Source organism: Pollachius pollachius (genome assembly GCF_949987615.1).
Source record: "Pollachius pollachius genome assembly, chromosome: 4".
NCBI classification, from domain to species: domain Eukaryota; kingdom Metazoa; phylum Chordata; class Actinopteri; order Gadiformes; family Gadidae; genus Pollachius; species Pollachius pollachius.
The window spans coordinates 21,807,085-21,879,173 of NC_136937.1; the positions used below are offsets into that span (position 1 = coordinate 21,807,085).

At 46.2% G+C, this 72,089-nt stretch overlaps 1 protein-coding gene across 1 annotated transcript; it reads left to right on the forward strand.

The window, feature by feature from the left end:
- Positions 1-3,520: 3,520 nt before the first annotated feature.
- gpd2 (glycerol-3-phosphate dehydrogenase 2 (mitochondrial)) lies at positions 3,521-46,014 on the forward strand. Its single transcript, XM_079734809.1, has 18 exons — positions 3,521-3,637; positions 9,350-9,456; positions 11,132-11,140; positions 12,561-12,732; positions 14,123-14,247; positions 16,254-16,351; positions 16,611-16,774; positions 19,781-19,945; positions 20,722-20,866; positions 22,755-22,948; positions 23,561-23,695; positions 24,471-24,646; positions 28,673-28,804; positions 29,218-29,376; positions 32,125-32,237; positions 32,721-32,799; positions 33,110-33,208; positions 41,737-46,014. Exons 2-18 carry the CDS (start codon positions 9,355-9,357, stop codon positions 41,860-41,862), a joined length of 2,193 nt encoding a protein of 730 aa, XP_079590935.1. The 5' UTR covers positions 3,521-3,637; positions 9,350-9,354; the 3' UTR covers positions 41,863-46,014.
- The last annotated feature ends 26,075 nt before the right edge of the window (positions 46,015-72,089 follow it).

A 72,089-nucleotide genomic window follows, 5' to 3' on the forward strand; every position in this document is an offset into this window, starting at 1 on the left:
ACAGGGTTAGGAACCTATATCCTCTCCCATAGGAACTACTGGTGTGTCGCGTCGGGCGGTCAGGAACTGGGGTGCCGGTGCCGGTGGCTCAGCTCCCGTTCGCCACTGTTTCAGGAGGTTGATGTGATAGAGCTGGGTGGGTTTGCGTCTCCCGGGTTGCCGTACCCTGTAGTTCACCTCCCCAACCCGGTCGACCACCTTGTAGGGCCCCTGCCACTTGGCTAAGAACTTGCACTCTGCCGTCTGTATGAGTACCAGAACCAGGTCGCCGGGCCGAAATATGCGCAGCTGGGCTCCCCAGTTGTAGACCCGGGCTTGGGCTTGTTGGGCCTGTCTAAGATGGTTCCTGACGATGGGCCAGACCTGCACCATGGGGTCCCTCACCTGCTCCACGTGGTCCACCATGGTGCGATGGGGGGATGGCCGACTCTCCCACGCTTCCTTGGCGAGGTCGAGGAGTCCCCTTAGTCTTCTCCCGTATAACAGCTCGAAGGGAGAGAAACCCGTGGAGGCTTGGGGCACTTCCCGGACTGCGAACAGGACATGGGGCAGGAGCTGGTCCCAGTTTTTACCGTCAGTGTCCATGGCTTTCTTAAGCATCTGTTTCAGGGTTTTATTAAAGCGCTCCACAAGCCCGTCAGTCTGGGGGTGGTACACCGATGTCCGGAGGTGTTTGACCTGGAGGAGGCTGAGCAGTTCTTTCATCACCCGTGAAATAAAACAAGTCCCCTGGTCTGTGAGCACCTCCCTGACTATCCCTACCCGACTGAACAGGAGCATCAGCTCCTTAGCGACCGCCTTGGCAGTGGCGGCGCGGAGTGGTAGGGCTTCCGGATACCGGGTAGCATAATCCACTAGCACTAGAATATACCTATGTCCCCGGCTGGTCTTCGGGAGAGGCCTGACAATGTCAAGGGCTAACTGGTCAATGGTACTTTGATTATGGGCATGGGGATTAACGGGTTCCGAACCGAGGGTCTCGGGGCAGTACGCTGGCAGTCGGGGCAGGCCTGACAGTATTGGACTACGTCTTTTTTCACCCCGGGCCAATAGAACCGGTCTAAAATCCGATCTCTGGTTTTGTCCATGCCTTGGTGGGCTCCTAATAGATGGGAGTGGGCCATAAACAGCACTTTGCTAACATAGGGTCGCGGTACCACCAGTTGTTCAGTCACCGCTCCCCCCCACTCTCCTACCCGATACAGCAGTCCTCCCTTTGTGCTGAAGTGAGGGTGTGGCAGGCAACTCACCGACTCCCTCGCTTGGCAGTCGTGGGCGAGGACGTTACTCCTGGCGTGCTTCAAGGCCTCATCCTGCAGCAGGGCACTGGCGAACTGTCCGGTTCGAGTCGTTCCTCCCCCCCCCGTCGGAAGAAAATCCGAGAATTCATTGACAGGCGAGCTCTCGGCCTCTCCTGGTGGGCCGGTCTGTTCGGTGGCCGTCAATGTGTCCGGAGTGTCCAGGGGGGGTTCCGTGGGTCCCACTCGGGGGGTTCCTCCCGTCAAGTGACCTAGGGTGCCCGGAGGGGTGGGGCCATCCTCCTCGGGTCCGTCGTCCTCTGTGGACGATTCTGCTGGGGCTGAGTGGTCCACCCTAGCCCCATAGGCTGGTCTGCCGGTTCGAACGTGTCGTCTTGGCGGGCCCCGCAGTGGTCGGTAACCCGGTTCGTATGGAGCCAGTATCCTGCCATAATTCGAGAAAGTATCTCTTGAGCACGGGGAACTATCTTGCGCATATCACTGGCAGTGTGTGTGTGTGCGTGTGTGTGTGTGGGGTGGACGAGCGAGCGATAGCGTGCGTGTCAGTTTAGTGAAGTAATGAACGAGTCCGGTTGTGTGTAAGAATCAAGTACCCAGCCAGTCAAGAATCGGTGGCCGCTTCATTCCAACCATATTCCGACCTATAAGCAGACCCACTTTCTTGTGCTCACCAGTTACTTTCTCGTGCTCACGAGAAACGTTAATTTTTTTTTATTTTCCCCGGTGTCCCTTTACGGTTTCCGTACCCAGCCATGGTTCCAGAAAATGAAAAAACAAAATCAACCGCGCAGGTCGCTTGTTATTCTTGTCATCGGCAGAGCACTGTCAATCACGCAAAGCCCGGTCAACGGCACACGTGATTGGAATGTACGTCAGCAGAGAGCAACCAATAGGTTTAGAGCCAAATTGTCCCGCCCCCAGGAACGTTTTTTTTTTCCTTTTTGCAGATCAACGATTTCAGACCTTTGACTGTCAGGGAGTTTCAAAACGAATGCGCGACAGAACACTGCCAATAATCACGTAACTCAAAGCTTGCGCCTGTGTGGTCAAATCTCTGAAAAGCCAGTGCTGAAAAGTCAGTTCTGAAAAAATACATTGAAATGGTGTAAATTTACACCTTTACAAGTTTTTAAAAATAAATATTCAACCTTTCAAAACTTATTTCTGAATGTATGAACACCTGTTTGTAGAATCCCATTTACAAGGTTTCAAAACCGGGAAACAATGAAATACACTGTTAGAACAGTGCCAGATTTGAAACTCTGCAAATGCGCTGGTGACATTTTTGAAACTTTGAAAATGTGTTGGTGAAAATGATGAAGAAGATAAAATAGAACACAAAATCCTGTTTGCAGATGTTTTATTTTTTTTTCAGGCTATAATCTCTTTTTTCAGTGTTGCAAAACCTTTTTTACAAGGTGTTGAGTTTTCAAACCGAGACTTACAAGCCTTCGAAACCTTTTTTTTCAGGTTTGAATTATGGCAGGATACTGGCTCCATACACAGCCCAGGCTGCTGGTGTGTGTGTATGTGTGTGTGTGTGTGTGTGTGTGTGTGTGTGTGTGTGTGTGTGTGTGTGTGTGTGTGTGTGTTTAGGCGTTATTCGATAGCCTGGTAATGTGTATATGCCTACGTACGGTAGGAATATTCATACTGGTTTAAATAATAAATGTTATAGTATTTCCCATCTTTGCTGAGCAAGAGTTTTGTTCGTAAGTTCCGTGATTGAAACAAATAAAAGCCTGGGCTATTGAAGTGAAGTTACGGTAGACCTACCACTGTCATGCTACCTACCCAATGTCAAGTGGATCGGGTTGAATTCACTGCGGGTCTCTCTTCTTACTGTCCTTCTCAACACTCTCTGATCTCACTAAAAGGCTAGCAGCACGAAATTAACGTGATTAATCGCAAGTTAACTATGACATTAATGCGATTAAATATTTTAAACGCTTGACAGCACTAATATAGACATATATATATTAGTGTTTCTACGCGCCATTTAAAGAGGCAGGCCCGCGTTTGGAACGCGACAGCTGCCGTCTCTTCACGCGCTCTCGGAAGCCCAGCTCCACGGAGGGGGGAGGGGCCTCACAGGAGAGGGGAGGGTCCTCACTGGAAAGAGGATGGGAGCAGGACGCTGTTGCGCAATATCACCTTGGCTTTGCGTCAACTCCGAGGCCCGCCTCCGCGACGTAATTGGACGCGCGACAGAGATCCGCCAGCCTATTGGCGTGTCAGAGTGTCAATCAACGCCCAGCTCACTTCCTGGTCGCTCTGTCAAACACGGCTCTGCGCGAAAGCCTCGGTGGATCACCACAGATGCCCTCAGCTGACGCCCCGACGCACCGCGGTATCTCCTCAACCGACCGAGACTACATGTAAGTGGAGCCGTCTTAAACGTCCCTAGGAGAATCCTCTGAGGATGTTTGTGGGGATAATTCAGCCCGTGTGTCATTGCCTCAGAGCCGGGTTCGGTGGAGGGACTTGGGTGGTGTGGCCCCCGGTGGGCGGGCTTCAAGTGGTCCCGCCGTGACCAGTGTCAAGATAGACCGACTGGTCCCTCTAAAATCTAACTATTAAGGCCATAACCATCTGAGGGCCAAAGGTGTGTGTTTGTGTGTGTGTTTGTGTGTGTGTGTGTGTGTGTGTGTGTGTGTGTGTGTGTGTGTGTGTGTGTGTGTGTGTGTGTGTAGGACAGGGAGAGTAAGACGATAAATGTGTCTGAACAAGAAAGGATTAAGTACAAGGCACAACCGAACCCATATCTTCGTTATGTGGGCGAGTATTGTGTTGTTAAGTGTTGTTGGTTGTTAGATGACTGATAACGACATGGCCAGTCCACATAAAGCCAATCTTATCCCAATCAATTTATCTAATTCCAATGTTTGATTGTAGATCGTGTTGTATTACAACACATACGTGATAATATGTTATAATGTGCAGTGTTCAACAGGCAGCAGCTCGTCCACATAACAGAGTTCTGCGTTCGGTTGATTTCTCAGTTTCTTGTGATTACATCTCCCTGTCCCACACACACATACATATACATACATACACAGACACACACACCCACCCACCCACACACCCACACCCTAACTCACCCACACCTACACGAACACACACACACACACACACACACACACACACACACACACACACACACACACACACACACACACACGTTAATGGGTACCTTATGAATAACTACAGTGTAATGTCTAAAGTTGCCATGGTGACTTACTCTTACTCCACACACACACACACACACACACACACATAAATTAACTTTTAAGGCTGCTGACTCACAGTGAGTGTCTGCTATGGTACGGCCTCTTCTCTCTGCTGCGGTCCATGTTGAACTTTTACTCCTCCTGTGGTAGATGGATCTTGTAGTTGTTTCAATAGGTATAAGATTCTAAATGGTGTTATGGTATAAATAAACTGATGCGTCAATGTTAATGAATCTCTGAATCTTAAAATACAGAAATTAAAATGTTCTTGTGTTCATGACAAGGCTGCTGCAGCTGCTGTAACTACTACTGCTCTTACTTTACTAGTCTCCTACTACTACTACTGTTACTATACTACAGCTATACTACTATTCTAGTACTACTAATAATAATAATACTACTACTACTACTATACTACTGCTATACTACAATACTACTACTACTACTACTACTACTACTACTACTACTACTACTACTAATACTACTAGGATTACTTATAGTCCTGACATGTCATACTTATAGGGTTAGGATCAACCCATATAATAGTATATGACAGAGATGTGGACTCGAGTCACATGACTTGGACTCGAGTCAGACTCGAGTCATGATTTTGATGACTTCCGACTCGACTTAGACTTGACTGCTATTGACTTGAGACTTGACTTGGACTTTGCCTCTTTGACTTGTAATGACTCGACATGTCTTGAGTCAAAAACATTTATTGTTTTAGATATCTAACCTATTTCCCGCCTAGAGGGCTAGACACCCAAGACGCATTAACTTCCGTGAAGATGAAAAAAAAACAGCGAGCGAAGACAAATCTACACTTCAATAATATCAAAACGAAATTTCGATATCGTTTATACTTTATTCAGAATAACAGTTTTAGTTTCATATCAGTTGCGTTTTGAGTTGGTCCCATTGAAGCCTTCTGGCCAGCCTCTGACACTTAAGACATCGTAACTAAATCATTGTTCAACCATTTACCTTCGTTGGAAAAATATAAAAAATCTACACACTCGTATCTTCAATAATATCTAAACTGAATTTTGATATCATTTATGCTTTCTTCAGAATCACAGTTAAAGTTTCATATTGGCTTCGTTTCAGTTGGTCTCATTGATTTACGTTGACGCTGGAGGTGAGGACGTTCAGCAGTGTTGCCAGATTGGTTGTTTTTTACCGATCTATTGGCCTACGTTTTGAGGACGTTCAGGCAGTGTTGCCAGATTGGACGGTTTTCCCACCCTATTGGGCTACGATTTCGGCGCATACGCATATTATAACACATTTGAAGACAGAAAAAATGAACATATTATAACTGTGTTGATAAGAAATGACTGTACATTAGAGTGATATGTTGAAATTATGATCAATAGCCTAATAATGACATTATTAAGTAAAAATACATGATGACTTGTTCAAGACTTGAAAAAGTTTGGGACTTGGACTTGGACTCGACTTGGCTTTGGTGTGACTTTGACTCGGACTCGACTTGCCTTTCCCTGTCTTGACTTGGGACTCGACTCGGACTTGACTGCTAAGACTTGGGACTTGCTTGGGACTTGCCAAACAGTGACTTTGTCCCATCTCTGGTATATGACATCATAAATCAATAATTGTTCATGTTTAATTATTTTGACATTGAATGTTGAGTTGATGTAAAGCAGCAGCAATGGTATAAACATGATGTCACTCACAAGGTCAGCTGTGAGCTTAAATCATAATTGCCTCATACAATTACAGCAGTGACTTAAGCGCTGGGAGTCCCATGCTTTACATTCTCGTGTACAGGTTCTGTCAGGATGTTTTTGTTGGACTTATTGTTTATTTTTGGCAACCCTCAACAGAGGACCAAGGTTGGTTATGGGGGAATGCTCATGCCCAGTCTTAAGCATCCCAGAGGGGTGATGTAACACGAGAAAATATAATGCACTCGTGGGTGGGGCTTATTGGGGCAGTGGGCGTGGCTTTGTTGTGTAAGTGTATGTGTCTGTGTGTGTGTATAAGCAGCTCACACAGGCTTCTGTGCTCTCAGTATGTATGCTTCTACTACTACTTAGTCGATTAAAATACCCTTTTCCCTCCCAAAGTGACATAGAGTGACTTAGATACGGGGAGTAGGCAGGGGAAGGGGTATGTTCACAGGTTAGGCTGCGGACATTTTGGATCAAACCTAGAACCTCTCAGCCGCACCATGAGAGTAGAATAGGTGTCTGTCTAGTTTGTGTAGTTGAGTGTGGTGTGTTGGTAATATAATGTATTTCAAGCACACACAAGCTCACACACACACACACACACATACACACACACACACACACACACACACACACACACACACACACACACACACACACACACACACACACACACACACACACTCGTAAAACTCCAGTCACTCCCTCGAGCCACCCCTTGACCTCTGTGTCTCTTACACCTGTTCTACCAGTCTGCGGACCTTCCTTATGCTCATGGCTCGGTCATGTGAGCTTTTACTACAACTTTGCTGTCCGGACCTGTTTGCCCTTTGACCCTCCTTGGTCGCCCTTGGAAAACCCCATCTGCAAGCTCCCTTTGCATGATTAGCACCCTCATCCCTGTCCTGTCTTAGCCAGTAGAATCTAATTTTAGCAGAGTATTAAATATACATCTGACAGATGTCTTCATGTTTATCAAAAGTACTTCAACAAGTTTGTCGTAAGTATTAGTTTGTTGCAGTTGTATGTTTGTCTTAGGGTTAGGGTTAGGAGCCTATTTGTCTCTTCCGGTGCTGCAATGTGGCTGCCCTGCTGCCTCTCACTTTTGGTACTTTTGTTTGTTTATCGTGAGCGTTTTATTGTTTGGATGCGTCTAATCACTCACTGCACTAAAAGCAACCATGGACCTGGCTTATTGGTGCACGATCGGACTGCTTATCATGATTTTAAACACTTGTCTGGCCCATGGACACTTCCATGACCATGTCACTGGCGTGGCAGGTGATATCCAATATAGCACAGAATTCCTCCTACTGATACAAGATTGTTTATCTACGGATCATGCAACCGTAGTAAACTCCATACCGGACTATCTCAGGACCAACCCCAATGGACTACCCGTACAAAGCACAAACGCGGATCTTAAGGTGGTATTCGGCGAAGACTTAGGAGACTGAAAAACAAACTTCCTCTGCCCATCACGCTGGTCATCAACTCCCAGTCCCTAAAAGCGAAAACAGACGAGCTGACAGCAGATATCCGCTACCTGCACGAGTATTGGAGCGCCTGTGTCATGGCTATCACAGAGGCATGGTTGGACAACAACATCACGTCCGGCGAGGTTGGACCCCTCGGCTTCTCTGTGTTCAGGAATGAACACGGGACGAGTGGTGTCGGACAGTGGTGGTGAGAGAGAGTTTGTGTACTCCTGATATTGAACTGCTGTGCGTCTCCCTTAGACCTTCTATCTGCCCAGAGAGTTCCCTCAGATATCTTTTACTGTCGTATACATTCACCCAAAGGCTAATTTTGATAGGGCACTGGACATTATTTTCAATCTCTCCCACAAGCTTGAATCACTGTCTCCTGATGCCCCTAATTTTATTCCAGGAGATTTTAATAACTGTCCTGTGAAAAAGTGCTTGCGTACATATCATCAGTATGTGGACTGAATACATTTTTCGACCTATGTTATTGAACTGTCAGAGAAGCCTACTCTGCATCATTGCTCCCACCACTAGGGGCATCTGATCACAATGTGGTTTACCTCCGGCCTACATATCAGAGACTCCTGCAGAGGGAGAAGCCCCAAGAACGCTCAGTTGAAGTATGGAATAATGACAGTATTATGGCCCTGCAGGGTTGTTTTGATTGCTCAAACTGGGATACTTTTAAATGCCCTGATATTAATGAACAGGTAGAAACAATATCTGACTACTATTGATTTCTGTGTAGACACAGTCACACCCATAAAAAATGACTAAAATCTTCCCAAATGACAAGCCCTGAATCTCCAACAAATTAAAGCATCTTATAATTGAAAAGACAAAAGCATACTGGAATCAAGATGACACAGCCAAAAGGGACATACAGAGACAGATTTAAAGGCAAATACAGTTGGATAAGTACAGTTACAGACAGAAGAATGAGGCCACCTTGGTGTCAGGCAACTCCTGTGAGGCATGGCAGGGGATTAAGACCATGACCAATGTCCCACACAAGGGCAGGGGGTAACCCTCCCTGGTCCTGCCTGGAGGTGAGGGACTGGAAAGGGCAAACCAGCTGAACAGCTTCTTCTGTCGCTTTGAGAGTGGCAGCGATGCTGGAGCTGGCATCGTGCTGCCTACTCCACCCCCTGCATCTGTCCTAAACATCAGACAATCGGATGTCTTTCACCTTTTTAGTCGCTGTAACCCACGGAAAAGCCCTGGCCCTGACAATATCTGTGGTAATATCCTTAAGCACTGTGCAGAACAGTTAGCCCCTGTGTTCACTGACATTTTTAACTCCTCCCTTCACCTCTGTAAAGTCCCTATCCTGTGGAAAACATCTACAATTGTACCTGTGCCAAAACTGACAAGACCCACAGAGTCCAACGACTTCCGACCAATAGCACTGACATCCCTGGTCATGTGGGCATGTGCCTGGAGTGTCTGGTAAAGAGGTACATTGTATTCCAAACCCACCATCTTATGGACCCCCTGCAATTCGCTGATCAAGCCTCCAGGGGGGTGGATGATGCAATATTGACATTAATGCACCTTTTGCACACCAGTATGTTTTTGAGTATAAGTTTGCTGGAGGACATGTTTAATGAAAATAATCGTTTGTTACTAAATTTGATGCTAATTCCTGGTGTGCCACTCCCTTCCTTCCTCCGCAGGACCAATGGCTTTCCGGAAAGTTCTGAAGCGGATGGCCATCGTGGGCACGGGGGCCGCCGCCACGCTCTTCGGCCTATCACAGCTGGTGGAGTACAGGAAGACACAGGTGAGCTGGAGTACCACAGAGAGAGGAGGAGTGCACCTGTGGCCATCCCTATGTCGGCCTCTTGGAGTCCGCAGAGGTAGAACAGGGTGGGACGATACGAAGAGGAAAGATCATTCTGGACTCAGCTTTTCTTTTGGTCCCGAGTTGATCTGATCACCCTGTCATCCATCCAGGCACCTCTCCTTCTCCCATTTCCATTTCTTGTGCCTGTCACCAGGGTCATTTTGTTTACTGGAAATGGGAAACGCTTTGGGGAAACAATGTTTAGAGGGTATTGGAACACAGGTTGAAGCCGCTTATGAGCACATGCGTAACTAGCTTAACTAACCATATTCATGTTTCCCAATTCATCTGTTTCAGGAAAACCACTAAGTTACGACAAACATCTCTATTGGTAAAGCAAAGGTTTTCAGATGATTAAAACTAGCCACTTTTCAGTCTATTGTTTAGCACTGTTGGCCTTAAGAACAGCACAAATCCTTATGGCTCATGTCTCACACTTCATAGCTGCCAAATGGAAATTATTTTTCGGAGAAGAGTATTTTTGAAAAAAAACAAACCCTTCCTGTTTACTTTAAGTTGTTACAACATGTCCAATTCTCATTTTGCAGCAAAGAGAAAACATAATTCAAACATTATGCGATCATTCACCGGCCAGATTTGGGTTGGATTGGTACTGCTAAACATTGGACTATAATAGAAGGAGTTGAAACATTCTACAGGTGTTGCTATTACACACACACACACACACACACACACACACACACCGACACACAGACTGGGACTAGCACACACACACACACACACACACACACACACACACACACACAAACCCAAACTGGGGCTAACACACACACCAACACACACACGCACACCTACACTATGACCAGCACAAACAAACACACCTGGCAATGTTGTAGAAGAAGTGGGTGCTTTTCTAAAAAACTGTTGAAACTGTTAAGTGTGTAGTCACGGGGGTAACCGGTAGCAACGCACACATGAATCCCCCGAAACCGAAGCATCCAGCGAGCCCCGGTGGGAGTATCAACAGACAGCATCACCACAGGTGTAAAAATAACCATTCCCTTATTTTGAAATGAGAAAACAGCTGTTGTCCACCGACCCCTCCACTCCCGCGACCACCCAACCCTCATCACCCCCCTCCCCCCTCGGACCCTCCACCACCACATCCTCCACCCGCTGAACTCTGACCTCTCTGAGTTTAGCTCATTCTCTTCGGCCGCCCCTTGGCGCCCCACTCCACTGCTATCTTCCCCCCACTCTGTTTCCTCTCTTCTCCTCTCTCCTCCTCTCTTCTCCTCCTTTATATGTCATCCTCTTTTTTACTCCACTCTATCTCCTCCTCTCTATCTCCTCCTCTCCTCTCCTTCTCTCTATATCCTCCTCTATATCTCCTCCTCTCCTCTCCTCTCTATCTCCTCCTCTCCTTCTCTCCTCTCCTCATCTATCCTCCTCTTCTCTATCTTCTCCTCTCCTTCTCTCTATCTCCTCCTCTATCTCCTCCTCTATCTCCTCTCCTCCTCTCTCCTCCTCTGTATCTCCTCCTCTCTTCTCCTCTCTCTTCTGACTCTCCTGTCCTAATGTAAACTTTGTTTTTTGCCCTGGAAAAACGCCATATATCTCTCAACCCTCGAACGTCTCTTCTTCGACCAAGCATGGATTGGTAAGCAAAATGCATAAAAAAAATACTAAGAAAAGAAAAGGCGGGAAAGTAGGCGTCAACCAGTAATCTACCTCTGGATAATCTGTGATCTGGCATGCCTTCTCTCTCATCCTTGGAAATCACCGCCTCTGCTGATAAGCTAATGCACAAATGTCTGCTCGTCGTTTGCTAGCAAGGGCGTAGCATCCTTTTACCCCCACCCCCGCCCCCGCCCAGAGCTGCTAATGCTAGCGCTAAGCATTAATTGACACAGCTTGATTGCAGAGGACATGGCAACACTTGATACAATGTTGATCAGCCTGGCTCCAATAAATAGACAATGATTGTATGATCTCGCTGGGCCGAAATTAGCACCGCCGTCTCACTATTTATTAGCATGGAATATGCCCAGGTGCAATCATGTTAGTGTCGCCCGCTAAATCTCTGAATAATGAATAGGTTTTTTTTGTAAGAACTCAACTCTTTTGAATTTGCACAATGCACGTGTTTTGATTACGATCCAAATCATTTTGTGTTTTACTTTTTATTTTTCGTTGATTATTATTTTCATTGATTTTTCTTCCCAAACTATTAAGATCAATGATTTGATCCAGATCATGATTTGATGACACAATCTTTGGGGATATAATTAGTTTAATCATGATTAGGAAATAAGGTCTTAGGCTGGGGGGAGGACATAGATTAGCAGCTAACCACAACGCCTACACATATCGTGTTTAAACACCACCTCATGGTGGGCTTGCTATGCTTTCGAGTGCGCTTAGCTAACCTTGACACTACCTCAGTAGTTAACATAGTTTCCTTGTAAAATGGATTCCTTTCCTCTACTCATAATCAGAGTCAGTATACACACCTGAAACCCTCTGTGTGTTCTTGTGTGTCCTTTTCCTAATAGTAGTTAGACCCTTTTGTGTTTGTGTGCTTGTATGTCCATGTGCTTTTCTGTGCATTTTCAAAGAATCTGCAATGTATCTGCATGCGCGCTATTGGTGTGGTAAATGTGTGTACATACCTTGTGTATTTTTGTGTGTCTTGTGTATCTGTGTGTGTGTGTGTGTGTGTGTGTGTGTATGTGCATTGCCACGGAATGCGTGTATTCATTCACGTGTGTATGTGTGTGTGCCTGTGTGTGTACATGAATGTGTTCATTTATATGCTGGCGTGCATGTGGATGTATGTGTCTTTGTATGTGTGCGTGTATCTGTGATCCGTATATGCGTGTGTGCGTATGTATGAATGTGTGTGCGTGTGTGTGCGTGCGTGTGTGTGCTTATGTTTGTGTGCGTGTGCGCGTATGTATGCGTGCGTGTGTGCGTATGTGTGGATTTGTGCGTGCGTATGCGTATGTATGTGTGTATGTGTGTGTATGTGTGTGTGAGCCGGTGTATGCATGTGTGTGCCACCTCACCTGCCCCCCCAGGTGCGTTTGGCCCGCCAGGCGGCGGAGATGGAGCTTAAGGTCCCGTTCGCTGACGAGCTGCCGTCCCGCGGCGCCCAGCTGGCCGCCCTGAGGGACACCGAGGAGTTCGACGTCCTCATCGTCGGGGGCGGGGCCACGGGGGCCGGCTGCGCCCTGGAGGCCGTCACACGCAGTAAGCCCTAAGACCCCCCCGACACACACTCTCTCTCATACACACTCTGCGAGGACCAGGTTAAGCGCGCATACACACGCACACATACACACACATACACATGCACGCACACACGCATACACATGCACGCACATACGCATACACACGCACACACACACGCATACACACAAATACACATGCACGCAGACACGCATACACGCGCACACACACACACGCGCACACACATTAATACGCATACATATGCCTGCACGCATGCACACACGCAAAAATGCGCATACACACGCATGCACCTCCGCATACATGCTCACACACGCACGCATACATACACACACACACACAAACGCATCAATGCGTTTACACACACACGCATACACGGAGCACAGATACACCCACGCATACACACAAATGCATATGCTGGCACGCCCACATACATATGAACACAATCATATGCACACACACACACACACACACACACACACACACACACAGATACACAAGACACAAAAAAATACACAAAGTATGTACACGCAATTACCACACCAGAAGCGCGCATGCAGATACACACACACACTCTGTGAGGGCCAGGTTTAGCAAGGACTCGATGTGTGTGAGGACTGAGGAGGCAGGTGCAAGGAAAAGAAGAAGTGCGGACCGGGCTAAATGTCCTTACTTCCCGAAAGGTTCTCACTCCAAAGGTTAAAGTGTTTAGCAGAACTGACTCACACGCACGCACACACACACACACACACACACACACACACACACACACACACACACACACACACACACACACACACACACACACACACACACAAACACATGCACACTTACACACAAACGCTCCGTCGCTTAGGGCAGCAAGCTTTGAACACACACTGTTCACATGTCCATTCTAATAACTGTGAAGCTCATCTCGTACAGCATGACATTTCCGCGGCCAGGGTGAGGGGTTTGAGTCCCACTGTGCCGTGGTACCGAGCTTAGTGCCAGATCAAGCTTTATCCCCACCTCCACACAACACCAGCTGGATTCTCTCTCTCTGCTTTTGTGCCAACCTTTCACAGACATTCAGTGCACCCTTGCATTGGACATTTTTCATTGCTTTCAACACAAAACGTGTTTGTCGTCTTGTACATGTATGCTGTCTCGGGTGTCTTAATGTACTGTAACCTTGGACTTCCTTTAATCATTGCTTTGTGATTTAGGCATTTTCTTTTTCATGAAATAATGAAAGAAGTACACTCAATTTCCCCATATGGCCTTCCTACGCTGTGTGTTTTGTGTTTTTAAAAGCTCAGATCCTAGCAGAGACCAAGTGGTTTGAATTGCATTGTCCTGCCGGTCTGGACTGCTTGACTGACGTCTGGCTGTTGCGTTCCCCTGTCCTCAGACCTGAAGACGGCGCTGGTGGAGAGGAACGACTACTCGTCCGGGACCAGCAGCCGGAGCACCAAGCTGATCCACGGCGGTGTGCGCTACTTGCAGAAGGCCATCATGAAACTGGACTACGAGCAGGTGGGATGGGGGTCCCCTGCTCTTTTAGGCCTCCCATGTATACAGAGAGCATTAGGGGTGGGTCAAAATATCGATACGGCGATATATGTCGTCTCCCTTCTTCGTGCGATACAAGAATCTAAACACTGGCGCCAAATATTGATATGATATTTTTATATTTAAAAGAAATTATTATTATTATTGAGAAAAATGTAGATTAATTAATAAATTGAAGAAAATGTAAATTAATCAATAAAAAAAAATTGCTTTATTCCTGAAGAGCTAGAAAGGAAATATCGCCCCAAATATCGATATTTTAATTAATAAAATAAGGAACTATAAACAGATTTCCCTGCCCCTCGAGGTAGCGCTCAACACATGAATGAACGGAAACTAACTAACCGAAGACCAGTCACTGAAAAACTCCATTGAAATTTAAATCAAGCACTTTACCTTTTCACAGTCATCTTGTATTCATCGTTAGAAATATATCATAATGTATCGTAATAGGATTGTCTAACAACATACTGATTATTGCAGAATCGCTGTACGGCAATATTATGGGTATCGCGTATCGTATCTTGAGATACCCTGTGATTCCGATCCTAGATACCATGTTGGGGCTGTGGAGCCCCATGGCACGTCCCTGAACCTGCCACTCAAAGTAATATAGACGTAGAAAATGTAATGGTAAATGGACTGCATTTATGTAGCACTTTTCTAACCAGTGGCCACTCAAAGGGCTTAACAATATTGCCTAACATTCACCCATTCATACAACAATTCACACACCAACGGCGGAGTCAACCACGCAATGCAACAGCCAGCTCGTCAGGAGCAGTCAGGATGAAGCGTCTTGCTCAGGGACAACTCGACACTCAGCTAGGAGGAGTCGGGATCGAACTAGCAACCTTCCGGTTACCAGCCAACCAGCTCTACCTCCTGAGCCACATGCTAAGCCACAATGATAAGATAAGATCATGGTTTATGTTTGGTGGAATGGACCGAGTGTCGGACGGTGAGGGAACTCCATCCTGTAAGAGGGTATTTGAACTGGTTTGCACCAGACAGTCCGTCCACAGAGGGCTGTCAATCAAACAAGCTCCTTAGCCCCCGACCGCCATGCCTGGCCAATCCTGAGGAAATGCGTCTGTTTGGGAGGAGCGCTTTACAACGGTAGATTAAAAGATATTTCACCCAAACTTGACCACGTACTTCAGAACAAAATCCACTGTCGGTATATATGGTTCTATTTTACAATATATACATATATATTTTTGACTTTGAGACAAACAAATAAATAGAACAGAAAAGAAATGAAACATGAGGAGTTAGACATAGAGACCATCTCTGGTTCCTTGTTGTGCTGTCCTTTACTCACTGTTGTGCTGGCTGTACTCACATCATCCATCATGACTTAGACCCCCTACTGTGCTGATAGAAGCCCAATATGGCGCATCGTTTTAGGCACAAATCTGCCATTTTTTTAAGCGAGCTTACCATTTTCTATTTCTTTTCAGTATACCAGGGCCTTGACTCTCTGTCGTTAAAGGTGAACTAAACCCCAACACCACTTGAAGATCTGTTAGATCCAAGGACTCCCTTTCTAGGCCAAACACATGCTGTGGGAGGTATATCCTCTGATGGCCGATATGGTCACCTGGTCGCCTGATGATTAGAAACAGCTGTTCTCCGCTTATTGAACATGAACTGAGGAGGTTTTTTACAGCCTGAAGGATTTTTTGAAGAAAGGCAGAGTGAAGGGGTCTCTCTGCTTTGAGAGACCAAAGTGAGGAGAAGTCCAGTTTTTCTGGTTCTCAGAATTTTTTTTAATATTTATTGTGTTTAAACTCGTTCACCGTCGTCTGCTACTGTCTCTATCTTCTTCTACTTCTTCTTGTTATTCTTTACCTTCTCCTTTCTCTTATCTTCTTCATACTCCTCATCCTCCACGCCTCCTCTTTTCCTCCTGTTCGCCTACTAATCCTTACTTCCTCCTCTTCCACCTCCTTTTCCTCCTCTCTCAGTACATGATGGTGAAGGAGGCCCTCCACGAACGTGCCAACCTGCTGGAAATCGCTCCTCACCTCTCGGCGCCATTACCCATTATGCTCCCTGTCTACAAGTACGTCTCTCTCACTCTCTCTCTCACTCCCTGTGTTTATTGACTGGGAAGGTCCTATTATCACTGTAAGTCACTTTGGATTAAACGTCCTAATTATATTCTTCATTCAGCCATTTATTTTCATTATGTAAAATATAGCATTACATTTTGGCCCAACTCTCATTAATAAACACGGCTCACGATACTTCCCAATACAAGATAAAGATAGGGTAAGGCATGTAAATTAATAATTCCTCACAGCGTGGATGTTCCCTCCCAGATGGTGGCAGCTGCCGTACTACTGGGCAGGCATCAAGATGTACGACCTGGTGGCCGGCATGGAGTGCCTGAAGAGCAGCTATGTGCTCAGCAAGACCAAAGCCCTGGAGCTCTTCCCCATGCTGAAGAAGGACCGGCTGGTCGGGGCCATCGTATACTACGACGGTGAGTCAGCGCACAAAGCTGTAAATGCTTAGCAGACTGCACTTCTACAGCGCTTTCCTAACCAGTTGCCACTAAAAGCGCTTTACAATATTATTAATATTAATATACAATGCTGCCTATCATTTACCCATTCATGCCCACATTCACACACCGACGGAGGTTTCAACCATGCAAGGCGACAGCCAGCTCGTCGGGAGCAGTCAGGGTGAGGTGCCTTGCTCAGGGACACCTCGACACTAAGTTAGGAGGAGCTGGGGATTGAACGAGCAACCTTACCATACTAGCAATTGTTATGGTAACGTAAGGTGATACTGGATTGTTGTGGTAATGTAACGTAACATGATAGGGGATTGTTACTGAAAAAACTATACGTAGAATATCTATATATTCTCTCTCTCTCTCTCTCTCTCTCTCTCTCTCTCTCTCTCTCTCTCTCTCTCTCTCTCTCTCTCTCTCTCTCTCTCTCTCTCTCTATATATATATATATATATATATATATATATATATATATATATATATATATACATATACTGTATACATGTATTTCCAAAACAAGACAAAATTACCAACTGAACCAGGAAACGATCCCCCGAAAAAGGCAGCAAGCGGTTCACAAGGCGGTGACGCCTGGCTTAGCGTCTCACTTGTCGCTCACTGAATGTGTTGACAGGCTGCCGGTGAGCAGCCGACCTCTTGGCCTCAGCAGGCTGTGTTTGTGTCCCTGGTCGGACAGCAGGTAAGAACCGTATGCTGTGTGTGGGTGAGATGTTGCTCCCCTACAAGAGGTGGGGGTCACGTTCCTGGATAGAACCAGCGTCTTTGATGATTGTATTTTTTCAAAAAGTCTGTTCACATTTATCCATTAGATGTTTGTGTCGTCCTGCTCTTGGTTGTCCTGGTTTGTATTTCTGTGTCCTTCGTTTCCGCTGAAGAAGTCGTTTTCCTAATTAAAGAAGCTGTTGCTCAAATTCAAAGCTAGTACCATGTGGTAATGTTCTGTGGCCAACCCACTTCCTCTAAAACACATCGACACCCGGGAAGTGGATGAGGAAACGGGCAAATAGACACACAGCACTCTATGTCAGTCATTTGCACCCAATGTAACCAACAGAAATGTTATTACATTAATGCATAAACACTGCGGTGGGAATCTAACTGCTAACCATGGTGACATTAATGCCACGCTCGACCGATAGACCTACGCTCGCCCCTTCCTCCCCATCATCTGCCGATGGAGAGGGGGGAGGATGGAAAAGTGTGTGTGTGTGTGTGTGCGTGCGTGCGTGCGTGCGTGTGTGTGTGGATGGACCGTGAGATGGACCGTGAGATGTTAGGAGCATTGAGGTGTGTGGGGGATGGGGAGGTGATGGAGATGAAAGGCTGCATTCTCCAATTATGCCGTCTGCAAGACTTCCCGCTATGACATTTCAGTGTGACCTTTTCTGTCTCTCTCTCTGTCTCTCTCTCTGTCTCTCTGTCTCTCTCTTTCCTTCTTTCCGTCTCTCTCTCGCTTAATGCACCAGCATTTTGTTGGTTTGCATTGAAGGTAAAATGACCGTGTCCCTTCCTCTTCGATAAATTCAATTCAACTTTATTTACAATATGTTTCTCCTGCTTTAATTATCCATGGAGATGGCTGAGCAATACAGAGATAGTCGACGATGGAACATACATTTCACTTTTGAGATAGGAATTTATTTGGCTTTTTAGACCCGGATTGTTCTTAAATTTGAAAATAAAAAGAACAAAACAAATGCTAACACCAGTAGGGGTCTTCATCTTATGAGATCTGGGCTGATCCTTTGTAAAGAGCAGCCCATTCCTCTCCTAATATCCAGAAGACCTCTGTTCACGTGTCTCTCTCTGCCTCTCTCTATTTCTCTCTCTCTCTCTGTCTCTGTCTCTCTCTCTCTGTCTCTCTCTCTCTGTCTCTGTCTCTCTCTCTTTTTCATAAATCCATCAGATTCATTGTCTTTCCTCTCAGCTGTCTAATATTATTTTCTATCTTCATTCAGACCGCTGTGGGCGAGAACTAAATGTTTTTAATAGTATTTGTTTGTGGGCGACTATTTTTGGGAACTGAGCCTCACATTCCAGATTGGTTGGACAGCATTCATGTGCGTCATTTATGCTGTTTTTACACCCTCTCATTCTGTGTGAGAATGATACTTGACATTTACACCAAGCGGAAGTCCAAAATCGATATTGACGCAAGGGACACAGGTTTGATTCCCATCTTCCATGCTGCCTTTCCTGAGATGGCATGTTCAGGCCCCTATCCCTCCCCGTCCATCCCATGTCTACCTTTACACATTTAATTGGCTAAACATGTGTTGCATTCATAGCTTATTGCCCAAACTGAAAATTACCTTAATTGGTCATTGGTAAATTGGCAGTTGCTTACTTTATTTGTGACTTAATTCTTGATTTCCTTAATTACACAGAGCTTTCAGCCGCATCCCATTCATTTATCAGTTCTCACTACTTCTCACTTCTGATTCAAATTGTTCCAAATAAGTTGAAATATCTATTAAAAAGAGTTGGCTTTGATGTAGGCAATAGTATTGTTGTCCTATGGAGTTCCCCATCGTCTGGGGATGCTGGTGAATCCAGAATCCATCAGGGAAGATAAATGACACAAAAGTTTCTACAAGTTCTTTCTATAAGTGTAACCTGTTGTTTTTCTCTTTAGCTTGGAGCTAGCTGGCCTAACTTTGAGCTATGAGCTAACGGACTAGCATTGAGCTGACTGAATAATCATGAGCTAACTATGAGCTAACAGATAAGCATTGAGCTGACTGAATAATCATGAGCTACCTATTAGCTAAAGGACTAGCAGCAAGCTAACTATGAGCTAACAGACTAGCAATAAGCTAACTGACTAGCAATGAGCTAACTATGAGTTAATTGACTCGTAACAAGCAAACTATGAGCTAACTGACGATAAGTATTACCTGTTGTTTCTTACTCGGCCCAGCAGCTCATCTCTCTCTCTCCCCCCCACAGGTCAGCACAACGACGCGCGCATGAACCTAGCGATCAGCCTCACCGCGGCTCGCTACGGTGCCGCCATGGCTAACTACACGGAGGTGGTTAACCTGCTAAAGAGGACCGACCCTGAGACGGGCGTTGAGAAGGTGTGCGGCGCACGCTGCTGCGACGTGCTCACAGGTAAGGGCCCCTCTGGTTTTGTGGTTGTCATGACAACAGTGATGGTGGTTGTGGGGGTTGTCGATGGGGTAATTTTGTCTTGACATTTTTTTGGTCTGATTGTTCAAAAATTATAAATGTATGATTACTGTTTTTTTTTTCATTTTAATATTTAAATTGAAATTTTTAACTTATGACCAATGATTAAATAACTGAATGGTTGAAGTCATCTTTAAGATAAGTTGGATATTATTTATGTTCTTTTGTTATTCAGGTTTTCTTATTCTAAATGCCGCCTGCCTGCCAACTTAGAGGGGCTCAATTATACACACTACGCCTTAAAATGAGACATGCTTGTTCAAAGTTTGCGTTTTTGGACGATTGCTTTAGCACCACCTTTGGCCCAATCATTGTAATTCTTCTACTCTGTTAATATTTAGTCAGCCTCTACAACTGTGCAATGTTTCATAAAAAGTGACACAGCAGTTTAGGCTGTTTAAGTCAAACGTGACGGAATAATAACAAAAATACCAACAATTACAATAGGTTGCCTCGCGCCTTCTGCTTGGCCCCCTAATAAGTAAAAAGACAACTGCCATCTGTATTTTTAATTCCATATTTTTACGCAAACCCAAATAACGTTACATCCACGATATCTGATATTATATCACAAATCATGATCCTTACAACCCAAACAAGTGAAACAAACTTGCGGGCGACGTTACCGGTGACCCTTTGGTATTGACCTATGACCTTTGAGATGACGACCTTTCCTTGTGCTCCGTCCCTCCCTGCAGGTCAGGAGTTTGATGTGCGAGCCAAGTGCGTGATCAACGCCACCGGGCCCTTCACCGACTCACTGCGGAAGATGGACGACCAGAAGACCGCCAACATCTGCCAGCCTAGCGCCGGGGTGCACATCGTCATTCCTGGCTACTACAGGTAGGGAGCGCGGGCACCAGCACACAAACGCACACACGAACACACACACACACTGTGACGGCGCCTCTGTGGAAAGGGTCTCTTGCAGCAGGCTTAATAAACTACAACCGCAACAGCAGAAAGGCATATCACATGTAAAACAACGTGTCCCCTTGTACTCTCGTCAAATTAAGCTAAGAGGCGTTAGCTGCAAGCGGTGATTTAGTGCTTTCGATTCCCAGCTTGAAAGGCTGTGAGTGTGATCCCCTTAATGTAATGTAAAGATAGATTAATGGCATGAAGCAGATACTTTTATTTACATTTAGGGTAGCAGATGCTTTTATCCAAAGTGACTTACAATAAGTACATTTGTCAGAAGAGGGTGAAACAACAATACATCGCTGTCGGTACAGTAAGGATGTTCATAGAACCAAGTGCCAAGCACTAACAATCGCTAGGTAAACCCATTCCCTGTTTACAACAAAGACAGCTAGGATAAGATGCCACACAACTTTTTTTTTTTTTGAGTGCCAGGATGTACAACATACAATAAGTGTGTACAATAAGTCCCAGGACATACGACATACAATAAGTGCTTACGTGTAATATTGATTGTAGAAGTTGCCACAATGAAACAGATCGCTCAATGCGGCTCGCCCGCTTCCCCAGGGTTTTCTAACACATGAAAGAGTTTCCTCTGTGAGTCTGGTGTTGATAAAACACCTTCTGGACTCTAATGTCCTCCTGAGCGAAGGACGTGTTTTCAAGCACAACAGATACGCTGGCCATGTTTTGTTGATGTTAGAGATTTTAAAGTTCAGCTGGAGCTTATTGAGCCAAATGTGACGCCCCTTTGAGCTCTGACACAAAGGTCAACCAGAATATTTCTCCTCCTCTTCTTCCTCCCCCCCTCCTTATCCCCTTTTCCTTTACCTTTTTCTCCTCTTCCTTTTCCTCCTCCTCCTCATCCTCCTCCTTAAATCCTACTTTTCTTCCACCTCCTCATTCTCCTCCTCTTCTTCCAACTCCTCCTCTATCCCTTCTCCTTTCTGGTAAGATGTCCTTCTCTTCGCTCCTTCTGTGTAACGCCTGCCCCCTCCTTTTCCTCACCCCTCGCCTCCTCATTGACTCTCGAAGAAGAAACAACTTATTTTCATCTTTATTAGATTCTGTCTGACCTCCCTCACCCCACACGTTCATCCTCCTCCTTCCCTCCTTCTCTCTTTTCACTTCCCCTCCTCATCACGGCTTCATTCATCATCTCCCGTGACTCCCCCCTGCCTCCCCTTGAGTCTCTACCTCCCTTTCCCTCACCCAGAGAGAGAGAGAGAGAGAGAGAGAGAGAGAGAGAGAGAGAGAGAGAGACTACCTCGCTTTGGAGAGATTTAATTTTTTTTATGGATGGAGAAATAGACAAAGAGACAGACAGATTCAATAATGACATGAATCTTATTGTTCCGGGATGAAAACGTGATTGGCTAACACCTGCGCTGCTCCTTGAGTTGGGAGGGGAATCATTGGCGACCTCATAATCGGATAATTCAAAGATATTTTCTTGCCAATACAATATGTATTGCGATTCTGCAGAGATTGCGATAAAAGAAAAATAATTTGCATTTGATTTAGGGTTAAAGGTCAGGGTTCGACTGCTACAGGGATGTCGGTCTGCCATTGTTTTTTTATGAATTTGGCTGAACAGAAAAGAACATCGTTGATGCAAATGAGCTATAGATACAATATACCGTATAGATACAGTATACTTAATGTTACCGTCCCTGCAGGACGGTAACATTAATATGTTCCACTTAGACTGAATGCGGTTTCTAGCTTACATTTTTTAAATAAAAAAAACAAACAAATAAGTGGAGGTAAAGCATCCTGACAGTGTGCTGAATGGATCCCCCATCAGTCCGGACAACATGGGTCTCCTGGACCCCGCCACCAGCGACGGCCGCGTCATCTTCTTCCTGCCCTGGGAGAAGATGACCATCGCTGGGACCACCGACTCCCCCACCAACGTCACAGCCCACCCAATCCCCACCGAGGACGACATCACCTTCATCCTCAACGAGGTCCGCAACTACCTCAGCCCCGACGTGGAAGGTATGCGCACGCACGCACACATGCACGCACGCAACCGACACAAGCACACACAACAGACAGCCACACACACACACACACACACACACACACACACACACACACACACACACAAACACACAAACACACAAACATACACAAACACACACGCACATACCACTACCTCAGCCCTGACATGAGTGGTACACACACACAAATACACACACACGCACACACGTGGACTACAGCTGGAAATGAGCCAAATAGGCTAAAGCTGCTCCTTTTACTGTACAGTTAATCAAAGGGGACTGTCCACAAAACTAAACAAATAAACTAAAACTAAACTAAACTGTAATGTAAATGTAATAAAAAATACTTTTCCAACTGTGTTGGACATTTCTGAACTGACCTCATCTTACAGAAGACTTGTCGGCCATCTTTGTAGCTTTCATTTGACTTTCTCAATGAAAATATATTTTATTTAAAATTGCAAGTTTGCTTGTCATTTATGAAATATTGTTTTAACATGTTTGTGTGTGTGTGTGCGCGCCTATGTGCATTTGTTTGTGTGTGTGTGTGTGTGTGTGTGTGTGTGTGTCTGTGTGCATGTGCATGCACCTTTGTGTGTGTGTTCAGTGCGTCGTGGGGACGTGCTGGCAGCCTGGAGTGGGATCCGGCCCCTGGTGACGGACCCCAACTCTAAAGACACCCAGTCCATCTGCAGGAACCACATCGTCAACGTCAGCCAGAGCGGCATGGTCACCATCGCTGGTCAGTGTGTATGTGTGTGTGTGTGTGTGTGTGTGTGTGTGTGTGGGTGTTTGTGTGTGTGTGTGTGTGTGTGTGTGTGTGTGAGAATGTGTTCCTCTGTGTATGTGTGTGTGTGTGTGTGTTCCTGTGTGGATTCCTCTGTGTATGTGTATGTGTGTGTTTGTGTCTGTGTGTGTTTGTGTGCGTCTGGCCATGTTTCTCTTTTAGGACCTGTGTTTGTATTGATGGGGGTGTATTATGTATTTACCACTAAAACTGTCAAATATGTGTTTGTTTACTTTTTCGTGCAAAACATGAAACAAAACACCACTTTGTACACACAGGTTCTTATAACTTCATGGATCCACTCCGGACCTAAGGGTGGTTAGAGTGCTAACACAGCTAGCTAGCTAACGTCGCAGCAGTCGATCACCTAAAGATAGTAGGCTGTGTCCTCGATGTAGTTCAGTTACCGCGGCGACAGTGTCATAACCACCACCAATTAAGACTCCATTAGTTGACGTGAGCGAGGTGAAGGGTGCTGATTACCCCGGCGACGCCACTGGTGACTTTCCGCCTTACTTCCAGCGTGTCAACGCCTCTTCAAAAACATGCGCCAATTAGTCATGACACCATTCAGCCAATCAGTGTTCACTGCCTCCCTCGTACTCTAGAACCTGTGTGTGTGTGTGTGTGTGTGTGTGTGTTTGTGTGAGTGTGTGCTAACGTGTGAACATGCCTGTCACGTGTGTGTATGCGTGTGCGTGCCTGCGTGTGTCTGTGTGTGTGTCTCCAGGGGGTAAGTGGACTACGTACCGCTCCATGGCGGAGGAGACGCTGGACGCGGCCATCCAGACCCATGGCCTGGAGGCGTCAGCCAGCAAGACCGTGGGTCTGGTCCTGGAGGGGGGCCGGGACTGGTCGCCCACCCTCTACATCCGCCTGGTGCAGGACTACGGCCTGGAGAACGAGGTAGACCGTAGACCGGGTGTAGGGGCCAGGACGCTGGGTCCAGGATAGGGGTGGGAATCACGGAGAACCTCAAGATATCATGAGCGGTACATGGCCCACGATACCGATAATATCGCCATACAGTGATTCTGCAATAATCAATATATTGTTAGACAATCCTATAGGGGGATTTTTTGTTTATCAACACGGCGGATGCGTGCACAGAATGATCGAAAAAAGAAATTTGTTTGACGGTTGCCAGGGTTATCTCCGTGTGGTTAATTTGCAGTTGCGGTGTTAATTAGCGATGTTGTCAGCTTACTGTTACATTAAACTGTAATAGGAAACCGCAGTTATATGCTATAGACCCTATAATATCTGTGGTATAAAGGCTGGGACGAATTTCAAATTATAAATATGTACACTTTATGTTGAAAGTATAGACCGTCGCGATTCCCATTGAAACAAATGGCGCCGTGATTGTTCTTCAAAACAAGTGCGGGTCTGTGAAAAATGAATTAAACTGTAATCAGACAACACGGTTATATGCTATAGACCCTAGAGTATCTGTGGTATAAAGGCTGGGATGAATTTCGAATTATGAATATGTACAATCCATAACGTTAGCTGTCTGACTCATAGCTCAGCGGACTAGAATACCTCCCGTTGCTAAGGTCCGTCTTATTTACTGGAGGAGTGAACAATGTTTCCGTTGCATAAGAACCTTACGGAAGGGTAATGATTGTTCCAGGTATTAGTCAAACCCTCAGGCGTTACCAGGGAAACTAAATTAAAAACTTAATTTAGTTAGCATGTGAAAACTTTACATTTGGATTGTAAAATGCATGAAAATATAAATTAATGATCTTAATTTCTTTTCTTTGGCAAGTGACCATGGTATAAGCAGGGTAATGCCCTTTGAGTGGTCAAAAACATGTTTGATCGATCGTAATTAAAGGGGACTACTTTTTTGAGGGAGATGAGCTCAAACAGAGTATACATTTAATTAGCATGCAATACGAATAAGAAAAAGCATAATTATTAAAGTATTTGAATTGTTTTATTATGTTGGCAGCCGAGAAGTAGAATAAATGGGATAATCAGTCTTATTAAAACGGTTTGTGCAACCAACCGCACAACAACACATGATTGCGGCTGTTGTCGCTCTCGTCTCTTTCTGCATATGACATGCGCGTAGAGCGGGGAGTGACGTAGACTGATAATCCCTCTATAACGATACATCACAATATATGTCTAACGATAAATACAAAATTAATATGAAAATGTAAAGTGTCTTTACACACGGTCCAAGCTGAGTTTCTCGGTCACTCGTCTTTGGCTTGTTAACTTCTGTTCAAGTTTCCTTTATTCATGTGTTTAGCACCACCTCGAGGAGAAGGGAAATCTGTTTAAAGCGCCCTATTTTATTCATTAAATTGTTGATATATGGGGCAATATTTCCTGTCTAACTCTTCATGAATGAAGCATAAATATGCAAAAGAAATAAAATAAATAAAAAGAAAAAATTAAAAGATATATATGTATATATTATATCTAGGGGTGCAACGAATCACAAAACTCACGGTTCGGATCGTGTCACGGTTTTTGAGTCACGGGTCGAATCATTTTTGGATCAACAACAACAAAAAAGATAACAAGACAAATGTGACTTTAAATAAAATCTTCAAATGTGTAAAAACAAAATAAAAAAAATCAGGTAATAATCCTGCTTCAATTCAGGATGTCTGCATTGCCTGGGGAGAGTTTAGAGTCTACACTCTCCCCAGGCAATGCAGACATAGTCATCTTCTTTTTTTTCATCAAGTATGGTAGCGAAATACAGTTTCTGTCGTGTTTTATTTGGCATTTTGTAAATCCATTGATTTCTGTTGGAAGACTCATTACTCATTGCAAGGGGGGCTGGTTGTAGTCTTTTCGCTCTGTTCTAGCACTACTGTTGATATGGAGAACCGAGCGAAAAGACTACAACCAAACATAAACATAAACCGTAACCATAAACCGGTTTCCGTTTCAATGGGATTTACGGAAAGCCAAATAAAACACGACAGAAACTGTATTTCGCTACGATACTATATGATGTTGTAAATACCGGAATTCTCCTTTAAACATGCGCTGATCACGTGAACGCACATCTTTTTCTTTATCAGCTGATCCGCGGATCACTTGCGTCCCGAACCGTGAGGGTTGATCCGTACGGATCAAAGGTAACCTGTGAACCGTTGCACCACTAATTATATTGCTACTTGCCGCCAGCATATCGATTCTCATATCACATAAAGAAAGGCGACGATATATATCGCGTATCGATATTTTGTCCCACCCCTAGTCCGGGACGAACGGGGGTTCGGTTCGTTTTGCATTCCCAAAATAATTGCTCATGAGATTGGTGTGAAGGGGGCTTTTGAAGGCCCTTGTAAAAGAAAAGTTAACCTCTGGGAAAACAATGCCCCCGAAACAGCTGAATGGATACCCTCACACTACTCTATGGCCAATAGTCATTACTATTGCATTCTTAATATTAGGAAAATACCTAATAGGAAGATTGAACTAGTCACTAAGATTAACTAGTCACCCTAACGAACAAGAACAGATTCTTGTCATCTGGTCTCATAGGGTCCATCTTGTTATATCACTGTAGGGTCGGTTTGAAGTGGCTCGTAGCATGCAACCAACATCAAACAAGGGTGGTGAAATAGGGGCCTACAAGTGTTTCCTTGGGGCCTGTTCATCGTACCGTGCTTCATTACTCATGTGGGTTATAGGAAGCTCCCTCGTCACTTGTGTCGAAGGGGCTGTTGGAGATATGTTTACTAAACTTGAATTACAATAATGGCAAGATAAGTATTCACCATAGTCTTGCTAGAAACACCACCTTTGTTACATGCTCACGGAGGCTGAGAAATACCGGGGCGCATGAATGCACTATGTGTCTCAGCAGATACCTTGGCAATGATAAGCAGGGAAATGTACAAACAATTCTACAAATTCTACACCACTGGGATTTCTGATCTCCGCACACAAACCACTGAACACATGTTAACCTTTGTCGTTTCAAATTTACGCCAACAAAGCGAAGATTCATTTTCACACTGTCATCGATCGGTAATTAGCTTTCTGTGTAAAAAAAAAGAAAAAATGAATCCAATATAGAGTTTTACTAAACAAGGCCCCAAGCAGAGGACCCCTCATTAGCGTAACTCTCCTCTGTAATATTCCTAAAGGTCGCGTTGATATTTGGACAGCGCTTGCCCTTTTCCTGGCCATCGACAAAAGCCAGTGATCTGAATGCAAAATAGGCCATTTTGTTGTTTCGCCAAACTTATGACACCCCATCGATTCCAAACTGCTCAGACGCTTGTCGTTTCACTTTGGATGAGAGATTGGATCAATGGTTTGAATACCAGCGGTCAACAGTAGTGAACCCACTTCTCCATCTGCTCTGTGCTTATCTCCTCGTGGCATTAAGTTATCTGCCCAAGTATACACAAAGACAGATTGTATTCGTTTTCAGAGGGATCATAGTATTGGTTTATCAATACTCTAGTGTCGTATAGCTTTGTCACAGTCTCACAAAGCCAGTATTCGTGTTCACTGGAAGATATTCATGTTTTATTAAAAAAAAATTAATACAGAAACAGAAGCCCTCTTCTTGTGCTTAGAAGTAGTAGTCATAATAGTAGTAGTACTATTAATTGGAGTAGTTTTAGTTTATCAATTTCTATATGGCCCCTATTTTATTTTAAGGTGTTATGTGGATTAGCCTTTACCAACCATTTCAAAACTGACCCCATAGTGACACTTTTAATGTGGGAGTGTCCACCCAGATGCATGCTGGGTAGTGCAACAAAGTGGACTGACTCAACTAGTCGGTAAAATAACGGCCCTTTAAGCTTAGCATTGATTTTCAACAGTATTAAAATTTGATTGAATCGAGGACACCCAAATCCAACTTTGCCCTGAAACCTTCTTCCACTGTCTGCCAACTAACAAAGACTGATGTCACTTCCTGCGTGACTTCCTCCTCAGGTGGCCCAGCATTTAGCGTCGACATATGGCGGGAAGGCGTTTGAAGTGGCCAAGATGGCGCAGGTCACCGGTAAGAGATGGCCCATCGTCGGCAAAAGGCTGGTGTCCGAGTTCCCCTACATCGAGGGCGAGGTAATGCACCATCAGCTGTTTACAACCCAGAATCCTATGGACAATATACTCTACCTACAAACACAATGAAACTTCAACTCTGCATCTGGGACTTAGAGAATCCCCGAAAATATCAAAGGTTTTATAATGTTCCCATTAAAACGGTTATTTTCTTGGACTTGTAGCAACACTTCCAGTGTACAGAGTAAAATGGCCCCACACTTAGCTGGTGGCTAACAACGGTTATCGAAGCTTGTTCTGACACTCGGGCCTTTACCTTCCCCTGTTGTTGGAAATACTTATTTTACGTAAATTACTTGGTTAAAATCCAAACTTCACATCTAACACAAGCTCATCCGAATCTCAGTCCGACAAAAGTCGTCTATTGCTACTGACAGAACCTCAATTGACCACTAATCCCGCCCCCCCGCCAGGTGCTGTACGCCATCAAGGAGTACGCCTGCACAGCCATTGACGTTATCGCCCGGCGCACGCGGCTTGGCTTCCTCAACGTCCAGGCGGCCGACGAGGCCCTGCCGCGCATCGTGGAGCTAATGGGCAAGGCGCTCAACTGGACTAGCGACCGAAAAAACGTACGTGGCCGAAAGGCCGATATACGCTCACCAACGTTCATTTTATACCCGTTTGGTTTCCGTCCACAGTGGATTACAAGTGAGGCTTTTTGTTTGAATAACGACCCAAAATGTAACACCCGGTTTAGGGGTTGTTCCTATTCAGCAGGAAGTTGTGGTTGAAAATAAATCGGAACACACACAGATTCTAGCAGACTCTAGTACAGAAAATTCTGTTAAACAAGATGAACAAATATGATCCAAATATAGTAATTCTAGTTGTTGAACTTGAAGAACAGAAAGTTATTATTGCTAAAAGCCTAGATTGCATTGCCAACAGCTTTGCGTTGGTTGCAATTTTTATACCAGTGTATTGTTCTTTATTTTGAGCATTGTGTGTCCATACAGTCGCCCATGACAGGACTGGATCATGTTTGGGTCTCTTGTTTCGGCTAGCCTGTGTGGCTTCAGAACAGAGTACAAAACCCCTGGTGGCATCCTGTGTATTCCCCCGTTATTCTCCTACAGTCAAAGTCACAATAAACCCTCCACACCCTTTATCCCCTCTCAAGGGGACCTGTGTGTGTGTCTGTGTGTGTGTGTGTGTGTGTGTGTGTGTGTGTGTGTGTGTGTGTGTGTGTGTGTGTGTGTGTGTGTGTGTGTGTGTGCGTGAACTCTCACCCAGTAAATGGGGACAAAACACCTTGGGGCCCAAAGCGCCACAAAACACAAACAGCCAAAAGTTACATAAAGAACATTGTGCTTCAAAAAAATATATATACTCTGTGAAAACACTTCGAAATGTTGAAATTTAGATTTCTAACTCTGTTTGCAGAGTATGTCCAATATGCAATAGATTTCCCTGTATAAATATACCCTCCCTGAGGCCAAACAAGAGCACATTTACCTGATAAAGTTAGATAACACCAAATGTATGCATGCATGATCACCATCGTTATTTAGTAGAATTTAGTTTCTTAACAGTGTATTGTAACATAGGGAACCATTGCGGTTGGGGTCACAGTAATAATAAAATATTTCAGTCATCTGTAATGTATCCTCCAGACATCCTCCATAGACATGTGAATTTTTGTTCTATACTTAAGTGGCTTGGGGGGAAAATATCCATTAAAGGTCCCATGGCATGCTACTTTATGGATGCTTTAATATAGGTATTAGTGGGCCCCTAAGACAGTATTTGAAGATGTTCCCGAAATTCAGCATTGGTGCAGAATTACAGCCACTACGAGCCAGTCGCACATTGAGCTTTCCCAAAACGTTGTCTGTAGCTTAATGCAACTGAGGAGGAGAGAGGCGGGTCAAAGCGGAGGGTGGGGTTGTGGCCCTGAGCAGCTTGCGGCCACGGTACCATGCGCTCTGTTTACAGTGGATGTATCGCAATGGCGAGGCTCACACAGCCTTTGGCCGTGTTCTGTAAATATTCTAGAACACTCCGGGTGCTCTGGCGGGAGTCCTTGAGCTCTATATCTAAATAATATCATATTATACATCGATATCTATATCATAAAATAAATATTATCACGGCCAAAAGCTGTGTGCGCCTCCAGACGATATTATGAATCTCAAACAACTGCGTCTCTGGTTCTTCAACTTCCATCAGTCTGAAGTAAACTGAACCGCGACATGGAGGAGAAAGGGATTGTCGCCCTCGATTGTCTCCCGTCGGAGCCCCGCTGCCCGCTGACGAGGCACCACTGCCACGAAAGCGGCCAGCGTGCCTCGCGGCGGTGGTGCCTCGCGGCGGTGGTGCCTCGCGGAGGTGGTGCCTCCAGGTGGCGGGCAGCGGGGCTCCGGCGGGAGACAATCGTGGGCAACAATCCCTTTCTCCTCCTTGTCGCGGTTTATGTACTTCAGGGAGTCAAAGCCAAAGTTCCTTTCCTCCCTTTCATTGTGGAAATACCGTCGGAGACGTCAGAGAACCCGAACGTGTTGTGCGCCATAACACCAACAGCAGAACGGTTATCTAAATAACAAAGAAGTGTACAACACTTGCGTTACAGTCTTGGAGCTCTATATCTAAATAATATCATATTATACATACATATCTATATCATATAATACATATTATCACGGCCAAAAGCTGTGTGCGCCTCCAGACGATATTATGAATATCAAACGACTGCATCGGGTTATCTGACGTCTCTGGTTTTTGCACTTTCTCATCAATCTGAAGTAGACTGAACCACGACATGGAGGAGAAAGGGATTGTTGCCTGCGATTGTCTCCCGCCAAAGCCCCGCTGCCGAGGAAGAACGGTTATCTAAACAAAGAAGTGTACAACCGTCGTAGCTCATTGTCTCATTGGCCGGCCAAATTCTCTGGGCGGGCAAAGCAGAGAAGGGGAAGTAACATTTCCCCGTGTGACGACATACGGGGAAAGATTCCAAATCGCCCCATCTGAGCTTTGTTTTTTCAAAGGCAGAACAGGATAACTATTGCTCGTTTTACACCTAACGCCATTTCTAGCTACTGGGGGACCATGGTCAGGCTAGGGGAACTCATATTTATGTTAGAAAACCTCATAAAGTGAAATTTTCATGCCGTGGGATCTTTAAGCCACAGTAAAATTAGTCTCCGAAAGACAGAACAGATGAATAACTACTAGTATAAGATGTGTAAGAAATTCCACAAATCTTTAGTAAAAAACAAAGCATAAGGAACAACAAAACAAACATCTCTCTCTCGCTCTCTCATTCTGTCCCTCTCTCTCTCTCTCTCTCTCTCTCTCTCCCTCCCTCACCCCTCCAGGATGAGTTGGAGGCAGCCAGGAAGTTCCTGTATTATGAGATGGGCTACAGGTCGCGGTCAGAACAGCTCACGAAGACCTCTGAGATCAATCTGGACTACCAGGAAGTAGTCAGGTACTACTTCCTGTCGGTCTGTCTGTCTGTCTCTATTGGCGTGTCAGGAATCCCTCACTCGTTCACTATATTGTGCACTATTTGGGGCGTCACAATTTTGTGGTGCTGTTGGAAACCAAAGGGTCCAAACCAGGTTCCCTATATAGTGCATAATTTCATGTCTAAAATAAATATGAAATCATAATTACGGGACACAGCCTGAAGGTTGAGTGTTTTTGGTCATAAATATACCCATCTTAATATCTGTCGGTCTGTCTAGTTATTTGTTTTGCAACAATACTTTGAGCCCCTGCTGTTATTTCTGACTCTGGTTCTAGCTGTGTCAACATTCGCTGTCCTTCTGTCCACTGAGAGGAGCAGAGCTGAGGCCTCTCTGCTAGGGGAGGGACCAGCATGGCGCTAGTGTCATGTTTGTACCACAATACAAAGGTTTGTTAAGCCTCCTCTCCCTCCAGGCTAAATTGCGGTGTGTGTGATTGACAGGTACAAAAAACGCTTCCACAAGTTTGACAAGGAGAGCAAAGGATTCATCACAACGGTGGACGTACAGAGCGTGCTGCAGGTACCAACCTGGGTTTCACTTTTTGCATTTCACTCTCATCTTTCCTCTTCATTTTCTAGCCTCTCTTAATCTTGTTTTCTATTGTTTCTATTTCTTTTGTCTTCCCTGCTCTCTCTTATTCACTCACTCACTCACTCACTCACTCACTCTCTCCTCTCCTCTTGTGTGGGGTCTCTCTCTCTCTCCCCCCTTGTCTCTCTCTCTCTCTCTCTCTCTCTCTCTCTCTCTCTCTCTCTCTCTCTCTCCCTGTCTCACTCTCCCTGTCTCACTCTCCCACTCACCACTTGTGTGTGTGTGTGTGTGTGTGCAGAGCATCAACATTCAGATCGATGAGAACTCCCTGCATGAGATCCTCAGCGAGGTGGACCTCAACAAGAACGGCCAGGTGGAGATAGATGAGTTCCTGCAGGTAGGTCACATAACACGTCCGACTCTAAGCTCCACCCCCCGACAAGGGTCCAGTGGTGGAGCATTTTTAACAGCCAGGTTTAGGGGTTCGAATCCCTTTGTAGCTCAACTAGAGAAGCAAGGCATCGGCACTGCCAGGGTTAAGGGTTTGAATCCCTGTCTAGCTCAACTAGGGGAGAAAGGAATCCACACTGCCAGGGTTAGGGGTTTGATTCCCTGACTATCTCCACTGCTGGTGCTGAGGTGGTAGGCCTCACGGTGACGTTGGACGCTGGATCAGATCTAATGGGTTCAACCGCATTGCTCGCTGCTCTTCGTTGTTCCACTCACTCGATGGGTGGTGCTCTCCCTTCATCTCCGTCTCTCTCACTTTAAAACCCTGCAGGCTGACAGTGTGAAACCGCTCACCTCACTTTCTTACCCTACGCCTCTCTCCACGTCCCTCTCTCTCTCACCGACCAGCGGGTCCAGCCTAATGAAGCCCATTCGTTTTCATTTTCGTAACGAGGGACTAAGGGGGATCCACCATCTCCCTCTCTCTCTCCCTGTCTCTCTCTCTGTCTGTGTAAATTACCTCTGTGTTCAATGGCAGGTCCGGAGTATATAATCATTACAGGAGAGCTTCTGATGACAGCCATCCACCCCCCCCCCCCCCCCCCGCCCCCCCCCCCCCCCCCCCCCCGGCCCCCCCCCCCCCCGCCCGTCACACTGTGAGTTAGCCTTCATTAGCAGATGTCTTCACCGCACCCCCCCTCCCTACCCACTTGCCGTCTCTCTCTCTCTCCCTCTCTCTCTCTCTCTCTCTCTCTCTCTCTCTCTCTCTCTCTCTCTCTCTCTCTCTCTCTCTCTCTCTCTCTCTCTCTCTCTCTCACGGGTGCATGCTGGGAGCGAGTTGTGTGAGTGAGTCAGGAGCGTGTGCGTTTCAATCTTGATTTATTTTTGTTTGTAATGAATTATAATTTAATGAGAGTGCACTGGTGATAGTTATTTTATTGACACTTGTTTTCTGGGGGTTTAGGGGTTTTGTGTGTGGGGTTGTGCCTGCCGGTGTAATCGCCGGTCGGTGTCTTGTGTGGACGCCATGGTAAATGGCGAGTTCGCTCAGCTCACAAGGAAACATGGCATCAAAGTTGGTGCCGGTTTCCCTTGTAGCGTGGAGGACATCGGGCTGGCTGTGGGAGAGGTAGTCGGGCATGGCAGCATGAAATCGGCCGCTCGGATGAACAGTGCTGTAGTCCTCTTCCTGGACCAGGTGGAGAAGGTGAACCATGTCGTCGAGACGGGTCTCACGGTGAATGGAATGTTTGTGCAGGTGCTGCCGCTGATGCAGCCGGCAACAAGAATAACTTTGTCCAATGTCCCTCCTTTTATTACTGACGAGTTTCTCAGTAGAGAGCTATCCAGACATGGAAAAATCGTCTCACCGATGAAAATGATCCTGTCTGGGTTTAAGTCTCCTTTGATGAAACACGTAGTGTCTTACCGGAGACACATATATATGATACTTAACAATCGGGATGCGGAGCTCAACCTCCGTTTTCATGTTAAAGTAGATGATTATGATTACGTGATTTTTGCTTCCTCGTCTGTGATGAAATGCTTTGGTTGTGGTGTGGAGGGACACACCTTGAGGACCTGTCCGGGGTGCGGGGAGCCGGCTCCGCCTGGCCCCGGAGGGGGGCAGCGGAGAACCCCGCCACTCCGCCGGCTGGAGTGGGGCGGGGGGGGATCTCTGTGGCTAACCCAACGGAGGGGCGTGCAGTTGCGGGGCTGAGTATGGTTTTCGGGGGGCCGATCGCCGCAACCTGCATGACGGTGTGCAGGGCTGCCGTGTGCGACACTGAGGACGGTGTAGGAGTGCACAATGGTGAGGTTGAGGTGGGTGAGAGTGAGGTTAGTGTGGAAAAACTAATTAAAAAATACAAAAAAATGGAAGAAAAGGGGATGGGTGAGGAAAATATAGAGACAATAAGAAGTGGTGGGGAGAAGAATGTGAAAGAGGTGAGCGAGATCAGCAAGACACAGGGTAAACCATCTGAGGTTGAAGTGGGCGAGAGTGAGGTCAGTGGGGAAAAACTAAGTGAAAAATACAAAAAGGTGGGAGAAAATGGGATGGGTGAGGAAATTATAGAGACAATAGGAGGAAGTGATGGGGAGGAAAATATGAAAGAGGTGAGTGAGATTAGCGAATCACAGGGTACACCAGCTGAATCTGGGGAAACAGAAGGTGAGGCAGGTGAAGCCAGTGGGATGCAGGGGCGAGAAGAGGGCAGCTTATGGGCGGAACAGGCAGAAGAAGAGATGATGGTGGAGGAGGAAGCAGCAGAAGGAAGGCCAAAGCCTGCAGCAAAACGCAGAGGGAAGGCTAAAAACAAAAGCAGTGATTCAAAGGCAAGCAAGTTGAGAAAAGACAGGCAAACTGGGAAAAAACAAACTGCACAGACAGACAGTGACAGTGGAGAGGAATGTCTCTCAGATGACAGTGACATCTTGCACATGGAAAAGCTAAGTTGTAGTCAGCAAAAGAAAATATATTCATCTGAGAGAATTAAGTCCTTTCTTCTGACACCAAAAATGTAAAAGGAGGAAAGCTTGAGATATTTCAGCATTTTATGTTTCTGCCAGATTGTATGCTAACAAAAGAGTTGAATCTGGCATTACAGACCAAGAAATGTACAGACTTAGGAAACTGGTGCTGAAAGCAAGAAGACAGATGAACAGCAATAAGCGTAGAAACTCTGATGCGTGTCTTAACTAAATTAATGTTTTTATTGCTTTTTTTTTTTTCTTTTTAAATATCCCACTCATGACTGACGTTTTTAGTATGGGAAGTCTTAATGTTAATGGGAGAATGCAGCAAAAAAAGGGCACTCATTTATGAGACTTTTAAAACTAAACAAATTGATGTCCTTTTTTTACAAGAGACCCATAGTTGTTCTGAAAATGAGGGAGGTTGGAAAAGGGAATGGGAAGGATAGGTAGTCCTGAGCCACAACACTAGTCTCAGTGGAGGAGTGGGCTTCCTTTTCTCTAGGAGTTTCTCTCCAGTTTCCATGGAGGTCGAGCATGTCATTATGGGGAGGTTGATTTTAATGAAAGCTTGGTTTGAACAATTTAATGTGTTTTTTATAAATGTTTATGCTCCAACCAATGGTACAGAGAGGAAGCTGTTTTTAGAAAAAATAACAGATGAATTAAATAATTGCAACTCTGAGGATTATTTATTCTTGGGTGGGGATTTTAATTGTACAGAAAATGCGATGTAGATCGCAACCATGCAGAGCCACATCCAGCCTCTCAACATGCACTGAGGCAGCTGGTCATTTGTCATGGCCTGGTGGACGTGTGGAGAAGGACACATGCAGACTGCCGACAGTACACATGGTCCCACCTCAGAGAGAGTAGGATCTCCTCAGCTAGACTTGATCGTTTTTATGTTTTTAAGCATCATTTTAACATTTTTAAAATGTGTAAAATTATGCCCACTGGTTTAAGTGATCATTCCTTGATTGTAGGTCATGTTTTAATTAGAGATTTTAAGCCAAAAACTGCACTTTGGCATTTTAACTCTGTTTTAACATTGGACGGAAAGTTTAAGGATGTTTTGGGTTGTTTTTGGGGTGTTTTTAGGCAGACAAAGGGGGATTTTAGTAGTCTTAGGCAGTGGTGGGACCATGGAAAGACTCAAATTCAACTTCTATGTGAGCAGCACACCCTCAATGTCTCACAGGACATCACTCGGTCTATGAAGGACTTGGAGACTGTTATAGTGGAGTTGGATAAGATGAGTGAGTCATCTGGAGAAGGGGGATATATTGAAATCCTCAAAGAAAAAAAGCTAGCTTTAGCTAACCTGCTGGACACCAAAGTACAGGGTGCGTTAGTCAGGTCCCGAGTTCAGAACATCTCTGAGATGGACGCTCCCTCTAGCTTCTTCTTCGGCCTGGACAGGAAGAACGGACAGAGGCGTGTAATCCACACATTGCTCTCAGACACAGGCCAGGAGCTGACAGAGCCAGGGCAGATAAGAGTGAGAGCTGTTGAGTTTTATTCCTCCCTTTACTCTTCGGAGTATGAGGAAAAGGACACACTGGAGGGGTTCTGCAGTGGGCTACCTCAGGTCTCTATGGAGACCAACTCACAGCTAGAGAGGCGTCTGCACATTGAGGAGCTTCTAGCCGCCTTGCAGAGCATGCAGGGGCGGAGGGCTCCGGGCATCGACGGTCTGACAGTGGAATTTTATAAAGCGTACTGAGAAATTGTATCTGCAGACTTGTTGGATGTTTTTAATGAGAGCCTGGCCTGCGGCTCCATGCCAATGTCCTGCCATAGAGCAGTTATTACGCTTCTACCGAAAAAGGGGAATTTGCAGGATATAAAGAATAGGCGGCCTGTGTCTTTGCTTTGTGTGGATTACAAGCTTCTGTCCAAAGCCTTCACCAACAGGCTGAGGGAAGCTATGGAGCAGTCCATCCTTCTTCATCCTACCGTTTTTACCGTTTTTTAAAGACGTGTCTAGCTCACCATCATGCAGGCTGTGTTCAGTAAAATAAATAGCGATATTTTAATAATTTTGAATGATTTCATACAAATCAACAAGCCTCTCCCTGTGTCATTGTGTGTGTGTATCCGAGGTGCGTGCGTGCGTGGGGGGTTCTTGATTGACTGATTTTCGAATATTATTCGAATACTTCTCAGCGAATATTGAATAGTATTTTTGCTAGAAATGCACATCCCTAGTAGCCTACTTACCATTTCACATGAGCGGCATGCCAGCGGAAAAACGGTGGTTCCAGTAGGAAATGGAACTTCCGATTAACATAATTGGCATACCAGTGGAAAAACGGTTGGCCTATATGCCATGATACGACTGGATCATGTCGGTATAGAAATGTTTATGACACTGGATCAGTGTTAAATGATAGGAACCTGTAGGCCTACTTTAATATTTGGCCTATTGAATAGTTATGAGTTGAAGCAGTCATACAGTAGGCTATATAGGCTACGCTACTAGGACACCTTGATAAAACACGAGTGGAAAAATGGATGACTGTCTAGCCATAGGCTACAGTTCCACCCCATGATAGATATAGGGACCTGCCTCTGTCGTCATAGACTATAGCTCTAAATCTCTGTTATCGATTAGTCAGACCTGTTTAGGTGGCTAGGCTAACTACCGTCACCGGAGCAAGTCCGGCTGTTTTCAAAAGCATCTGTCATTTCAAAAGCAACAACAAACAGATCGCACATATACTAACAACAGAACGGACACGAGAAACGTATAAATCCCTTTATTTACGGCGTTATGTTGTGATATGGTGTAGATAAAGACCAAATATATATAGCTTTACATTTACGGCAATACTTGTCTTGAAATTATACGGAGGAGGCGGGGCATGCTGGTGTCATATACCATTGTTGGGAACGGCACTTACCATTCCTGAACGGCATATGCCGTTCCACCCGAACGGCATTTACTGTTCCAGAACGGCATATGCCGTTCCTGGACGGCATATGCCGTTCCACCTGAACGGCAGTTACCGTTCCTAAACGGCATGTGCCGTTCCTGAACGGCATATGCCGTTCCTGAACGGCATATGTCGTTCCTGAACGGCATATGCCATGGTATGTCAGTGGTCGCGGTGGCACATGCCACAGGCCAATAAACGATCTCGGCCCTACTGAAAGTTTCTGTCTGGTCCGACAGACTTGGTATGGAGAAATATGGCCAGCTGCATTCTCAGACGTGTAAGTAACCTGGGGCTGGATACTGCTCTGTTTTTAACTGATTTTAAATTCTTAAAATTAAGTGGGTTACCTCTGTTTTATCAGGGTGTTTTTAAGTCATGGGCCCTTTTTAGTCATAAAACGTGTCAAGAAGCTAACTCTCTGTACTGGTTGTTAAAGGAGCCACTAATCCACGGGGCCAGGCTGGACATCACCAACAGTACCACCCCCGGCCTGGCGGGGGCACTTAGCAGTTCAGGGACCGTTTGCCTACAGCAGCTGTTTGATGTAGTGGGGCCAGCGCTGGACAATGCTGGGGCCATGGGCACTCTGCTGGGCCTTCAATCACACCGAGTGGCTGGGAGACTCCTGGAGCTCTGGAGGCAGAGGCTGTCTATTAAAGAAAAAAGACTTTTGATGGACTACAACCAAGGGAGAGTCACACCAGACTAGGGTTGGGCATCGAGCATCGATTGGAACCGGGACTAACATTCCGGTTCTCCCGGAATCGTTCAAATTTTAAAATTTAGATTCCTAGTTTCGATGCCCAGTCCGCCGACCGGAAAAAGAAGCCGCCGAAAACTAACGAAGAAGAAGCTTCCGGAGAAGCCGCGAAACTGTTTATGCTCGCGTAAACATGAAAACTGTGCGGCGGCGCTCGAAAGTGTGGCTTAACTTTAATAAAATAAATGACAAGTCGGCCCGGTGCAACACTTGCAAAACGATTATATTGTGCAAAGGAGGGTGTACAACCAACATGATTAAATATCTCCGGGGTCATGGTGTAGAGATAACAGCGTGCCCCGTCTTTGACGCGCTGCGCCGGCCTTCCTCCGTTGCTTCATCCTCCGAATCGACACTCACTCCACTGCAGGAGACACTATCTGTCCAGAACGCTCACGCATACTGCCTGAGAAGGCAGATATGATCATTTTCCTCAACAAGAACTGTTTCTGATTTTATACTGTACCTGCTGCTAATCTGGGCTAGGTTGTACAAGTTGCTCCTCTTTGTTTGTTTGATATTCTGCACCAGGTTAGCCCATCAGTGGGAGCTCAGTTAAATGTTTAAGTACCTGCAGGATGTCTAAATGTGAAGTTTTCAAAAATGAATTAAACTATCTTGTGAAAAGTATACCTCTGTGAAAAGAAAATTCATAACATTTATATTCATTTTATAGGTTTGATGTTTATATACTAGTTGAAAACAGCCCTGTGAGAAATTCAAAATGAAGTTCATAAAAAGTAAAAAGTTTATAGAATTAAAATTCATGGAGAAGTTCAGACTATTTCATCCAGAAAGACCTCTGGTTAGCTAGCTCATTTAAAACATATAAACTTTTTTGACCCTGCCTCTTAAGAGAATCGGAATCGAGAATCGTTAGGAACCGGAATCGAAATGAGGAATCGGAATCGGAACCGGAATCATTCAAATTCAAACGATGCCCAACCCTACACCAGACCCCGCTGACCCCTTCCCTGATATCCACCTGAGCCCCGTGGTAGGAGAGCCGACAGGCCCCCTACTCACTCCCTGTTGCCCAAATAGGCTCTCAGTAAACAGGGCTGATAAAAAAAACTGTCTATGCAAAACTGAGTGAAGAGCATCAACCGAGCCGGGCTGAGCAATCGCCCCCTAACCAAAAACAGGTTAGGGGGCCGCAATGGGCCTGGCCCAAAGTGGAAGTTGTTTTCTAAACCTCCCATCAAGAAGCGGCTGCCGACCTCCAGTGGTGAATTTTACATGGCGCCATCGCCTCCAATTCTTTTATTTCTGTTCTTAATCCAGCTGTTTTGAGCACGTGTCCTTTTTGTAATCTCTGTGAGACTGTTTTTCACGGTGTGGAAAACAAAGAAGGACAGGATTCACGCACAGTCTGGCTCTGCAACATCAGGGCCAGGCTGTGGCTAGAGTACACATTTTATAAGAACATAGGAGATTTGGACACTTTTAAAAGTCGCTGGTGCGATAAAAACATTGTCTGTTCTTTTGTGGAGGATGACTTGCTGTTTGCACACACTTTTAAAAGATAATTTATTTTTAAATGAAGAGACACGCACAAGTTGCACTTTATTAATGTTCATGTAATATAACTAATATGTAAGTAAAGTTGGTTTGTAAAATCTCAAATCTCTCTCTCTCTTTCTTTGTCTGTCTCTGTCCCTCTCTCTGTCTCTCTCTCTCTGTCTCTCTCTCTCTGTCTCTGTCTCTCTCTGTGTGTCTCGCTCTCTGTCTCTCGCTCTCTATCTGTCTCTCTCTGTCTCTCTCTCTCTCTGCCTCTGTCTCTGCCCCTCTCTCTCTCTCTCTCTCTTTTTCTCTGCATCTCTCTGTCTCTGTCTCTGTCTCTCTGTCTCTCTGTCTCTATCGTTCTCTGCTGGGTGAGGACCATGCGACCACAGACCGGGTGTAGGGTCTCGGCCCCCGAGTGACACTGGGAGGGGCGTGATGGTCTTTAACAAAGTCCCTTTGATCCGTGTAAGCAGAGAATGTGTGTGACTCCGGTGTCGCTAACATGGTCTCGCCAGAAGCACCAGACTCGTCAGGATAAATGTTAGGATGGGTGTTAATGAACTAATAGAGCATTGGCATTTAGTACAAAGTAGTTAATGAACCACAGTGACATGGTTCATTTACTTGGGTCATTTGTGTATGTGTTTTTGTGTGTGTGTGTGTGTGTGTTCCTGTGTCTGTCTGTGTGTGTGTTTTCCTGTTTGTGTGTGTGTGTGTGTTTGTGTTTCTGTATGTACGTGTGTGCTTGTGTGTGTGTGTGTGTTCCTGTGTGTGTGTGTGTGTGTGTCCCAGTTGATGAGTGCGGTGAAGAAGGGCCAGGTGTCTGACAGCCGTCTGGCCATCCTGCTGAAGACGGCTGAGGAGAGTTTGGACTTGAGGGCGCCCGTGTCCGTAGACCGCAGCGGGGGCGGAGTCTAATCTGACCACGCCCACTCCCGAGACCACACCCACCTTCCTTTCCCCCGCCCTAACCCCTCCCAACCGGAACAGGATTTCTGCAATGTCAACGCGAGAAAGAAAACAACGACACCAACAACAAGAAGAAGGTAGGTCGTATGGAGATGAGACCCATTTAAATGGCAATACCGCAATCAAGGGACGCAGCCGCGGTGATTTATCTTTGGCCAAATCAAGCCCAGGCTCATAACCACGAGGGGGCGGTTACTGTGTGAGAGAGACTAATGTCCAGTGATCAACGCATCCATCTCCGCTAGTGGTGGAGAGTCGGAACTGGGGCCGGGTAAGGGCAAGTGATTGCCGCTTCACGACGTTGATTGACGCCTCTGATCTGATCCATCTCTGTCGTCCACCAACTGGTACAGTTCTCGCTTTGTTCCGCTTGTGTCTGTTAGTCGTTTTCTTTTAACTTTCATTTGGATTGACGTGATTTGTTGTCAGCTTTTCTAGATATTTTGCTGCTGATGATTTACGACATGATAATCTCGAGTGTAATGTAAGAAGGATTTTCATTCAATAACACTGCACGAGACTGTAACCGTTAAAGTGCTTTTTACATACATGCGCCGATTCCGGGGTTATGTCTCACCAGGGAAGGTAGATTCATTCATCCCTCTAAACGCAAAGGTTTCTATTCAACATCAGTGCTAGCCTGCTAACTAGCCACAGCTCCTGTTCGTGGCTAATGTTAGTAGCCATAAGTGTCTTTTTGGAGTTAACTCTTTTTTGGAATAGCAGTGACAATATGGACTCCATTCTGGAAACTACAGTTCCCACTAGTAAAGTGATACTTGGCAAATTTCAACACATTCAGAAATCATTTGGTAATCACCATCCACTATCCATCACAGAATTGCCAAACCCTTTTCATTAAAGTTAGATAACTTAAAGTAAGGATTAGGATTTGTCATTGTGGGGACTCTTTTATGTTTGAGACACACTTATTTGTGGGGACCAAGGCCACACCTGGCCCTGCAACGAGTGCTTTCTAAGACTTTCTAACGCCGTACACGCACTCCTGCCTTTCTATTGCACTACTGCCCGAGTCCTGCTGGGAGAAGGTTTACAACACAATATTTCCCGCTTTATCTTTGCTCTTCAGAGTTTGGAAGCACAACATTTTTTGTCGTCATAACCAACGTCACGCTCCTTTTATAACGTATGTATAGATGTATAAACTCTTACTCTCACTCACTTCTGAGACGCACTCGGAGTGTACTTTTTATATTTACCGGGATCAGTAACGCTGACGCACAAATAACTGAATCAAAAAGGGAGACGTGTGGGGTGATGGGATCTGAATGATTCAAAAAAAATGTGTTTGTTTGAAAAAATCTGTTATGTGTACAGATGCTTTAGCATAGTGTTCTTCGTACCAAAATGTAATACATTTTATATTACTATATTAATATTTTAACATATTTTATATTTGAAATTTTGTCGGAGTAAAGGGGGTTCTGTAAAGGTTAACAGCAGATACACGAAAGTGTATGAAAAACAAGGAGACCAAAGGTTAATAGCAGATATAGGAAAGTGTATGAAAAACAAGGAGCCCAATGAACTGTAAATTATCCGTTTTATTGAGTCCTATGTGTCGCTCGGTTTGGTCTTAATCTCTCAAACGTAGTCTTTTACGTTTACGTTATTTTAAGTTGGATGCAGTCAATGAGGATACAAATTGGAAAGTAGCGATATGAATGTATGTAATGTGCCTTTACTTGGTCAAAAATCATATGAAAGGTCCCTACTTTCACTGCTTTACTCTGTCTCACTCTGTGAAATTCAATTAGCATGTAAAGATGAATATATATATATATATATATATTTATATTAGTGCTGTCAAGCGTTTTAAAATATTTAATCGGGATTAATTGCATTAATGTCATAGTTAACTCGCGATTAATCACACTTTTTTTTCTATTCTAAATATCCCTTGATTTCGTGCTGCTAGCCTTTTACTGAGATCAGAGAGTGTTGAGAAGGACAGTAATAAAATATATTTGGTAAGATGGATTTAAGAAGAGAGACCCGCAGTGAATTCAACCCGGTCCACTTGACATCGGGTAGGTGCATGACAGTGGTAGGCCTACCGTAAAACTTCAATAGCCCAGGCTTTTATTTGTTTCAATCACTGAACTTTCGAACAAAACTCTCACGAAGTGGTACCAGGTGGGCCTTGAACTGCGATTGGTCAGAAAGACGTAACAGCTAATGACAACATTGAACTCTCGTGCAGGCTCGAACAGAGTGACACACAAACACAGACACACTTTTAAGGAGTTTTTCACCCGCTCCGTATCCTTGCTTGCCCCAACAAGTTTGTGCGGCGTGCTTGTTGTTTTGTTTCCGGTGTTGCTAGGTCCAGTATGGTGTTGTAGTTTTTCTAACGCGACTAGTTGTTGCTAGACAGCAGTTGAAAAAACTACAACTTTTGCCAAGCCCAAAGAGCGTTTATTGCGCAATAAAAAAATTAACAGCGTTAAAATTGGTTTGCGTTAACGCCGTTAATAACGCGTTAAACTGACAACACTAATATAAATATATATATAATATATATAATGAACATTATCTAAAAGGATTTATGTGCTGTTCTGTGTTCTGTGTGCAGAAGTCGGCTCGGTTCTTGCCACGTTTTTAAGCTGTTAAACACGTTGCCATGGTAACAGAAACACAATTAAGTTATATTTTTAGAATATAAGAAGAATTCATTGCTCTTGTGGTATGGAATAAGTAAGGGACTTCGCGAAGTAAGGGACTTCGGACTCCGCGTCGTCCGTTAATTCCTGATAATGGACACCTCGAAGGGCATTATCCCGCTTATACCACGGTCACTTGCCAAAGAAAATAAATTAAGACCATTCATTTATATTTTCATGCGTTTTACAATCCAAATATAAAGTTTTTCACAAGCCATAACTTTGATTCCCTGGTAACGCCTGAGGGTTTGACTAATTCCTGCAACGGATCGTTGTTCACTACTCCAGTAATTAGGACGGACCTTAGCTACGACTTGGCTACGGGAGGTATTGTAGTCCGTCGGCTTTCACTGCGTTCCTGTTGCTATGGTTACTCATTTTTGAGACAAACTGATGCGATACGCCAGCTAGCGCATTAATTGAGAACGGTGAACAGACAATTTGACTGGAACTACTTAGCAGGTGTCCGTATATCAGGAGTTAATGAACACCCTACAGCCAATCAGAATCGAGCATTCCCCTAGACCCTGGTATAATGTTAAAGAAATGCCACTGAATTAAGGTTAAACACTCCATAAATACATGGGGTCAACACCCCATATCAATTATTGTACAAGTTTAGGAATGAACAGCTAAAATGTGTAACAGATTTTGTATTTTATTTATAGAAATGAAACTTTTATCTGGTTCAAAATAATCAAATGTATGTTTGTGCACTGAAGCGTTTGAGATTTTATTAATGTTTAAAAATAATTAGAATTTACTAGCATGTTTGGCATGAATGTTAAGCTGTTGAACTAAGCTCCCTTAACAGTGACAATATGTTTTTAAATTGTTGTTTTATATACAGAAAAAAATGGTGTTCTGATGGTGTCTCCTGAATGCTTCTTATGTGATCTAGACAGGCAGCAGTGGGCTTATAATATGTTCGGACTGGGATTTGTCTATTCTGTGTGGGGGGGGAAACACACACGCACAAACACACGCACAGGCACATACACATATAGACATCCACGTACAGACACACACGCAGGCACACACAAGCACACACAGGCATAGTCACACACGCACACACACACATACAGGCACAAACACATACACATGTAATTGAGTCGGCCTTACCAACTTTGTAGCTGAACTAAATCCTGTGTATTGCTCTGTGGTCACACGGGTGTTTTGGCACAATAGCGCAACATTGACGACCCATCAAACTGCCAACAAGAGGCGTTGAAGAATAGGCTGTGGGTACGGGATCCGAACACACAACCCAAATGCTTGATTGTCTTGTTAAGGATGTAATTCCACCCCTCCCCCCAATCCAGTTTAAAAGAGATAATGTTTTCGCCACCTGCAAGAATACTGTGAGTCGATCTTCAGGAAAATGAAAATAAAACATGTGATTATCTTATTAAATGTATCTAGTTGCCTGCAAAGCTTTGTGCTGTGTTTTTCCTTCCTCTTGTTCTCCTTTAGCTGCTCATTGTTCCGTGGGTCCTGGCCGGTCCGTCCGTTTGAGGCCAGAATAGCTTTTATGAGCGTGGGGGTGAAGAGGCGACAGGGAGGGAGAGAACCCGATCTTAACCTCCCCTCTGCCTCACTCCTGTTCTGTTCTCTTCACACCAACACACACTGACACACACCAACACACACCCCACACGACACACCAAAACACACCACACACTGACACACACCACACATCGACACACACTGACAAACACCAACACACACCACAAGCCGACACACACCGACACACACCACACAATGACAAACACCAACACACTTCACACACCACAAGCAAACACACCGTCACACCGACGCACACCACACACACTGACACACACCACACACGATACACACAACACACACCACACACACCGACGCGCACCACACACCGACACACACAACACACCGACACACACCACAAGCCAACACACACACAACACACTTCACACACACCGACACACACCACACACCAACGCACAACACATGACACAAACCGTCACACACCGGCGCACACCACACACCGACACACACCACACACAACACGCACCGTCACACAGACCGGCGCACACCGACACACACCGTCACACACCACCACCGACACATACCGTCACTCACACCGACGCACACCAAACACTGACACACAAAGACACACACCGTTACAGACACACACGTCACTCACACCGTCACACAACGACGCACACCACACACCGACACACACAGACACACATCGTCACACACCGTCCCACACCACACACTGACACACACCGACACACACCGTCACACACCGACGCACACCACACACCGTCACACACCACACAGACACACACTGTCACACACTGTCACACACCAACCCACACCACAAGCCGACATACACCGATACACACCACACGCCCTCTCTTTAACCATGACGGCTCACACAGAGAGACTTCCACAGTTCCGGGGCACTTCGCCAGTGCAGGGCCGTCGTGTTTGGTTATTATAACAATATATATATCGATATATATCACAATATATAACGAGATATATATATATATAACCATTTATATAGTGATATATATATATAACCATATATATCAGGATATATATGAGATGGATGAGATGAGATTAAACTTTATTGCCATTTAACAGTGGTACAGCTAGAGAGCAAATGAGATGCAATTGACATCCCACCAGAAGTGCAAAAGAAGCATTAAATACCGAAATACAGGTTGAGTACAGTATTCTGGGCAGTAAAAGACAATATATATACAACATATATATATTGATATATATAACAATATATATATTGATATATATGACGATATATAACGATAAATATAATATGTATCACGATATGTATTAATATATATAACCAGATATATAACCATATATTTAATCATATATATATATATATATATATATATATATATATATATATATAACGATAAGGAACACATCATCAGACGTCAGATAGAAAATACATAAATACAACGCTGCAAGGTCATTACTTTTTTAAGAGTGGGCTCACACACACAAACACCAAACGCCAGACTGGGCAATGCTGGACAATAGGTTGGGAAAAGGGAGAGAGATCTCAGTGAACAAGCCGTCCTCGGCTGGGTAAAGGTCACGGCATGGTGTTGAATTACACTCAGCTGCAGAACCCATCGCCGGCGGAGATGGGAGAGAATAGGGGGGGAGGGGCGGAAGGAGGAGGGATGCAATTAATTGTAAATGAGTATGATGGGACAAATCTGGCTGCCGTATGAGAGCCAATTGTCTTATTCTCGGTTGGATTAGGGTCTTGAGCCCTGGTGGAGGTGGATGTTGTGGTGTTAGTGGAAGTGGTGGAGAAAGAGGTGTTGGTGGAGTTGGTGAAAGTGGAGGATGTGGTGGAGGTGCTGTTGGAGGTTTCAGCACCACCAAGGTGGTGGTGGTGCTGAAAGTGGTTCTGGAGGAGGTTGTGGTGGAGGTGGTTGTGGGGCTGGTGGTGGTGGTGCTGGAGGAGGTTGTGGTGGAGATGGTGGTGGAGCTGGAGGTGGTTGAGGTGGTGGTGGAGGTGGAGGTTGTGGAATATGGAATATTGATTGAGTTAAGCAGCTGTTAATAGAAGGAAGACGTGAACAAAATAACGATCAAGATATAATGTCGGTAAACAACACTTACATTCTGTCCGCATTGGCAGATTCAAACATGAATACACGCATCACGTTGACAAATACCGATGACAGGAAGTGTGCGGGATAATCATCTAAAAATAGGCCTAGGGATAAATGGAAGAAACTCCTAAAAAACGAATTTGCACACATCATCCAACAAAGCCATGGATAATGGTTGGAGAGTTGCACGTTGCCAGTTCTGGTCCCAGTGCATGTATTCCTAACCGCCGTGATGGCTCAATACCCATCGAGCTGCACAAAGGGATTAGAACCCTCAACCCCCCTTGTGTCGATGACGGAATAAACATGCTGTCCGTGGTGTTTTATCCAGAGCACTATCGTGACTATTTCAGTGTTTCATCAAAGACGTGTTAATTATTTGGGAGGTGAAGAAACATCAACAAGCAAATCCACCCCCTCAAGGTTCTGGACAGCTCCCCCGTGGAGGGTTAGTCAATAGATGCACGCAGTAATTAAGATAATAAAGCTAAAAAACACACAAGCAGGAAATATCATGCCATCGCACAGAGCCGCCGCTCTCTCCCATCTTCCCAGTCACCAACGGCCTCGTAATTATGATGATGTTTTGATTGGCTTTAATTAGCACCGTGAGTTAAGGGTACGGCTCAGAGCTGTGGGATTCAATGGGCTTCATAACGATTAGTGGATCCAGGAGCCATCTGTCTGTCTGATGAACAACCTCAAAGCACAGCGACATTATTAACCGTAAACGTGACGTGATTCATCTGCTCGGATCCGCTTGAAGTAAAAGTGAAAGTTTGAAATATGGATTGATGCGCAGAAGAGGGCGGTAAGGGGAGATGGAGAAGGAGATACAGGCCTTCCATAGGCGAGGGAGATGAGGAGAGGCTGGTAAATCAATGCAGAAGTGTTATTGTAGGTCTATGGAGTGGAACAGAGACCTTTCATATCCGATAAGCCTGCGCTTCGGTCGTCACTACGGCAACCACGTGGTCTGAGTCTTGAGTCTATCGCATGAGGAATACAAAGTGAATTGATTTGATTGAATGTTGTCTCCGGTTATTTCCTTATTAATTATTCAGCAGCTGATATCTGTGAGCTGAATATATTTGTACGAAGAGACATGCCTGTTGCGGGTTGAGAAAGAGGTCTTCAGGCCTCGACTGGAAGCTATTGAGTAAGTTTAGACCTTTTTTTTAACCTTTTTTATTCATGGCGTCTTCTTGAATAACCCTCCATTGGATGTCCACTTTTAATGAAAGTGGATAAAATGAAGAATGGGCTTAAGTAGTGATCGCTGGCTGTCATGAACAGAGAAGTAATTCTGTATTCTGAACTGTGCAAAGGTTCCCTGAGCAAAAGCCTTCTGCCAGGTGGGCTGACCCTCTACCCCAACATGGTAACAAGTCTTTTCCTGTGTGGACAGGAAACACATGTCACTCAAACAAAACAATGAAGGACTGACAACAATGAATCATCTTTAGAAATCCTTAGAAAGAGGGGAAAATAAATAACTGCTCCAGCGCCATCATTCCAAATATTTTGAATACTAATTATTAATTTCAGATGACAATGAAGTGCTTTGTTTTGCTGATAGTGCAGTGGGGTGTTATCCCGTGGTCGTGGGTGAACTAGACTCAAAGAAAAGGGAGCCTACATGACTGCCCTCAGAGCCTTGAACAAAAGCACTTTCAGAGAGTAGCATTCTTACAAACGTTCTGATCAGTTAAATACAGATATTCAATATTCTGAATACGTGTCACTGACTCATTGCCAAATAGAAATACAAACACTGACAATGTATTATAACTATGAAAGGGGAACTATGCAACTTGTTTGGATTAATTTACTTTAAAATAACAGGTTAAGAGTCATTGTGATGCTTCTAAAACACTTTATGGGTTGATTGGTCGCTGTTAGACTCCCCCTAGTGCATCTTGGCGGAAAAAGGGAATATGCAAGTTTCTGCCAGCGACCCGCCGCCCACTCTCGCGGGATTCTCGGGTCTCGCGATGCACCGAAATGCTTTACGGCACTACAGACCCACAAACACGGAACCGGCGCGATATAAACACAAGTAGCGAAGGGATTGTTACATTCACCATGGATCAGTCGACTAAAAAGAGGCAGAGAAACCCAATGTCGGAGAAACAGAAGAAGAGAAAAGGGAGACTGACCGACAGAGAGGCCAGACCCGAGTAAACGTTGGCCTAGCTTCTCAGGAAAAGCGTGAACTGAAAGAAAAAGACTGCAAATCGAATGCCGACTTGCCATGGCCGTGTTGCTCTTGGAATTGTAAGTATCCTTGGTTGAACTTTGTCCTCTTTGTATTGTGGCTTCTTGATGTTGATAGTCTCTGTAAAAATGTGTTTGCTCGACTGTTTTATTGTGAGCCCTGTATGTTTCTAGCTTGCTGGGATTTTAGCATACTCGCTGTTCGTCTGTCTTGTCCCCCAGATACAGGCTCAATCCCTGAATCCAGGTTCTTGTTTATTTAGATCACTAGACCGCTATTCGAATGCCTCAGATTTTTCTGAGATTGTATAGCCCAGAGATGTGGACTCGAGTCACATGACTTGGACTCGAGTCATGATTTTGATGACTTCAGACTCGACTTGACAAAATTACGCATGACTTGCGACTCGACATAGACTTGACTGCTATTGACTTAAGACTTGACTCGGACTTTGCCTCCTTTGACTTGTAATGACTCGACATGTCTTGAGTCAAAAACATTTATTGTTTTAGATATCTAACCTATTTCCCGCCTAGAGGGCTAGACACCCAAGACGCATTCACTTTCGTGAAGATGAAAAAAAACAGCGAGTGAAGACAAATCTACACTTCAATAATATCAAAACGAAATTTCGATATCGTTTATACTTTATTCAGAATAACAGTTTTAGTTTCATATCAGCTGCGTTTTGAGTTGATGCCATTGAAGCCTTCTGGCCAGCCTCTGACACTTAAGACATCGTAACTAAATCATTGTTCTGTGGAGTGCGGTAAATGAGTGCCTTTTCCTTAAAGGAACAGTCCCTTGGTGAATGTCTTTATTATGTTGTTGTGGGTCACCACACAGGCCCCCCCGAAATTCATTCAAACCAACAGGTCCAGACCAGAAAAATCAACGCCTAGGGGGGCGGACCAGGCGGCCCGAACGGCTGCGCCTAACAGGAGAAGGGCAAAAGGCAGGAGCAGGTGCCGAGGCCACCGCAGGGCCAGGTGTCGAGGGTGCGGTGGGTACGGTGGCCGTCGTGGCGGACGAAAACGTACTTGGCTGACAGTAAATCCCTGGGAACGTAGGACCGGGGGAGACCATGGTGAGACGTTGGAATGGGAACGAAAGCGTCCGCAATGTCCCGGGACGCAGCACGATGGGAGGCAGCTGACCACGGGGCCGTGGCGTCCGGAAGAAACTCCCCAGGGACGCGCAGCGGCTGGCCGTACACCAGCTCTGCCGACGAGGCCTGAAGATCGTCCTTGGGGGCGGAGCGAAGGCCCAGCATAACCAGTTATAAGCTGTGGTACGGTGGACCTTCACCCCCATGACCTCGGCGACCGCAGTCCAAAGCTCCGACGTGAACTGCGGCCCCTGGTCCGAGGAAAGGTTGGACGGTGTGCCATAACGGGCCACCCAAGCCATAACGAACGCCCGGGCCACCTCATCTGCTGTAGTGGAAAACCGGTGGAACCACCTCTGGCCACCTGGTGGTCCTGTCCACCATGGTGAGGAGGTAGGTGTAACCACGGGAGGGTGAAAGCGGGCCCACCAGGTCCACATTCACATGGTCGAAACGCCTCTCCGGCGCTTTGAAGAGAGCCAAGGGGGCTTTGGTATACCGAGTCACCTTTGCACGCTGGCACACCACACAGACAGTGGCCCTGACGTCCTTCCGCAGGCCCGGCCAGACGAACTTGGCCCCCACAAGCTTGGCAGAGGCCTTCACCCCCGGGTGGGAAAGGCCGTGGATTGTTTCAAAGACCCTACGCCGCCAGCCAGCAGGCACCATGGGGCGCGGTTGGCCAGTGGAGACGTCGCAGAGGAGCGTAGTGTTGGCCGTGGGGGGCCGCCCTGTAGGCCTGTACCTCAGAGTCCGTAGCCTGATCCCCAGCCATAGCTGCGTAGTCGAGGCCCAAGTGGACGGAACCAATAACTACCCGAGAGAGGCAGTCGGCTACAAAATTGTCCTTGCTGGCCACATGCTGAATGTCCGTGGTGTACTCAGAGATGGCGGAGAGCTGACGCTGCTGCCGACCAGACCATGGCTCCGAAGACTTGGCCATGGCGAACGTCAGCGGCTTGTGGTCAACGAAAGCCGTGAACCGACGGCCCTCCAACAGGAAACGGAAATGACGGGTGGCGAGAAAAAGAGCCAGGAGCTCCCTGTCGAAGGCGCTGTATTTCCTCTCGGTGTCACAGAGTTTCCTGCTGAAAAAGGCCAGCGGCTGCCAGGCTCCGCCCACCCACTGCTCACACACAGCCTCTACGGCTTAATCAGAGGCGTCCGTAGTAAGAGCAACAGGGGCGGTCGGAGACGGGTGCGCCAGCAGAGCAGCGTTGGCCAACGCGATCTTGGCAGCATCGAAAGCAGCCGTCATCTCTGTGGACCAATCCAACACGTCTGCCGGCCTCCTGCCCCACAAGGCGTTGTACACGGGTCGCATGAGCTGGGCCGCATGGGGGAGGAAACAGTTGTAGAAGTTCACCATGCCCAGGAACTCCTGCAGGGACTTCACAGTGCGCGGGCGTGGGAAACTGGCGATGGCGTCCACCTTGGCCGGGAGGGGAACCGCCCCCTGCGGGGTGACGTGGTGGCCAAGGATAGTGATGGAGGACCGGCCAAACTCGCACTTGGCCGGGTTGACAATGAGAACATGCGCACTGAGCCGAGCGAACAGCTGCCGTAGATGCATCAGATGGTCGTCTGCAGACGCACTGGCAACGAGAATGTCGTCCAAGTAGACGAACAGGAACGGCATGTCCCGCAGCACAGAGTCCATGAGGCGCTGAAACGTCTGTGCTGCGCCCTTGAGGCCGAAAGGCATCCTCAGACACTCAAAAAGTCCAAAGGGCATGATGACCGCCGTCTTGGGGACATCTTGCAGGCGGACGGGCACCTGATGGTAACCGCGTACCAGGTCCACCTTTGAAAAGATGGCGGCGCCGGCCAGGTGGGCGGAGAAGTCCTGAATGTGCGGTACCGGGTACCGGTCGGGGGTGGTGGCGTTGTTCAGGCAACGGAAATCACCACAGGGCCGCCAACCGCCATCAGCCTTGGTCACCATGTGCAGGGGGGAGGCCCACGGACTGTTGGAACGGCGTACGATGCCGAGGCGCTCCATGGTGGCGAACTCCTCCCTGGCGATCACGAGCTTGGCAGAGTCGAGGCGCCGGGCCCATGCATAGACCGGGAGGCCAACCGTGGTGATGTAGTGCTCCACACCATGCTTAGCCACAGCCGATGAAAACGTGGGCGTGGTGATGTCGGGAAACTCAGCCAGCAGGCGTTGATACAGGTCCCCGATGGCGAACGTGTTCGCAAGACAAAGCCCCCCCACCCCCCCCCAGCGTGCAGGGGTACGAAGCAAAAGAGAGGGCGTCGATCAGGTGGCAGTTCGTTACATCCACCAGCAACCTGTAGGCGCAGAGGAAATCCGCCCCCAGGAGTGGCGTAGACACAGCAGCCATGACGAAATCCCAGCCGAAACGCCGGCCGCCGAAACACACCTCCACATACCTCGTGCCATAGGTACGAATGGGTGTGCCGTTGGCGGCGTCCATCGGGGGGCCATGGCCGCCAGCCACAGTGTCTACAGGCGTCACCAGCAGGATGCTGCGCTGAGCCCCAGAATCGACCAGCAGCCGCCGGCCGGACAAGGCGTCAGTGACGAACAAAAGCTTGCAGTCCCGACCAGCGCTCACAGCTGTTAACGAGCGCTGGCCCGGACGTTTCCCGGGGCCCCAAAACTGCAAGGCTGGCGACACCGCTTGGCCTTGGCCCCAAACCTGGCATGGTAGTAGTAACAACACCCGTCGTCACGCTGTCGGCGGGCTGTCACAGCGGCTGCGGTGTCCGGGTCGTACCCCGGGGGCGGAAGCGGGGCCGACGTGTGCTGGGGGGGCAGCAGCGCATGGACAAACTGCTGCCTGCTGGCGAGGAAAATCCTGTCGGCCTCCACAGCCACCGCCCGGTAGTCCTTGGAGGCAAAGAGGGGGGAGCTGGCCAGAGCGGTGTGCACGCGTGCTGGAAGCTGCCGCAGGAATATGTGGGTGAAAAGGAAGGAGGGATCCGCCGAGCCCAGCATGGCCAGCATCTTCTCCATCAACTCGGACGGCTTGCCGTCACCCAGGCCGTTCAGGGAAAGCAGGCGGTCCGCCTTCTCCAGCTCCGACAGTTCAAAAAGGCCCACGAGGAACGTCTTGAGTGTGTCGTACTTGCCGACAGCTGAAGGAGCCTCCAACCGTGCCATAGCCCTGGCCGTCGTTGCGGCATCTAAGGCTGCTACCACGTGGAAATATTTCGTGACGTCCTGCGTTATTCCTCTCAGCTGGAACTGGGCTTAGATGTGTTGGAACCACGGCCGTGGGCTGTGCTGCCAAAAGTCTGGTAACTTGACGGTGGCAGCATAGATAGCGCCGACGTTAGCCGCGTCGTTAGCCGCGCCGCCAGCGGCGGCCGGCACCACAGCGGGCGCGTTGTTATCACCGTCGATGTGCAACATAATCCAGCCGTATCCAACTCGCGTCGGGGTCACCAATTGTGGAATGCGGTAAATGACGAGACAAGAGACGGATATGGGTCGAGTCAGCTTTAATCTCAACTTTAAAACTAAACAAGTTACTCCAGCATGAGTTCAAACGTCACTGCCGTAAACCAGAACACCCGTCAACCCGAACTGTCGTAAACCCGAACTGTTATCCCAAAACCCTTTTCCTTAAAGGAACAGTCCCTTGGTGAATGTCTTTATTATGTTGTTGTGGGTCACCACAGTTCAACCATTTACCTTCGTTCGAAAAATATAACAAATCAACACACTCGTATCTTCAATAATATCTAAACTGAATTTTGATATAACTTATGCTTTCTTCAGAATCACAGTTAAAGTTTCATATTGGCTTCGTTTCAGTTGGTCTTATTGATTTACGTTGACGCTGGAGGTGAGGATGTTCAGCAGTGTTGCCAGATTGGGCGTTTTTTACCGATCTATTGGCCTACATTTTGAGGACGTTCAGGCAGTGTTGCCAGATTGGACGGTTTTCCCACCCTATTGGGCTACTTTTAAAAACATACGATTTTGACGCATGCGCACATCATAACACATTTGAAGACAGAAACAATGAACATATTATAACTGTGTTGATAAGAAATGAATGTACATTAGAGCGATATGTTGAAATTATGATCAATAGCCTAATAATGACATTAATAAGTAAAAATACATGATGACTTGTTCAAGACTTGAAAAAGTTTGGGACTTGGACTCGACTTGGCTTGGGTGTGACTGTGACTTTGACTTGGACTCAACTTGCCTTTCCCTGTCTTGACTTGGGACTAGTAATGCGCGATATAAACGATATACGATATAAACGATAAAAAAAATGGCCTACGATAGAGATTTTAATTCTATCGCTCTATCGCGATAATGCATGTTGATGACGCAAAATACAATGTTTATGTAACCCAGTTGGGGTTCGGGTTCTGGTTATTCATAAGAATAAACAACATTATATACGAGTATTATTTTTCTGAATGTTTTTTGACGTTTGTGTAATGGTTGCAAACTTTGTAGATGTTATTTGATGTATTGTAAATGTTGTATATATCCTTTGCTTAATTGAACTGTGATATGGCCATCCAGCCAGGAGGGGGCGCGATGACGTGTTTGTGGGTGAATGGGGTGAAGGCGGGAAGGGAGAGGAGAGAAGACGTGCTGGAGTTGGGGAGAATGGAGGAAAGACGTTCGTTAGATGCTTTTCGTTGGAGTACCGTCTGTTGATGACATATCAGCAACTCTGAAGATGCAAGATAAAGTTCAATACGAACTTTACTAAAAAGCTCCACCGGACCAGTCCACATTAACAACCCGGTCAGTTAATTAACGCAAGGAGCTGAACAGTAGTGGCCTGCTAACTAGCGCAGCTAGCGACTCTACTACGAAGGGATTTTCCCGTGGACCGCCGCACCAGATAGTGAGTGTGACCACGAGAGTTGGTTCACCTTCCTCTGGCGAAGAGGAATCAAGCGACAAGCCAGTGAGGAGCGTCTTTGTCCTTTCGACAGACTTTCGTAGACTTTCCCGATACTGGCCTTTCCACGGACATTCAAGGACGCCCGTTGCCCTTCACCTGGACGTGTGAGTAGCCTACCGTGTTCCCGTTGGCTCGGAGGAGCGAAGAGGACTACTAAAATCAACAGGCCTGCAACAGGGTTTTCTTTTTGTACAGAATTGTTTTCTTTTGTTTTCTTTTATATATTATGCCGGCTTAGTTTAGTAATGTTATTATTACTTATAGCCTGTATTGTGATATTGTGATATGGTATCTGTGACATGCACATGCATTTATATTTTGTTCTAAAATAAGTAAACGTTCTACTACTTACTTTTTTGTTGGATGCTTACTAATACGTGTAGTGTTGATATTGTGTATGTTTAGTGTTTAATATTCATTAAGGATGCTCTTGTTATATGGTTACCAAATATAGGAATTCAAAACTAATAATTTAAGATTGATAGAAGAACCTAGGGCCCTGCCCTCTTTATTATAGGGGTAAAAGGGCTACATTTAATTTTTGGTTTGGTGCAATTCCTTTTCACAACAGTGGCAATTTTCGCAACAGTGCCAGAATCCGTCAACAAACCTGCATGTGTGCAAAGAACGTTAACCCATTTGTACCGGCTGCTGTGCGGCGCAACATTGTATCTAGTAGATACAATGTTGCTCCGCGCAGCCGGTACAAATGGGTTAATGGTAAACACGCATTGATGCGCAATCCGGTTTTAAAGGTAAACACGCACAGATGCGTGATCCGGTCTGAATGGGTTAAATCATCGGACAAAAAGGTCTGGGGCGTTGTAAAGCGTTAAAGAAAAAGGGGGGGGGGGAGCACCGGTGAAAGTAAACAATCATGGATATCCAGCGTGATATACAAATTGACCCAAATATCCAAAAGACGTTCCGTCTCCTCTTTGCTCCATGTTGAGCAACGTCTCCGAGACCACCTCTCCGGCTGGGTCAACCTCCTTTTGATGGTTAAAAATATCACGTAATCGACAAAAATCTTAACAATCAATGATCGATCATCAATTAATCATGCCCATCCCTAATTGTCAGTACAGTGTCTGTTCCTTATCTAGAAAGACACCCATTTTTCCTGTTCTCTGCATCTTGGGTGGCATTTAAGAACCAAGGACTTAAACTAAGTGTAGTGCCTTTTAAAATGGTTTGCACTAAAGGAAAGAAACCCAATACTAATTTAATTTATCTGCAACATTATGTTGTATGATTACAGTGTTTCACAATAAATGTTCTCGAAATGACATACTATATTTCTCTTTTTTTAAAATACATTTAGCAGTTTGGCTTTCCTTAGGGTCTATGTAACCTGTTCTGAAACGGTTATTTTATGATTTTATGTTGTGATATATATCGTTATCGCAAGAGGCTGCAATGTATATCGCAATATGGATTTTAGGCCATATCGCCCATCTCTACTTGGGACTCGACTCGGACTTGACTGCTAAGACTTGGGACTTGCCAAACAGTGACTTTGTCCCATCTCTGGTATAGCCTATATCATGTGATATGTCCGGCTGGCCATATAATGCAGTACCCTGCACGAGAGCTGCTAGTTAGCACATATTCGTCAGTAACAGAACTGTTACGATACGTGAACCTCCATTATAGCTTTAGCCGTGCTATACCTTTGGTGTAGTTCCCCGCTTGTAAAAAGGTTTGTAAAAAGATTGCTTTGTATTTTTTCTTAGTTACAAGCGTTGGCAAACAGCATTGTTAGGAGGCTTGACGCTTGATGACCCAAGATGGCTCGGCCTGCCTGCCCCGGTACAGCCACCACCCACATCCAAACTTGTGCGGGTACAAGTGTCACAAGGAAATCCAGAGAAACCTCAAGAAGATGTTACACAATAGCCGTAAGGCAAAAAACAAACCATGAAGAACTGTCACTTGCATTTCTTTCAATATCCAAAATAAATATTTTTCCAACCAAAGTGTGTGTTATTGAACAAATGAAAGAAAGGTGGTGCAAACATCTGTTATTTAAAAAAATGGAAACATTTTAAAACCATATACAATAATATTTATTTACAATGTTTATTTGCAAGCATTTACACGTAAACATAAATGTGTCCCTAATCTTCCAGACTCAGCAGCATCTGCCTATGACAACTCCGTATGATTAGTGCGCAAATTGTTCATGCTATCGTTATGCATTATGTTGGCCAACACTCTCACGCCTCGTGCCCACTTTATCCGTCCATTGACGGATCCCCATTGAATTTGAATGGGGACGGACGCGTTATGCATTGTGGATCCGTCCGTTCCGTTGGATCCGTCGGCTCCGTCAAAGAGTTGAAAAATGTTTAACTTTTTTGGCAGCGACGGATCCGTCATCCAATCAGATCGCGTATGCAAATGTAAGCACTGTGACACTACTCGGGCTCTGACGACCCTGGAAAGCTCCCCCATCCGCCAGCCACGCCTTCCGACGTCCGTTGACGGACGGTGCAGTGGGCACAAGGTGTTTCACCCCTTGCCCACTGCATCCGTCCGTTGACGGATCTCATTGACTTTGCATGGGGCGATCCCGAAATGCATTGTGGGTCTGTCCGTTCCGTCGGCTCTGTCTCTTGCGTTCAGAAGTTGAGAAAATTTTAACTTTTCATGCTGCAACGGATCCGTCAGTCAATCAGATCGTGGCTCCGTCGGCAAATACTACTCCCCCATCCGTCAGACACGCCTTCCGTCGTCCGTTGACAGACGGATGCAGTCTGCAAGCTGTGTTACACTGATCATTCTGTTCAATAACCAAAGATAAAACAATTCTAATCTAGGATATAACATCTCCCCGTCAACTATAAAAAAGGATGCGTACGCATACACCCTTTCAAAATGTATAACCTTGTCTACTCTTTATGAACATCTACCTCGGACATGGTTCCACGCACTCGCCGGCTTCTTTGACAACAAATGCACATGACTAGCATAGATGTGGATAGGGAAGGGTCGTCAATGAGTTGTTACGACAGTGTTGTAAAATATCTCAGCCGAAGCTGTAGGGGGAGCTCAATGCGAGCGCAAACCAAGAAAACAGCGAAGTGGCCAAAGTTGCATAGTTCCCCTTTAATGCTATGCTTCTATTTATTTAGTAATCATTAAGGAGCAGGTAGGAATAAGGGGACATTGGGGTTCTCATCCAGAACCTTTCGGTTCAGAATCCCTAATCATGAGTTTCTCTGGCCCATTTGAAACATATGGATTCCCAAACATCATTAGAGGGGAGGTAGTAGCGGGCTCAACAGGACATGGTAACTTAAATCATAAAAATATACTAGTCTTACATTAAACTGGAGTTTCTTTTGCAGCCAATGACGAATCCCACCCTCCCTATTGCTCTTCTAGTTCTACTGTTGCAGAACACCACAGCAGCACAGTGGCTGTTTGTTTCCAACGCTCTGGACATCATTTCATGGGCCGAGGTCCGAGCAGCGCCCTTTTCTGGGTGGGTGGGGGGGGGGGGGGGGGGGCGACATTAGTGGAGCACAGCGGCGACAGTGTGCTGGAGGACAGTGGAGAATGCCTCGCCCTCAACCTTACCCCTATCCCGCCATCATTAGGATTCCTTCTACGTACAGAAAATTACCAGGAGCGTCCACGAGGACAGCAATTTGCTGCGACCTCTCCTCTCCGCCGCTCGGGTTAGGAGCCTGGTTCCGCTGCCACAATGCGGCTCATTGAGGCGCCGCCGCGGACCATGAATCATCCACAGGAATGTCGTTCGCTCACGGCGGAGGACCGCTGGGTCGGTCAGCGGAGCTTGCGTCAAAGAGACGTGTCATCAAAGCACCGGCCTCGGGCCGCAAGCCAATTCTTCCCGCCCCAAGATTTTTATCTTTCACTTTTTTTTGTTTGAGTCGACATCGTCTGTTTTGCCTTTTGGACGTCTGATACATACGATAAAAGCCTTCATTGGTGCCAATTTGAGGTCGCAGGTGTGGTATGAGGGCCGTTGATACATAGCGGTGTCAAAAGCTTGACTGTCATGTTTTAGAAACATGGCCACACAGCACTCAATTTTGGAGCTGCTCCAATTCTGTTTGTGTGCTCTGGTTGTTCTCAGCCCTGCATTGTGAGCTTTGGATCTAAATGTCTGCCAAAATGACACAAAGTGAGTATAAAAACACTATTGATCCAACAACATACTCAAATCACTTTTTTAGATGAGTTCTGACAACAACCAACTAACTCGGTCACCATAAGACGGTGTTGATCTCTGTCTCAGCCTCCGCATATTTAGAGTCACTGAGTAAATCCTTAATCCTCATCCCATGAGCTGGTGTGACACCAGAGTCTGTGTGGAGCATCCTTCTTCTCAGTGAATACCTCCTCTTCATTTATTCTGCTAATGACAAGGGCTGTGATTAGCATGTCCCTGAGAACACACTAAGCTATACTGTTGAGTTTCTAAGGCACGCAATGAATGGCTAATCGCTACAAGGGCTTAATAACTAATGAATGGGTTTAGCACTTTCTTGGGAGGATTGGGTTTGAGCTGAATGAGTTCCAGTTCTCTGATTTCACCATGTGATGACCTGGCCTGATGGGTTCTGAGGGGTCTGTTTTATAGCAGAGATGAACACGTTATTAATGTTGGAAGTGGATTTATCTCTCGCTCTACCTCTCTCTATCTCTATGTGTCCATCTTTCTCTCTGTCTCTCTCCCCCTGCCTCGCTGTGTCCCCTCCCCTTACATCTCACTCTCTCTACATCTCTCCCCCCCTCCCCTCACTCCTCGCGTCTCCCCCCCCCCCCCCCCCCCCCCCCCCCCCCCCCTCCCTATATTGTGGTTATTATCTTATCCTTAATCAATATCCTAAATTGATTGTAAATGACTTCCTACGGAGCTCATATGTTGATGTGACAAAGCTGACTTCTGTGCTCGGTGGGACAGCCTCTGAACTGGGCTCCAGGGTTCTGCCGCCTGGCATTCACATGTTTATGGCGAACCCACAGTAGTAGCTGTTGAACACAGAAGCATAAATGTGGCTTAAAAATGCAGGAATGCAATGTTATGGAGTATTACCATATAGCTTCACACACAGCATCATACACTGACCGTGAAACAATGTGGAAAATACTGTATGTGCCTCTGAAACTCAACAACTTGTAAAACAACTTTATGATAGGTCAGCTTGACAAGAGAATATGGAGTGATGGATCAACCACATTGACAGCAAATGTTAAGTTGATTGAATCCAAAAATGCACTGACATTACGATGTCAATATACTTTAAGTTAATATTCTGAGTAAATATTTGCAAAATATAAATGAAAGGGAAGGGAAAAAACCCATCCGTTAGCCGTTTTGACAAAGCCAACGAATCAGAACATTCACAGTCAGAGAGGCAACACTTGGATCTCGCTGGAGAACAGGATTGACTTGAATCCCCTCACAGATTCTGGTGAATTAACACAAAACACTCAAAACATGACACGACGAAGTGCAATCTGTCAGAAACACTTCTCCTTCAGATCCTGGCAGTTCCTCCACCTTCTCTCTCTCTCTCTCTCTCTCTCTCTCTCTCTCTCTCTCTCTCTCTCTCTCTCTCTCTCTCTCCCCTGTAGACGGAGCGTGACAAGCCGTGGGCGAGCGCTGGTATTTCAGGATCCATCGTGGAAAACCCACCTAGTCATTACTTTACCCCTAGGTCCCCCGTCACACAAACACACTCACACACACACGCACGCACACACACACACACACACGCACACAAAGGCACACAGGCCCACATGCACACATGCACACACACAAGGCTTTTTTCACTGTTCCTAAATTACTTATATCCTTGATTCCTTGTTATAAAAGAAGCTAAATTGCTGGATGGGGAGAGGAGGAGGTGGAAAAGATACAGAAACAAGAAGGAATGGAGGATGGTGAGAGGAGAATGGATGGGCCGAGGTGTGAATGATGACGGACATAAAGAGGGCACAGAAGAGAATGTTGGAGAGAGACTGTGATCAAAAGCTGAAGGAAATGTGGACATGTTTTGGATTATAACTCACTTTAAATTGTCCTTTCTTGGACTGACAGAAAAATTAACAGACAAATGGAGAAGGGACAGAGTGAGAGAGAGCATAGAATGAAGAGAGCATACATTATATATATATATATATATATATATATATACATACACACACACATATATATAAATAAGAGAGAGAGAGAGAGAGAGAGAGACCAGAACAGAGAAAGCATAGAAGAATGAATGATAAACCGACAGAGAGAGCCACAAAGCGGGAGACCAACATGTCAGAATCATCTCTATGTGTCTCGTCTCTTGAAGGTCACGGCTAGCCCGCGGCATGCTAATCGAGGCCCGCTCTCCGTGACCTTTGACCCAGGAAGCCAAAAGACACACAAACCCTCTTTGCTCATTGTGAGGTGAATGGGCAGCCAGCAGCCCAGACTAGAGTTAACATCGGGACCTATCTGAGCGCGGGAGGCATGCGTGGACACGCGTGCCTCTCCGGGCTGCACACGTCTGCTCTGCACGCACACCAGCATGCGCTGAAACCAGCCCGCCGCCTCTCTCCCCCCGTATCCCCCTCTGTGCCCCAGTGATTTAGGCTGGGAGAAGGTCATGACTTGAGTGTTTGTGTGGTCTGCTGCGCAATGTTTCATCCAAGTTACTGACACCTCGGGCCACGTCTTTTAATGGCCAACGAGCCGCAGCCATACACTCAAATTAAAGATCCCACATCATGCTTTTTTAGGGTTGATAATTGCATTTGGAGGTACTACTAGAATAGTGTTACATGCCTGTATGTTAGAAATACCCTTTTTTATTCTCACTGTTCATTTCTGCAAAACCAATTTCAGCGTGTTTAAAAAAAAATCTGTTTTGTATCATGTTGCTTTAAGGCCTGCCTCCCTAGTAGCCCAGACTGCTGTGATTGGTTGAAAGCTTTGCGCCTCTGTCAACAAATGTATACCCCCGAGAAGTTGTAAGCATTGCGGGTTGCCGGGAGGCGGGACTTCTGCACTTCAGTACCACCCACTGCAGTCTGAAGTCACACTGTTACGGAAGTAAAGCTGGTGCGCAAAACAAGCAGTTTCACACACTTATCGAGGGTCGTTCTCGGTTGGCACGAATACTCCCCCTTTGCTCCGACCCACACACAAGCACACACGTATTTACATTAGAACCCATCTCACTCTGTCCGTCATCGCATTCGTTTGAGTACGGAGCTGCGTTTCTGCTTTCTTGTAAGACGCTGACCGTGATCGGTCATTTCAAAGTCAAGGCGTTAATATTTCTCTCCATACTTCATTTGGAGGCTTTGTTTGCAGACACAGTAATCAGCAAAGACCAGTTAAGCACAACTATGGTTTTTCATCATATAAACACACACACGCACGCACGCACTCACACACACACACACACACACACACACACACACACACACACACACACACACACACACACACACACACACACACACACACACACACACACACACACACACACACACACTCTACTTTCTGGCTGAGTACAACGTTTTACAATCTGGCGCCATCTGCCAGCCAAAGCGATCTTATATGATGACTACTAACCATGTAAATAGTGTTGTAAATAATCTTCCAAAGCTTTTCAAATCTTATTTGGTGTTTTATTGCTCCTTAATGTGCAAAGTCAAACCGGGAAAAGTGATTCCGGAAATGGATTTGTTAGAGGACCAATCACAGCCCCCCATCTCCGTTGATAGTTAAAAAATAGGATACGCACGTAGAGCTGCGGAGAGGGTCTCCGACGATGGAGAGGGCTCTCCGTGTCTACGTACAGCACTTTAGGGAGGAGTATAAACCAGCCTTTAAAGATGAACTGAACTGAAATTTGAAGTTTAGTTGATATAACAGATGTATTGACTGCCTTCTCATTGGTACAATAACTAAAAATGGCTGAACTTGCTAAAAGGGATTAAATTGTACGGTGAAAGTGTTATTTATGTTTATCATCAACGTCACTGGCATGGTAACCTACTCCTAGTCTGTGGCTCTAGCAGCCATAGCAGGTAATGAGTCAGACTTTGAGGCTCGCTGTAATGGCTACGGAAAAGCCAACAACCAGGTCTACAGGCAGATCACATTGCATTGCCCCTGGCTGCAGTAATGAATTATATAGGGCCAAGGCAGCTGGGGTAATCATACATTTCTACAGGCTACCTTTGAATAGGAAACCAGCCCTTAATACATGACTGGCAGCCTTAAAACTGGCTAACCCTGCGATAGCCCCTGTCATGTCAATTTCCACAAGCTAGCACTCAGACCATAAACTGTATAAACTATTACTCCGACGATATCACAGATCTATGTTTCCAAGCTGCTTATTAAACCACGGCTGGTCTGTAAACAGAAGTTCCACAAATGTCCCTTTCTACTCACCCTGATGTTTGCGGACTAGCCGATTGCTGATGCAGAGGGAGTTACACTCGAAGAAGTAGTTTCATAGTAAGATCATAGTAAGTAGTTTCATAGTAAGTGCAATCTCCATCTGTGCAATATCCATCAACATCCACCAGAAAGTAACCCTCCAACATCCACCTAAATTAAACGTGACACTCGTGAATCTGATTGTCGACGGGGGGGTCCTACCGCTAGAGAATGGTAGAAAGTTCTACGGACATAATTTTTTTTATATTTTATATTCCATGGGCCCCCCCCTGCCTTGGGCCCCCCACACAACTGTGTAACTTATACCCGCAGTCCGGCGGCCCTGTGTGTGTGTATGTTAGTGTTTGTCATCGCCATGGTACGTCCCTTCGTTGCCGACTTCAGTCACCACGTAATAACGTTGCTCGTTTTAATACGTGTACTCAGTCTCGTATTTCAGTTACTTATTCAATCAACATTATGTATTCCTTTGCTTTTATACTACCGCCATTACTTAAAATCACTGCTAGTGCCATATCATATATTTGTACTTATATTTTTATCATATATTCTATATCAAAATATTTTTCAACATGTACGGTTCATTTTCTCTACAGCTCTAACCACAACATTAATTTTCCATTAGTAGTATTGTGATAGAGTTCAGTAGCAGTAGCAGCACCCGAGTGGCAAAGTCACACCCCTTCCGGTAGAGCCCATGGGACCTATGAGATCGAAAAATATTGTGGCGAGCAGCACGGGAAGGACGAGACGGGAGCCCAGGTTGAACAATTATGCAGTTCCGTGCCCCATACACCGCACGACTACGGACTGCCTTTATTAACGACCACGAACATTACAGAAACACGGGACACCTGACCAACACACACACACACACAACACTCTCACTAATGGTCCCGATCACACAACAATGGAACAACACACAATTAACACACAACCAATAAAGACCCCAAACCCGTTAACCCCACTTAACCTAACAGAATAAATTAACAAAACCCCTTTTGTCAACTGACAACCCCAATTCCCAGAATCCCCGCGGCTCCGGAACATGGCGCCCACACCGTGGTCGCCACACAGCCCCCACCTTAGGGGTCAGACGTCCCATCGACCCCAACACCCAACACATAGTCCCGAATGTTCAGGGGGTCGGCGCCGCCGCCTTGGCCCCTGCCAGCGGCGGCCCCGTTGCGGCGCAGCCTTCCTCCCTGGTTGGGACGCCCGTCTCCAACAGTCCCTAGAAGTCCTGGGGGTGTGGTCGGGGACCACCGCCATCGGGGCCCCCACCAGTTCCTGCCGTAGGGCGGCGCTGGAGCGCCGTCCGTTCACCCCATCCTCCGCCGCCCTCCGACGCCTGGCCCTCCGACGGCCACGCCGGCGGCTGGGATGGACTGGATGCTGTCCAGTCCGCCCGCAATCCTTGACCCACCGACACTGCTCCGGCTCGAGGTCCGGTGGCCTGGGTTTCCGGACCCGGTCCCTGTCCTGCCCGGACTGGAATGCCACTGGCATTGTGCCACGGGAGAGGGCTGTCCCAGCCGCGTCCTCCCGGGCACCACAGCGGCCGCAGCAGTACTTGGCCGGACCACACTGGTCCTGGCAATCATCCTCCGTGGACGGCTGCAGGCTGGGTTGCTCGCAAAACTCCCGCTCCGCCCGTTCCGCCACCTCAAGAGCCACCTCGAGGTTCGGAGGCCCGGTGAGGCGGACGTGCCGTCCCAGCTGCGGCGGGACAAGTCCTTGGAGGAATGATTAAAGGGCTAGTTCCTCCTTAGCCGCAGCAGGGAAGGCGGGGTAGCCCCGCTGGGCGTACTGCAGTACATCCGCTGCGTAGGCCCCCAACCGTTCCCCCTCCCGGCGGCGGCGGCTGGTTAGCAGCTCCCGGCTGTCGTTCACGGCCGCCCGCTGCCCGAAACGCCTCTCCAACGCCCGGATCAAGGCCCGGAGGTCCCGTTGGTCCTCTGGGGCCAGGTCCAGGAGCGCCTGCACCGCCGACCCCTCCAGCGCCAGGGCTAGGTGGACGACCGCCTCCCCGGCACCCCAGCCGTTGTGCCACTCAACAAGCCGGAACTGAGCAAGGTACGGCTCAAGCTGCGTTGCCCCGGAGAACTTCGGCAGCTTCACCGCCGTCCTTGCCACCAGGGGGCGGTTGACCGCTGCCATTTCTCCGTCCGTGGGCCGCTGCGCTCCCACAACGCAGGGTGCGTCGGCGTCGGTTGGGGCTTCCATGGGCTCGACCGTCAATCCCAATCCTTAATCCACGCGCGCAGGCCAATCCCACTTCTGACACCAATGTGGCGAGCAGCACGGGAAGGACGAGACGGGAGCCCAGGTTGAACAATTATGCAGTTCCGTGCCCCATACACCGCACGACTACGGACTGCCTTTATTAACGACCACGAACATTACAGAAACACGGGACACCTGACCAACACACACACACACAACACTCTCACTAATGGTCCCGATCACACAACAATGGAACAACACACAATTAACACACAACCAATAAAGACCCCAAACCCGTTAACCCCACTTAACCTAACAGAATAAATTAACAAAACCCCTTTTGTCAACTGACAACCCCAATTCCCAGAATCCCCGCGGCTCCGGAACATGGCGCCCACACCCGTGGTCGCCACAATATGAATGGGTTTCAATGGAGAGAAAGTAATTATCTTCTGGTCCCAGTCTTTATATGCCCCGGATTACACATATGTTGTTTGTGGATTTAAATGATAATTTTTCATCTCAAGGGTTTGCACAAAACCCTCTCTTTGTGCAATTGTACAGTGAAAGGCTGTAGCGAAAACACAATGAGAAAGACTACAATGTCTCCAGTAGCGTACCGTGGGGTTTAAGTCAGGGCCTTCAGTAACGAACTCCACCAACGGCCAACCCTCAAACATCTGATCTTCAGCAACAACAACAGCGCACACGCACACCACTTTGCATTACCGCAGAGCTAGAGTAATGCAGCATCACCATCAGATCTTTCCTTATGTCACTCCGCAACCAGATTGCACATCACACACATGACAAAAACAAGTGTTCACAGTTATTGTTATTTTCACAGGATGCTTTCGCAACTTCAATGGATTCAATAAAGTAGCCTATAGTGACAATATTAAAAGTGCAATGCCAGTTCATTAACAAAAATGAAACATACAAGAAGACCTTTATGCCACATATTTTACAACAGCTATTCCAGCCAGAATATTAGGCCCACAGGAGTAGTAGTGAACGGGTTCATTTAATATGCTTATTAAGCGGCATCCACACACAGAATTACCATTAAGCCTACTGCCCAAATTCCAGCAATATATTTGTGTTTTCAACCATTACAAAAAATGCGTTATAAACTAAAGTACCACAACAACATTGTCGCTCCCACACAGTGCAAAGTAAAACTCACCCATCAACCATGGCCTGATGTTTTAAAGCTGCCTTGGTGAAGCTGTTAAGAATGCTAAATCCGGCGCTATTCCATGTCCCCTCACTGATTTTGAACAGCAAACACGGCCAGAGGAATAGCTTGTTCTGAACGGCGATAGCCGTTAGCCAGTCAAAGCGGCTGTAGTTGCACGAAGACTGTAAAGTGCCGCACAAAACCTTTACCTGCCTGGGTCAGCCCATCCAGCTTCGGTGTAGGCAGGGGCGTAGGAATGAGTTTGACTTGGGGGGGACACATATCGGAAACCTGACAGATCCGGTATAATTTTAAGGTGGGACAAATGCGCCTGTCTCCGATATTGGAGGGGACACGTCCCCTCCGTCCCCCCCGGTTCCTTGGGTGTAGGTCTTCCTCTTGAAATTAAATCTGTCTTCTCTCCAAACGATCGCCTTGAAAAAGGCAAACGAAAGATATCAGAAACAGGATCGCTAGGTGCTGTGAAGGCGGTGGCCATAGTAGTTCACTATCAACTCTGTACCTCCAACGATTCAAAATTCGCTGATGACATCACCGGTGGCCAGCGCCGGCATATTGCTGGGCCCTGAGGGCGTTCTATTACTACACATCAACATTTGATTGGCTGATTACACACTTAAGTCACATGTATTATCCAATGGGAGGTGACAGCTTCAGCGAAAGGCTACCAATACTTTTAGTGCTGGCCCCGCTGGTCCATGTAACCTAGCTGTGATGCGTTATTCAGCTGAGCTCAGCCGTACAAAAAAAAACGGTTTTCCTTCTGGAATTATGTTGTAAGTACTGAAAAAAATATGGAATTAAGATGTGTTCAGACAAAAATTAGTGTTATTTTGAAAATAATATATATATATAATTTAGATTTTGACAGGGCCAGCAGAGAAGGCCCTGCTGGCCCTGACGGCCCACCACTGCATGTCTTGTATGTGCCGTCACGCTCCCTGCGACTGGCGTGGACAAGACCGACAATCTCCCCATCGGCATAACTGAAACTCTCCAAATGCCCCAACTTAGGCCGCGTTTACACGAGGACGCTTGCGGGTAAAAACGACAAAATATTTTATCGGAAGTGCCTTTCGTTTAGACGGTGACGGCGTTTTTGGGGCTTAAAAACGCAAAAAATCTGAAACCACCCTCCAGAGTGGAAAACTTGAATACGGCTCCGCCGTAGCGTTTCCGTCTACACTAGTGTTGACTCGTTCGCGAACGAATCAGTTCGAATGAACGAATCGTTAAGACGAACGAACTGAACTGGTTCTCTCTCGTTCGCCTCGTTCGTCTCGTTCGCCTCGTTCGTTCTCAGAGTCGACTCCTCCCAGACCCACTAGTCGCTGACTCGCTGACAGTTCGTTCACTCACTGTGTGAGTGGTGAGGAGGGACCGACTGAGAGACGTCACGACTCACGAGAGCCAGCCAATCGTATGCTGTTCTAGGACTGAGTCTAGGACGCTGTCGTTGAATTTTAGTCAATGAGAGACAGAAATCAACAGGTTTAATGGGGAAAAAACAAATGGGCTTAGTGAGCGAGCTATCTATTATTCACATTGGCCATCTGTTGGTTGGACGTATTTAAAGGATGCATTGTACATATTTATAATTCGAAATTCGTCCCAGCATTTATACCACATTTTTCACAACCTACCAGCTCTCGTTGTGAAGACTGCTCACCGCGCAATTCGTTTCAATGGAAATCGCGACAGTATACTTTCAACATAAAGTGTACATATTTATCATTTGAAATTCGTCCCAGCCTTTATACCAGAAACTCTAGAGTCTATAGTGTAGCGACCCTGGGACATTTAAAGAGTTTGTGTGTTATGTGTTGCATTGTATTTCGTTGTCCGTTATGCCAGTTGTTTTCTGTGCATGCATTGGATGTTCTTCTTGTCAATCAGTGTGGGGGGCGAATCATCAGGTCAGCTGGGGGAGGGCCTTGGGAGAACAGGAGGGTGGGGGCTTGCACGTTGAAGGGACCGGGTTGGGGGGTTGCCCGGGTAACCGGTTGTTGTTGATGTGGCTTTTTGCCGTTGGTTACGAGTTTTCAGTGACCTGGTTTGTCACCGGCGAGGTCATTACAATAGCGTATAACTGCGTTGTCTGATGACAGTTTAATGCATTTTTCACAATTAACCAGCTCTCGTTTTGAAGGCAGTGTTAATTTTGGCAGCTAGATTTAGTCTTTGGCTGCACAGGGTTCTGTTTATGGGAGCCTAAAACACCCGGGACACCCACCATCATTGCTAAATCAAGTCTATTATTTTGCTGATATGTCAAACATCCAATAATCAACTACACCCCCCATCCCGCTGCGTTTGGTTAAAGTTGTAATGTTGACGTATGAGAATGACAACGAGGGAGGCGCTGAGTCTGAGCCGTTCATTCCATGATTCTACCGGAAACTCGACTGAACCGGAAACTCGACTGAACGAACGAACGAACTAACGAACGAGGGGCTGAGTCTGACTGACTCAGAGAACCGTGTATGATTCGATTCACCGCTACCGGAAACTCGACTGAACGAACGAACGAACAAACGATTCGCGAACAACTCCCCTTGGCGAACTGAATCACGCGAACTGGTTCGCAGAAACTAATCAATAAATCCATCTCTAGTCTACACCGCCAAGACGCAAAACTCTGCTCAGATCTGCTCACGTCGCGTACACGTTTACGTCACATACAGCGCCAGTACAGGAAAATAAACAAACATGTATTATTTCCATGCGTCGGACCGTCAATCTGCTCTGGCAGCTCTAATAAACTTACAGGAGTCTTTCCACGAAATGTACAGGATATGTACAGATAGTATTACTGAACAGAGAAGGATCTGTAATTATGTTTTGGTTTTCGTGGCGCAGATAAGAGAAGAAGGAAGATTCTACACATGCGCTCAGACATGGTGTTGTGTGATGGTGTATCATAGCACCATCTAGCCGCCTGACATGCATACCCAATCAAAATCCACACACTTTTGAGTCACTGTATGCACGCAGATTTCCTCCCGAAAACGTTCGTCTAAACGCGGAATAAAATGTGAAGACGCGACGCCACTTCAGACCGTCATCATGTGCTACGTTTACATGATGACGGTCTGAACAGAAGACGCAAAAGTGGCGTTGCGTCTTCACTTTATATTCCACGTTTAGACAAGCGTTTTTGGGAGGAAATCTGCGTGCATACGGTGACGCTAAAGTGTGTGGAATTTGATTGGGTATGCACAGGGGCGTAGGAATGAGTTTAACATTCGGGGGGACCATTGGCGTCAGTTTGGTTTGAAATGTGGTGGGGACAGAGACGCAATCTGGAGTGCTTTTTCAGAAGTGCTGGGTACATTGAGGATGCACCTTATTTTTCTTTAGCGCAGGTCATGAAAGGTTCTGAAAGACAGGATACCCATGTAGCTTACTAATATAAAATTTATACAAAAAAATGATGTCTGACACGTTTTATGAAGAAAGCGTTTTCAAAAAGCATTGGACATGATGACCCACTATGTTCTGCTCCATGATGCACTCAATGTTGACGTGACATGGCATGAGCTATGCCAACATAAACAAAGAGGAGCTTATTACCTACGTGTTTAAGTTCAGAAGGGGCAAACGTGTAGCTACACATAGCACTACAAAAAGATTGAAAATGCTAAAAATAATTATAGCTGAACGCTATATATCACATCATGAGCTGGCTGTTCTCAATTCACAACACACATCCATCCAATCTACAGGGCATTCTGACCGAAACCCATGC

Bases quoted from the DNA above. Each gene is read 5' to 3' on its own strand.
- gpd2 (XM_079734809.1), top strand. From the start codon at position 9,355: ATGGCTTTCCGGAAAGTTCTGAAGCGGATGGCCATCGTGGGCACGGGG. The intron at 23,696-24,470 runs GTCAGTGTGTAT...GTGTGTCTCCAG, and splicing joins CGGCATGGTCACCATCGCTG to GGGGTAAGTGGACTACGTAC. The intron at 29,377-32,124 runs GTACGTGGCCGA...TCACCCCTCCAG, and splicing joins GGACTAGCGACCGAAAAAAC to GATGAGTTGGAGGCAGCCAG.